A 72,089-nucleotide genomic window follows, 5' to 3' on the forward strand; every position below is an offset into this window, starting at 1 on the left:
GGAACTATATCCTCCAGCCCCAGTCAAGCCTTCAGAGGACCACAGCCGTGAGAGTTAGCAGCAATCTGATCAAAGACCTTAAAACAGATTTACCCAGCCAAGTGACTCTTGAATTCTTGAACTATAGAAATCATGAGCAAGAATAAACTATTGTTATTGCTTAATCCATGAAACTTTAGGGGTTATTTGTTTTGCAGAATTAAGTAACAGATACATCAGAATTCTTGTTATATAAGAGGAGTTTCACCTCAGATGGTAAAGAATCTGCCTGCAATGCAGGAGATACAATTGTTATTCGGGTAACTTTTTATCATTGGAAGGACTGATGCTGAAGCTGAAACTCCGTTACTTTGGCCACCTGATGTGAAGAACCAACTCATTGGAAAAGACCCTAATGCTGGGAAAGATTGAAGGCGAGAGGAGAAGGGGACGACAGAGGATGAGATGGTTGGATGACATAACCGACACAAAGGACATGAGTTTGTGTAGGCTCCTGGAGTTGGTGATGGACAGGGAAGCCTGGAGTGCTGCAGTCCATGGGGTTGCAAAGAGTTGGACGCGACTGAACTGAACTGAAACAGTTCTAAGTGATAAACTACTCCTGGAAATTTCGTGTATGCGAATCCATCCTAAAAACTGTATTCAAAGCAATATCAAACCCAAAATGAGGTTTAATTTCAGTACCAGTATGAAGAATAAAATGGGAAAAATGAACCACATTTCAAGAAACCGAAACTCTAGCCCCAGCTCTGTCATTATTAACCTATGACATTGGGCAAATCTACCAGAGATCCTTTTCTTCATTTGAATGATGAGGAAACTGGACTAGATGATTTCTGTAGCTCCTTTTAATTCCTAATTTCTGACTCTGAGCTTTGAGTTCAATGGTTCAAAGAATTTGAAAAAGAATAAATACATGTACATGTATAACTAAATCACTTTGCTGTACATCTGAAACTAACAGAACATTTTTAACCCTCCAACATAAAATTAAAAAAAAAATTTAAGGTTCGTTGGTACTGTTTTCAGGGCTCTGATAACCTTTAAAGAGAAAATTTTACCTATTAAGTTAGTGTAGTAATAGTCAATATTGAGGAAAATGCAAGGTTATTGGCATTAACATATTATTGTTGGTGACAGAAATTGGCTTAATCCTCTTAGAAAGCAACTTGGTATTATGTCGGTGGGTTTCTTTTAAGCCGATGTTCTAACAGAAAAAAAAAAATGATAGTGTCATTTTAAAAGTGGAACATATAGTACCCTTACAAATAATGTTTAAGAGTTTATACTGATAACGTAGAGAAATATATTTTCATACTAAGAAAAAGTTTAAAAAGAATAGAGATATCTCTTTTGATAGTCTTCTTTGGGTGGTGAAACTAGAGGTTACTTTCCTCTCCATCTCCCACTGTTTTTATATTTTTCAAATTTTTCATCCATGGCTCATTTTTATAATTTTAAAGCCTGAATGAGAGCCTAGAGAAGGTAAAATTCAAAGAGGAAAATGCAAAAGAATGAAAAAAATTCAAGAGGGTGACTTTGGGTTCATTAAATAAGCCAAGATCTACTGTGGGTAGCTTGGTAGTTAATCAAGAGCAGATGTTGGCAGTAAGATAGGCCAGTCAAAGAAGAAGCAGTTTGATGAGGCTATGACTTGGAAAATTGGATTAGGAAATAATCGAACACATATGGCACAAAACCAAGAGGAATAGAGGAACAGGAATATGGCAAATCCCAGGAGCCAAGGCCAATAGGAAGTAAAAAATGAAACAGAACAAAATATATGGACATAGCAATCACCTAATAACAGGTGGATTGAGAAGACTAAAGTAAACATTCAGCGCAGGTATTGCTGTAGTATGCCTATTTTAAAAGATTTTTTAATGTGAACCGTTTTAAAATTCTTTATTGAGTTTGTTACAATGTTGCTCCTTCTTCTCTCTCTTTTTTTTGGGGGGGCGGGGTAGGGAGAGATTTTTGGCCACAAAGCATGTGAGATCTTTGCTCCATGACCAAGGATCAAACCCACACTCCCCTTATTGGAAGACAAAGTCTTAACTACTAGACCACCAAAGGAGTCCCATGTAGTATGTGTATTTAAGTTAATCAATAGACCACAACATCACATATACAAAAAGCAAGGATTTTTTTGTGACATACAGTGGAGTATGAGCACTAGGTTATAAACAGTTTGGAATTAATATTTAGCACAGTTGTTGTTAGTTTTTCCTATAAATTTTTATATAATAATATCAGTTTTGCAGTTGATGTGCTTAAGAGATTGAACATTTTGTTTGGTACTTGCTTTCACTTTCTGGGCACTGAGATTAATCAGGAGATCAATAGTGAGCATGGGCAGTAACATCCCCAGAAAGTACGTATGATCTCAAAGCATAACAGAGGGACTGTATCAACTTAGTGAGGGCCTAGGAAGGAACTTATCTCTGCGACTTTTAGATTCAGACTTTTCCCCTCTGTATGTCTCCCGAATGAATTAAAACTACAACCTATAGGTTGAGTATCTTTAAGAAAATAGGACAGTACTTACAAGAGTTGTTTTGAAACTACAAATCAAAGCAATAGAGAAAAGTTCTCCCTTTGATGTTGAGACTAGATGTAATCTGGAGACAGAGCAAAGCCAAAACAAATATTGTTAGCTTAACACACAAGCATACTTCCTCACACGCAGTGCAGTGCTCTACAACATGATGAATGTATTGTTCTTGCTTCATCTCACTGATTGATCCTCCATCCATTCTTTTCCCCCTCCCCCCATCCTCTAATTATGAGCCTTCCCTTTGGATTTGTCCTTGGATCCCCAACCTAACCTTTCTCCTGGGGACAGCTCATTCACATCCATGGTAATGCATGAAAACTTACTGAGCACCAACTATGGACTAGGCACTATGCTATACATCAGAACATGGCAAGAACACATTGTCCATGAGCCAGAGAAAAACACTTGAGTAACAACAGTATAATGTGGTAAGTAGTACTGAGTGAAAGTCACTCAAGCATGTCTGACTCTTTATGACCCCCTTGGAATTCTCCAGGCCAGAATACTGGAGTGGGTAGCCATTTCCTTCTCCAGGGGATCTTCCCAACCCAGGGATCAAACCCAGGTCTCCTGGATTGCAGGCAGATTCTTTACCAGCTAAGCCACAAGGGAAGCCCAAGAATACTGGAGTGGGTAGCCTAACCCCTCTCCAAGGGATCTTCCCAACCCAGGAATCAAACCGGGGTCTCCTGCATTGTAGGCGGATTCTTTACCAACTGAGCTATCAGGGAAACCCATAATGTGGTAAGTGCCCTACTAAAGGTTCGTGCGAATTATAGAAGGAAAAAAAAAAAAAGAAAAATGTGACTGACATCTGAGAAGTTTTCACAGAAGGAGATATTGCTAAATGATGACCAAAATGTTCAAAGATGGATGTGAAAATTTCAAGCTAAGGAGACAGTGCAAAGACACTGCATAACATGTTAAGGACAAGTTTGATGTGGAAGAACTTAGAGGAGTTCAAGGGGGTAGAAGGAAGTGAGGCCGGAGATAAAGTGAGTGCTGTGGAGAGTTCTTCTAAGCACTGGTGATAAGTTTCAACTTTATTCTTTATGTATTGAAAGCCATTAAAAGCATTAAGCAAGAAGGAGACAAGATCATCTTTGTATTTTAAAATGATCCTTTTGGTAGCAATCTGGATGCTCCTTTGCTAAGACTCAAGCAAGTACAAAGTATTTCAATAATCCAGGTGAGAAATAATGGGAGCCTAAACTAAGAGAGGGGCAGTGGGAGATGAAGAGGAAGGACAGATTCAAGAGCACTGATCAGATCTGTAAGCAACAGAATGTAGGTGGGTAAAGAGAGGGATCAATAAAAGGCAAGTTTTTAACATAGTTAGCTAGTTTGATGTGATATCACTAAATGAGACAAAAAATATGAGGCAAGTATGATAGAGATAAGGCAAAGGATAAAATGAAAATACATATTTTGACATGGTGAATTGAGTCCACTGGGATATCTGGGGCAGATATCCTGGGAACAGTTGAATACAAGAATGCAGAACTTAGAAATAATATGGGGAGTCAAAGCCACTGGCAAGTGACAGCTTCAGTACTGAAAAGACATCCAGGAAATATAGGATGAAAAGTATCTAATTGTCTAGATAGTCGCATTTTTCTCTGATACTCTACTGTTAGAAAATCTATGTCCTCTGTCTTTGTTCATTACCAGACTTTTCCATTTGGACATCCTACCATCGCCACAAACATGAGTGAATCTAAAATGGTTGAATATTGGAATTATGTATATTTCCACCTTAGTAATTAGCGTTTCACAGCTGGATTACCGCAGCAGTTTCCAGGCATCCTTATCATGCCCCTCACTACTTTACAATTTATATTGCCAGACATTTCTTACCCTTTCCTCACATATCATTTCCCTGCTCAAAATCCTTTATCGGTGTCCTGTTAAATCACTGCAGCCAAGCCGAGCCCCACGTTCACTCTCTCACTTCTCAGCACTATTCTTACAGGACTAGGCTCCTCAAGTACCCCAGTGTTCACTGCATCCTTGGTTTGTGCTGTACCCCTATTTCCTCCTCTCAGCTTAACCAAATCCCATTGAACATTTCAAGCAGTATTTCTCATCTTTTTGATCATTTCCCTTCAATAAAGCTAACTCAAAACCTGCTTCATCCTTGTCCGCTTCCACTAGAGAGGCTGGGAAAATTCAGTGCTTGTTTTCTGAGCCTTCCTTGCAACTAGGAGAAACCAGGTGACACAGTTCTAGCCAATGGTGCTGTACCCTTCTCCTCCTTGCCTTGAAAATGAGCACAGGTACCCGGAACTGCAGCAACCATCATGGGCTCATAAACAAACGAGGCAGCCTGTTTAGTCTTACAGCCTGGGAAAATACAAATTACAAGGTCCTTGATTCCATTCCTTATGTCACACCAGGCCACAGGTGCCTACCTCTGGCCTTAAATTAGGTGAGAAAATAAGCACTCACTTGTTTAGGCTACAATTGACTGTCTTTGTTTTTTGCTGCAGAAAAAAATTCCAAATTGATATACATGGCATACTTCCATTATTTATTTTCAAACAATAAGATACCCTTAATAGCTAATATTAATAAATTCATATGAGTGTTTTTATGTGCAAAAATTCACTTGACAGTTCCAACACATATCTAATAAACTGTCAGCTAAGATATGTAGACACTCATATCTTCCACCAGTTACAGCTTTGTGCAGAAACTTTTCTCGCTGAAGTTCAGAGAGGCTAGGAGAAGCAATAATTAAAATGCTTATATTAGTTAAAGGGAGAATGTCAGTTCTTCAATTGCAATATGTTTAAGTTATTCTGTAAGTATTTAGTTCTCCTTTACTGCAACTAAAAAGAGAGTTCTAAATTACTGAATTATATATATATATTTACATTTTGCTTTCCCACTAAAAAGAGATAGGTGACCCCTCACAGAAGAGCACTGAAGTATCCTTGTGTCCTGATGTGGACAAAGGATCTTTCCATGCTCTGGTAGGCATCCTCGAAGGAGGCCCTCTGTGTTCCCCACCTCATGGTATTTACAGCCCTGTTTAATCTGCTCACATAGAGTGGGGCTTGGATTTAGGGGCCAGGTCATATGGTAACTCTATGTTTACCATTTTGAGGAACTGCCAAACTCACACCACAGTGGCTACAGCATTTGACATGCCAGATAAACTACTTTTTTATCTCTAGAGCAAAGCGCAAATTATTTAACCTGAGTTTCCCATCATTTATAAAATGGGATAATTCCAAAAGTAAAGACTAACCTTTACTTAGCACTTACATGTACCTGTACTGTTCTATGTAATTTCTAAGATTTTACTAATTTAATCTCCTGTGTAGGGTTGTCAGATAAAATAAAGGATACCCCAGGAAATTCAGATAAAAAATAAAAATTTTTTTTAGTATGATTCTGTTCTCTGCAATTTTGCCCAAGGTCTCATAGTAGTATGTGCTATTATGTGCCAGGGTGGGAATCTAGGCAGTCTAACTCTGGAACAACTGCTGTTTATTTCCCGTAACTTCAAGCAGTTCTTGCAAGGTGGATTAAGTACATTTAAAAACTTGGTACCCACAACAGTAAATTTCCAGTAAATGTTAGTTCTCTTCCAGGCTTCTTCCTTTGCTGGCCTTCTTTGCTGACAACTCCCAAGCCTTTGTGTGCCCATAGCACTTTGTTTATACTATTTTGTAGTGTGTGTGTGTGTGTGTGAGTGTGTGTGTTAGTTGCTCAGCTGTATCTGACTCTTTGTAATCCCATGGACTGTAGTCCACCAGGGTCCTCTGTGCATGGAATTCTCCAGGCAAGAATACTGGAGTGGGTAGCCATGCCCTCCTCCAGGGGATCTTCCAGACCCAGGGATCAAACCCAGATCTCCCACATTGCAGGCTGATTCTTTACCATCAGAGCCACCAGGGAAGTCTCTTTCATAGTAATAGACTACGGAGAGGTTGTCATTGTTCAATGGTCATAATTTCTGAACTGAGACTTTAATGAAAAATTATTTAAATATCAGTTTACTATAGTAGGCTATGGTGAGGATACCAGCATCCTCAGGGAAAACTTTAATAAACACTTATTTTATAAATGCAGAACAAAAAAGTGAAATTCTTTGTTCTCTCTAAATTGGCACCTCACTTCTGATTTTGTTCTTTAAAAGTAAGTCTTCAATTTAATCAGTGATCAAGAATATCAAATTTGATGAAATACTAAGCACATTAATCTAATCATATTCCTGTATTTCAAATGTCAATTGTTTAAATATATTAACAGCAATTTTTTATTTCTCAAACACATTAACCTCTAGAATTCACCCCAGAAGATTTGCAGAGATTTTTTAAAAAAGTAGTTCTTTAGCTTTCTGCAGTAATGAATGTGCCTTTAATCAATCATTCAACACAAAAAAAGTCAGACTTTTCTTCCCTCTATATCTCAGTGGTGTATAGAACAACCACATCCCTATGAGGAAGTGCTCTACACTTGTTCACTCTCTGGAATTTTTTCTGTTTATATTTGTAACTCAGTATACATTCATTCTTAGAAAATGTAATATGGTACAGAAGAGGAAACACTGGTATATATCCATTGTGATCCTGCGATAATGAAAAAAATATCTGCATATAAAGCTGGTTCCAATGTCATAGCAGTCATTTTGGTTACTATGTTTCCTGCACCAACTGCTGTCTTTTTCCAGCTGAAAATTATGTTGGCTGAGAGCCATGCCACAGAACCTCCACCCTGAGGAGTGACGCAGATAATTAGACAAAAGCATGTAAACCTCTCCAGGATTTTTTCAGACTTCTCTCTTGACATTCTTTTCTCTTAGGCATAGAATTGGTGACTACACATTTTGTGTATTTGAAGGGAAAAAACTACCACCATTCATAAATCTACAATGCCTATTCTCAGTCATTATCTTTAAAAAGGTATTAATACAACAAATGGCTCTGCAGTATCTTGAGAAAGTCTTTGTTCACTGAATGTTTTTTATGTACAATATAATTTTTCAAACTTACTATGGATAATTTCAAACATTCAGTTGAATACCCATGTACACATTCACTCAACTTCAACAGTTAGCAACTCATAGTCCATATAGTTTCACCTGTAAGTTCAGTTCAGTCGCTCAGTCGTGTCCGACTCTTTGCAACCCCACAAACTGCAGCATGCCAGGCCTCCCTGCCCATCACAACTCCCGGAGTCCACCCAAACCCATGTCTGTTGAGTCAGTGATACCATCCAACCATCTCATCCTCTGTTGTCGCCTTCTCCTCCTGCCCTCAATCTTTCCCAGCATCAAGGTCTTTTCAAATGAGTCAGCTCTTTACATCAGATTGCCAAAATATTGTAAACCCACTCCTTATTCCCAGATTATTTTAAGACAAATCCAAGAAACGTAATTTCATCATTAAGTACTTCAAGGCTAGCATAAGTCTTGAATTTTATTTCTGCTTTCATTTTTTTTATTAAGTTAGAGGGAAGAAAGAAAATAGAACTAACATCTACTGAGTGCCTCCCATGCCAGATGTTATGCAAGAGATTTCTCCTAAATTACCACTTTTAATGATAAAACCCTGCTGGGTGAACATTACCAGTCCCATGTTTAGAAGAGGAAGCAAAGAGAGAAATTTTACAATGTCACTTAACTATTGAGTAGCAGGGCTTGGGTTCAAACCTAGGTCTGACTCAAAACGTTATGCTGTTTCCCCAAATTGACCCTGTCAGGCAGGGTCCTAAAATGCCGGTGGAAAGTAGGAGTTGTCTTAGACAACCTTTTTGAGGAGGGGGCACCTCTTCCATCTTCAGCCCTCCCTCCATGCTATGAATGATACCCCAACATCATGCACAGGATATTTCCAGAGTCTAATTCTTTACTCTAGTATTTCTAACACTTATGCAGAAGTCACAGTTTCCTCAGTCACTATTTTGATGCTCAGGAAAGCAACATGGACTCTGATGTGCACCAATAGGCGACATACTTCAGGGTTTATTAGGAAGGGATGTGCACTAAGGAAAAAAACACAACAACAACAAAAAAACCCTACAGCCTAGAAATCGCCATAAGTGTAGAAAAATAAATATTAACATGTCTAAGCACATGGAAACAAAAACCCTGTCAACAATACTAGAAGGAAGATTAGTTACCCAGGATATAATTTGGAAAATTTTCCATACTAGTCTAAAATCTATGCTCCAAAAAAAATTTTTTTTAAATTAATAAAACCTATACTCCAGTGAGATTTCCAACAAATAATAAGAGTACCTGTTAGCATTTATTTAAAATATTTTCTCCAAGATGTCTCTATTACATTATTACACTAAGTAAAGAAAGAAAAAAAAAAGAATCAATATGTGATATTTTGTTGTATAACTTAAGTTTGTCTCAATGACAAAAAGAAAATAAGATTCCTCAAATAAGTTTCTAAATACTAGGTTCTTGTGTGAAATGCATTCACTATCTTAAATCAAGTATTATCTATGAATTGGAGAGAATAAAAAATATAAATCAGGGACTTCCTTGGTAGTCCTGTGGCTAAGACTCTGTGCTCCCAATGCCGGGGGCCTAGGTTCATTTCCTGGTCAGGGAACTAGATCCCAGAGGCCACAACTAAAGATCCCAAGTGTGGCAACTAAGACCCAGCTCAACTAAACAAATAAATACATGTTTAAGATTATATATATATATATATATATATATCTCAATCTTATAAAAAGAATTCAAATCATAGATAGGCAATCAACCACAAAAGGCTAAGAATTTTTCATATACCAGTACTACTGTTTACTTTGCAATACTTACCTATCTTTATCCTCAAACTTGATAATTACAGTTCAGATTTTTTTAATTTCAAAAATAAGCCATAATACAATGTGTTCATTTCAGATATAGACTTAAGGTTCCTAAGAAACAATTCATGATCTAGGAAAAAACTCGAGTGTATCAAATGAAAATACAATGTGTCAATAGCTACCAGTGTCCCAGGTTTGTCCTGTTAAGTCTACAAATGAGTCCTTAGGTATTAACCTCAAAAATCTTGCTTTAAAAGTAGTTTAAGCATCACTATTGGTTACCTTGAGCTAAATATAAATACAAAGATACTGACTGACTTAACACTTTACTACCAGATCACTATGTATTTTTTTTAGTTTGAAGTATTAACTACTATTTTTGATACGAGTGAATGTGTTGGAAAAATGAATGAATCCCAAATACTAATATTAAAAGAGTTGTTTTTTAAATTTACTTATAGCATGAAAGAAGATTTTTTTTAATAATTCAACATTAAGCTCTCAAAGTCAAAGCCTCAGAAAAAGGAAAGTTATGGTTCATAGCCACTGACTCATTTCCTTAGATGATTCAACCTCCTGGCTTTAACAGTGCCTTGCCCTCCCCTCCCCCTTCCACTTTTAATTCAGTACTGGGGGAAATAAACCTCTACCACTAAACAGCTAGCTTTCCTGTGCTAGCACATCATAATCTTTTAAGTAAACGAAGTCTCTCTACAAGCTTTTATATACTTTTGATATTAAAGTCCTATTATATAATTAACAGTGGCTCAAACACGCTATGTGGATTTTTCCAAAAGTTATTGAAAAAAGGCAGAGGTGTTTTTTCCACCTCTTAAATATGTCACTGGCACAAAGATGATTTCATTAAAATGTGCATCTTTCTGCTACCCTACCCTGCACAAACCTTTGAAAATAAGCCTGGGCTTCATCTCACTTCTCCACGTATTCTTTAAATATTTATATACCTCAAATGTTGTGTTCCTGATGAATAACATGTTCATGAGCTTAGCTAATACAAAGTAGAGACCCACAAAGACAGATGAAGAGAATTAACACAAATACACCAAAGGCACGTCTACACGTGTCCAGAACTCCTGGCCAAGTTCACAACAGAAACCAATACATCTGGCTCCTCCTCCCCAAGTAAGGCAAGACTAGCCAGCCACACAGAGTTCAGAAACCATGCGTACTGATGCCGCTCCTGAAAAACAACGAACCATCCCCTAATCAGAGGCATATAGAGGTATATAGTTCAAACCAAGTTGAAAGAAAAAGTGAAAGTCACTGTCCCTCAGTTATGTCCAACTCTTTGGGACCCAGGATTTTCCAGACCAGGATACTGGAGTGGACAGCCTATCCCTTCTCCAGGGGATCTTTCTGACCCAGGAATCAAACCCAGGTCTCCCACATTGCAGGCGGATTCTTTATTAGCTGAGCCACAAGGGAAGCCCAAGAATACTGAAGTGGGTAACCTATCCCTTTTCCAGGGGATCTTCCTGACCCGGGAATTGAATGAGGGTCTCCTTCATTGCAGGCAGATTCCAACTGAGCTATCAGGGAAAACAAGTTGGGGTCACCTTATTTAACATAAGGTAGGAGAGAAGAAGGCCTCTTCCTCCTCACCATCTATGGCACCCCTCCTGCCCCACACCGCCCCCTTGTTTACCCCAAAGCTTTTCTTGTCAACCAGGCCTGCAGGTGATAGTGGATATATAAAGAAGAATGTTTGGGAGTTATTTAAAATTGCCAACTTTTTCACTCTTTGGAGGGAGGTACCCTGCTCATACACTTCCAACAATCCCTGCCCTTCCAAAAGTTCTTTTGCCTCCAGGAGCATCCAGAAGTCCCTGATAAGTTGCATTAATGATGGACAGATCTCCTGGATGACTGCCACCATGTCTTACTGGACTCCATGTTGGAAAAAAAAAAAAAAGAAAATTATTGCAGTTTGTTAGAACCTTCCCCTCCTAAAGCCTATTGCTTTGAAGTCAATAAGACTTGAGTGTGAATGTAGGCTTTCCCATTTAATAGCTCTGGTATAATGGGCAAATTACTTGAATTTTGTACAGTAAGTTTCTTACCTGTAAAATGAAAGATAACACCACTTATGTAGCTAGTCTGTTGTGAGGATAACATTTAAAGTCTGTTGCACACTGGCAGGCACACAATAACCACTCAATAATGTGTAATTCAATAAAATTATTTAGTACTATACTCCACTTTTTCATCCCGTAGGATTTTTACCTCTAACTCTTAAATCATTGCAGAAGATATACCATGAAATTCAGAACTGATTCTGACAGGCAGTATTGTCAATTTGCAAATTTTTTTTTTTAATAGTTTTATTTATTTATTTTGGCTGTGCTGGGTCTTCATTGCTGTTCAGGGTTTTCTCTAGTTGCAGGGAGCAGGGGCTTCTCATTGCAGTGGCTTCTCTTGTGTTGGTGCACAGGCTCTAGGGCACATGAGCTTCAGGAGTTGTGGCGCACCGGCTTAGTTGCTCCATAGCATGTGGGATCTTCCCAGACTAGGGATCGAACCTGTGTTTCCTGCATTGACAGGCAGATTCTTTATCACTGAGTCACCAGGGAATCCCACAAATCTTAAGCTTCCTAATAAGTTGGTAACTATATTTTAGTTAAATTAGGATTAGGTCAATCATTATGTCTACAAATTAGAAACTCTTTTAAATTTCAATCCATGGCCATATAATTGCCAAATACAAATAAATTTTGCACCTAGTCTCAGCTACATCACTAATTGCTATGATTTCCTGGACAAGTCAGAACCACCAGGGCTTACTTTTCACATTTCTGAGATTGGGATACCACCATCATATTTGTAATTACAGTGGGACTAGAACCACTTGGGCGTGGTCACTGCATTTCCAAGAAGAGAGCTCCAACTAAGCTAAAAAAAAAAAAAAAAGTATCTTACAGGAGTTCAGGTTTTCCCTGATAGCTCAGTTGGTAAAAAATCTGCCTTCAATGCAGGAGACCCTGGTTCAATTCCTGGGTCAGGAAGATTCCCTGGAGAAGGGATAGGCTATCCACTCCAGTATTCTGGCCTGGAGAATTCCATGGACTGTATAGTCCATGGGGTCACTAAGAGTCAGACATGACTGATTGACTTTCACTTTCACAGGAATTAAGGTGAATGTTTTTCAAATGATTTCTTTTTTAAATTTTCCTTTCCCTCTAGGAAACAGGTGGTAGGGAGCACATGTTCTTCATTCCCCACTCCACCGTTAATAATCAAGACCTGCTGCTGCTGCTGCGGCTGCTAAGTCGGTTCAGTCGTGTCCGACTCTGTGCGACCCCATAGACGGCAGCCCACCAGGCTCCCCCTTCCCCGGGAGTCTCGGCAAGAACACTGGAGTGGGTTGCCATTTCCTTCTCCAATGCATGAAAGTGAAAGTGAAGTCGCTCAGTCGTGTCCGACTCAGCAACCCCATGGACTGCAGCCCACCAGACTCCTCCGTCCAAACTAGTTTCTGACCACTTCATTCAAATTTATCTAAGGAAGATCTCAATGACTTTTAATGTCAGTGCTAAAGAAGTCGTTCTGAACTTGAACATTCTTGATCTCCCTGTAGGATATGATGTCATTGATATTCTGACCCATGTCTTCTAAGTCTTCTCTGTTAACACCCTCTTCTTCTAACCATCCCTTAAACATTGGTGGTCCTCAGGGAGGTGTTCTATTCTCTGCCCTTTATTCTTCTTACTCCAACGAAATCTCACTAGCATCTTTGGTTTGAAAAATCACCTACAAGCTAATTCCTAAACTTCTATCTGTAATCTAGATGTCTCATAACCCAGCTGGATGTAGACTGGACATCTCCATGTAAATGTCCATACATAGGCACCTAAAACTTGCTGTCAAATCTGGGTATGTCATCTCCTTCCTCCCCTTAAACTTGTTCTTTTCCAGGTATACTTTTACAAATATAAAACTTTAATTAGCAGTCACTTATGCAAAATTTCCCTCTTCTTCCTCTCATTTGGTTGACCCAAACTCATTTATTCTGTCTCTAAAATAGGGTTTCCCAAACTACAGTCCTTGGGACCCTTGTCTGTTTGTTGTGTGTGTGTGTGTGTGTTTTTAATATTGGGGTGTGGGATCAAATGAGTTTGGGAAATGCTGGGTTAAGGCAGGACTTCTAAGACTCTTCAGCATACTGCTAAAGAGTCTTGTGAATCCCAAATGCAGATACAATCTGAAGTGTTTCCCAAATAACTTGGAAGCCTTTTTTTTTTCAAGGATTATCTTCTGTGATCAGTGTACCAGAGAACATACTTTACAAAATGCCATTCAAGGATTTCTCAAATGGATCCTCTCCTCTACACCATCATAGCCACTGCTTCAACTAGGAAATTCTATCTCATCTAGTCTATACAGTAGATTTCCGGCCTAGGAGCTTTATTCATCTTTTATACAGTATTTCGTGTATAATACAGTGTAAATTTTAGGCAGTTTTGTGCTTAAAAATCTCACAGCTTTTTCCTAGTACCCAAATTATAGAATTGAAAGTTCCTCAAAAAACCAAAGGCACTTCATGATCTAGCCCCTCATCATTTTTAATCTTCATCTCACACCAGTCCACGCTATGCTCAAGGCCTAACAAACCAAAAATTCCAGAGAATGGTGGTAACACTTTTTTAGGTTTTGCACATAAGGGTTCTGCCTAAAATGTCAACCAGCTTTCGCTTATCTGAGTAATTGCTATTTGTCCTTTAAAACTCACCTCAGATAGTCCTCTTCTGAAGCCTTCCATTCCCTAGTCAGAGGAAGGTGCCTCACTGGTGTGCAGTCAATGAGTCATCTACCATAACACATCTTTGTAATTAACTGTGTATATTTATTTTCAACTGAACTGTGACCTTCTTGAAGATTAAAGACATTTATTTATTCCAGCTACGGAGCCTAGTGCAGTGCCTGGAACCTAGTAGATGAATGCTTGGTTAATAAATGCATTGATATATACATTATCTTTTAGCTCTTTCAATATTATTTCTTTCTGAAAACTCATTTAAATGTATAAAGTATGGGTTTTATCCTTGGAACTTTAGTTTGGGACCTAGAAAGATATTTGCCAACTTCAATTAAGGGCCAGATAGTAAAGGCCTTGTGTGCCATATGGTCTCTGCCCTAACTATTCAACTCTGCTGTCACTGTGCAAAAGCAGCCATAGACTGTACACAAATGACCATGATTATGTTCCAATAAAACTTTATTTAACAAAAGCAGGCAGTGGGCCAGATTTGACTTCTGGACATTGGTTGTCAATCCCTGGCTGAGAGACCTTATCATATCTCAATGATCCTTAACTGGTACCCTCTAATGAAGTTACTGAAATTATAAGCATGGGATCAGGAAGAAATAACTACACTCTAAAAATGAACTGTCCAGTACAGCAGCCACTAACCACATGAGGTCATTGAGTACATGTCCTCAATGAGATGTGCTTTAAGTATACAGTATTGCATACTCTTGGATTTTGAGGATTTTGTGTGAACAAAGGTGAAATTATCTTAGTAACAATTATTTTATACTAGTGACATTGAAATAATATATATATTTGATATATTTGAGTTAAACATATTGCTAAGATTGATTTCACTGTTTATTTTTACTTTTTAAAATGTGACAACTAAAATATTTTAAATCATATACATGGCTTGCAATATATTATGCTGGACAGCACTGCTCTAAGAGAAAAGTTACAAGAGTATGCCTAACAGATTCAACCTCTTTTCATTCAAATTATAAATGAGACACTTTACCTGATTATCAAACTGTTTCTATTCAAAGCTGTTGTGTATCTGGCTTTCTATCAATGATGCTATCATTATCTTTTACAAAAAGATTAAGGATCATAATCTAATTCCTTCTCCCTCCACATTAACATATGAGTAAAGTGGCAGATAAATATAGGTCAGCCAGTTAAATTGGAGTTTCAGATAAACAACAATTTTTAGTATATAGTTTTAGCATATGGTTTGGGATTATTTGTACTGAAAATTAATGTTTGTGTGAAATTGAAATTTAACTCGGTGTCCTGTATTTTTATTTGCTAAATCTGGCACTCCTAGGCAGACAAGTCTATTCTCTATCTCCCAAATACTATACATAGATTACTACCCTTGCTTACCTATTTTAACTGAGATAATCAATTCACTTACGACAGTGCTTAGCACACAATAAGCTTGAAGTAAGTACTGATATTGTTATTCCTCTGACTTTGTGGGTCTGGTACAGAATATAATCTCTCTCCTAAATCTAGTATTTGACAAAGTATTTCATTACTTACTTTGAACATTTCATATGTGTCTTATCTAGCTTAAATTTCCACCTCATATAGAAATTACTGAGAAATAAAATAGGATTGTTAAATAAGGCATTTTGCAACTTTTTATCAACGTTTACTCTTAAGTTCCAGCTTAAATTCCTAAGTATGTGAATAAAGCGCCCTTGATGACCCTGGACTCTAGGCTCTTGCTGTCAGGAGGAAACAGTGTTCAATAAACCTCACTTACAAAATGTGAGGTTACAAAAAGCAAGAAATTCATGCATTAATACCTGAAATGTCCATAGTTATAAATTTATCAAGTAAAGACAATATATGAATTTTCTAAAACTTTCTTAAATCAGGAGTCTATATATAAATAATCGTACAATAATCAGCTCTTAAAAATGTTTACCTATTTTTCACAATGATCTGTAAAATTCACAATCCAGCAAGTAGTCACGTTATTTTTATAGAAAAAAATTTTTTCTCAGTTGGAGTTTAATACAATACTATGTTTGCCACTATACAGAAGCCTCAAATTATATAGGGACTGAAAATCTGTTGATGACCAAATAAAATCACGGGATATTCCTCAGAATAAGCTTTCTGTAAACACAAACAAAATTTTAGGTACATTATTAACCAGTGGTTCACCTCAGTTATATTCTCAGGACAGTATAGACTACCTGAGTCCAAAGAGTGTCTCTGCTACTTATTAACATATGCTATCTAGTTGGTGACAGACAGGGAGGCCTGGCATGGTGCAGTCCATGGGGTCACAAAGAGTCGGACACCACTGAGCGACTGAACTGAACTGATCTAATCCTCAGTTTTCTCAACTATAAAACGGGAGCTCTTTCTGCCAAGGGGTTGTGAGGATTAAGAAGATACGCATGAAATGCTTAGAACAATGCCTGGCATTCTAAACTAATTTTTAGAAATAAAAAGATCTGGAGGAGAGAAAACACTTTGCTGTATTAGAACAAACTTCAAAAGTCCTGATCCTTGCTTCTATAACTCCTTTAACAAATTTGGCTTTTGCCCTTACATCCTATGCCTTTCTGAGGCCAGTCTATTCACATGTAATGGGAAATAGCTTTCATGCTTATGACTAGCCAGTTTCACATAGACCCTTCTATGAACAAGAAGTATTTTTATTTTTTAAAGCTCACTTGTAAATATCCTCCATAAAACTCACTTCCATAACTCCTAAATCATTTTAGGTTCTAAGATAGTTAGGAATTCCCACATCCTACTATGTATATAGTATAGAACAATTTTTCTATGCAAGTAATTCACATATAAATTATTTTTCCTAATTTATATTGATTAGAGGAATAGTGTTGTGGTCCGTGAATAGTACAATAAGAAACCAAATGCCATGCATTATATTATTTTCCAAGTCCAAATAAAACACTTCCTCTTACAAAGTTTCATAATTAAAAATACTGGATTCAGGACTTGATTAAAATAATAGCAACTGAATAAAAGCCACAGTTCAATGATGTTATCAAACTATCCCAAACTAATCCAGGTTACCTGGAGGAAAGGCACTTTGAGGAAGGGTACAAAACACATGCTTAACTTTGATATTCAAAGACCAGTGAAACGACCATAAAAATAAGAGAAATATTTTTTAATGAAATGATTCATGAAATTTTTAAGAATGTGAAAACTGATACTGTAAAACTATGGATTTCACACACTCATCCAGCAAAAAAAAAAGCCCAGGTTAGACTACTCAAATACAAGTCTCAAAGATCACTACATGTTCAACTGTGGTAAATTACATGTGCCACTGTTTCCTAAAGTTTTGATTAGACTCATTTAACAATGGTCTTTTGAGGGATTTGCTCTATATTTTGGTAATGCTTTTAAAATTGGGCTTTAGTGGATTCCTTGGTGGTTCAGTGATTAGGACTCCATGTTTTCACTGCCGAGGGCATGTGTTCAGTCCCTAGTTGGGGAACCAAGATTCCACAAGCCTCAGAGTGCAGTCAAACCCCCCCCCCACACACAAAACAGGGCTTTAGATCTGGGGTCAACAAACATTCTCAATCAAGGGCCACATAAGTAAATATTGCAGGCTTTTCAGGATACTGTCACATATTCTCATTTGGTTTTTTTGATCAGTCTTCTAAGAGCCTTTAAAATGTAAAAAAACTTAGCTCTTAGCTTGGTCTCTATAAAAACAAGGGTAACTACATTTGCCCTTGGCCAGTTTCCCCACCCCTGTTTTACACTATACATATTATCTTTTTTGTTACTATGTCAATTTCATTAATTTTTCTGCCTTCAAATCTTTGTTCAGATGTCACCTTCTCAATGAGTACTTCTCTGGATACATGCCTACCTGTTCCCTATGTATATATATGTGTATATATATATATATATATAAACATACTATGTAATACATATCACCTATCATTTTTATCACTCCTACCTCCCAACACCAATATAAATTCCATAAAGATTTTTGTCCACTGATATATATATTTTTCTTCATTGTCCCTAGAACAGTGCCAGGCACATCAGTGGGCTCTCAGTAAGCAAACTTACACACTTAGAAAAACCATGGAGGAAATAACACAGTTGATCCTAGAACAACTTGGAGGTTAGGAGCACCGACCATCTGTGCAATGGAAAATCCAAATCTTTGCATAATGTAGTTGCACAGTATCTGCTGATTCAACCAACTCCAGATTATGTAATACTGTAGTATTTACTATTGGAAAAAAAATCCATGTGTAAGTGGACCCACTCATATCCAAACAGTTCAAACCCATGTTATTCAGGGTCAACTGTATATCCAATTGAAGACAAGACAAAAAGTATCCAAGACTGACAAATACTTTTTTAAACATTGTTTCAGGCAGTCATAAAACATTTTAAAATTCAAAAGTATTTTCTTACTGCCAAAGAAAGTAAGGTTATTTCTTGACTAATTCCCTGGAAGTTTATCATTACTTTGGCTTATTTAACAAACTTCAATTGTTATTCCTAAACCCCTCTATTCCACCTTTTTGACCTCACCACTATGTATTCCCAGCCCATTCAACTCACTTATCTAGTCTGGCAACTTTCAAGTTTAGCAAAGCAGGGAGGGAAAAGTTACTTTGCCTCTTTTATCACTCCATCTCCCAACATTCCCTTCTATAAATTTCATAATATTGTAATCTTTCCTACTTTGTCTTTACCATTCAATATAAACAAAGCAAAAGAAGATTCTAGTGAATATTATATTCCAAACACATTATACTCAGTGATTATTTCTAATTGCTGTATGTGGTTTTACAATTCTTACCTCTAAGGAAAGATCTGCCTTACCACCACCCATATATATACTCGGCAAGGTAAAGAGGAAATAACTTTGGGAATTCAGTAAACTTCACCACCATTCAGATTATAGCTATAATATTCCTAAGTTTTTATTAAAACATAAAAACTAAGATATAAAATATTCTCTACTATCTTTGATACTTGATAGCCATTAATAATATTAATGTGGGAGTTAAATTATACGAGATCAAAGATATTCTAAACTACTAAGTTAATAGTAGAATACTACTATTCTTTGCTAAGAAGAATGCCCACAAAAAAAGATGTTTTTAAAAACCCTTTATACGTTATTCTTCATCTATTTTATTTTCTAAATGGCTACAATTCTGCCATGCTTATAAGACAAGCAGTCTTGGTTTTTAAAACACAAACTTTCTAAAATCCAAGTCAATTGTCAAGGATTAAAACTATGCTGTAGGCCAATTCTTTAGAGACACAATTCTGTTCTAAAAAAAAAAAGCAGCATAATAAAAACTGCTATAGAACTTTCACTTTCTAAATTTTTGAACTGTTTCTGTGTCCTAAAAGTTATCATAAATTCAGATTAAATTTGGTGGAACTAAATCAGCACAAAATTTCCTTGACAGCCAGAATCACAAGAACCAAACTGATTCTTTTTCTTCTTACAAAGGCTAGATGACTCCCAAATTAAGTCACTTTGTACCATACATCCCTGGAGAAAAACATGGCCCAATACACCACACGTCCCACTTAATCTAGTTCAAACGAGTAACATAACGTGAGAAACTGCACTGTGTAATTCCTTTATTTTCTGCATATTAGTGCTTTACCAACACTACAACCATAAAGAACACAATTCCAAGTACTGTACTTTTTAGTTTGGGGAGATCACAGTCTACAGACTCATTTACTTATATTAGACAAGATTAACCCATTCAACTTACTGCAGTTTTTAAATGCACATAAAATACAGAAATTGATGCAATTAAACAAAATCTTCAGGATCTTATTTCTTAAATTCTTAGATTGTAATTTTTTTCTGCAGGCTTAATTACCGGTCCCCATGATCACCAATGGTTATGGCTCAATTTAACTACACCAATTTATCAACCTTTTATATCCTTAAAGATAACATAAGTGAAAATTACAATTTATCAAAAGGTTTAGGGTTTTCCAAATTTCAAATATTTGCTCCCCCTCCTCCCCCCACCTTAAGACATTTCAAATAAACTAAAAATAACATCTCACCTGCAACATTCCTTAGCAATCACTTGATGTATAAAATTTTAACTATGCCCCATTATTTAAGACACAAAAATGGCTGCCTACCAATCTGTCTTGTCACAAGTTAGAAATACTACATTTAAGAATTAACATGAGGGTTTCAAGTTTCCTCCAGTTTAGGCATTTATACCTTTGTGCTTGTCGCTTCAGGATGTTACTGTAACATTGATATTTGTATAACCCATGTTTATGTACCTTATATGTAATCATTTAAAACACTAGTTATTAAATGTATGATGGAGCTTTGGGAATTTTAAAAGCAACGAAAATGTTCTTAGATGTGTGTCAGCTTCATTTCCAGAGATACTTCTACTAAAGTGAAACTGAGAACTTGATACTTTAGTTGCATTTTGAATTCAAAAATCCCTCTGCACCATTAGGAGCCTACAATATAGCACCTTTTCTCATCTGCTTTAAGTAAAACGTTTGTCAAGTTTTACTTTGAAGAGTTAATTTTCTATAGCCTTGTATTTCTCATACATCTTTGGTAAAAGCTCCATTATACAATATGGCCAAAGCATGAAGGACCAATACTGTCCAATCATATACCATGATATCCCGTTCAATTTTTGTTTTCAGACACCCTCATAAACAAAACCCACTTCACCTTTTCCTGTAAACTGCGTTTGCAGTCTACATTTTTGAAATTCCCTAAGTTTTAATTCCTTGAGGATCTCTACAATTAATCCTTAAGGCTATATAAGAACCAGATGCTGCTACACTGTTCTGTATCCAGCAGTAACATTTGGTTCAAAGTATTATCATAGTGGTCTCAATAATCTAGTTACTGGTCCTAACCAGCTAAGCAAGTAATCTTAAGATCTGGGTATCACCAGCAAGCACATTGCTTATACTTGAAGAAAAATAAGTTTACATTCACTGTCATCTGTAGGTTCTTCTTCTACATCTTACTTCCCCTTTGTCATTCCTCAAGTCTACACATCATTCATTCATCACATTTCCTTTCTTAAAGGAGATAGTGTATTTTTGAACCAACAGGATATCTATTTGCATGAGTTAATCCAACAGAATACTTTTTGTAAAACATCTTTTCCAGTGTTCTAATTAATGGAGATATGGATCACTCATTTACTAAAAAAAAAAAAAAAAAAGACATCTTCAGGTTAATCAGTTGCTGTAATGTGGAAACAGGTTTTTTCCAACTAGGTAAAAGGTGCATATAATTTGAATTGTTAAATGATTACTGAACAAAATAACCATTCCAGGAATTTAAAATCTACTGGTCTTTAGATATTTGAAACAGGGTAAAAGGATATATTCCAGTTTTGCCCAAAAGTCACTTAAAATATCTACAAATATTTCATCTGTGTATGTTATACACCATTATTGCTCCATTTTCTGGAAGAGTATGTTTTTAAAGTTAACAAAGAGGGAAAACACAGCAAAGTTGCTAACTTTGAAGTGAAAAAAAATCTGTCCTTGACAGGTTATATTTTCATAGTTTTATGCAGTGTAAGTTAGCTTTGCAATGGGGAACTTGAGTTTTATCCTTACTCACGCATGATGTATGTTTCAGAACTAATAGCTGAAATTTCAAAGAACTTCTTACATTACCTGTTTAACATACTGATGTGCAACTGGAACATATTACAAGGATATTACTCATTATTTGCCACTGTGGGCTCAGTTTACTATACTGGTCTTAGATATAAAAGGTCACATTTGAATTTACTTAAAGTCAGAACTCATAAGGGGGGGGAAAGGCCTTAAATATAAAAGACAAACAGCAGTTTGATTAAGCAATAATTTTCAGTTTACTAGATGAAACAGACTTGCAACATAGTCTGCATGAATGCAAAATAAGCCATCTACAGCAAGTGATAAGGAAACTGGGCAAAAAGGAAAAAAGCATACATTGGAAAAGAAGATTCTCTCGAGATAAAAAAATCAAACCATTATTATAAAGGAATTTACCAAGAACTGCTATATTTCCCCCATCCCATTTGCTGGAAGTCAACAAGAGCATCTAGCACTTTGTGTTCATGTCAAAAAGTCAGATCAGAGCATCCTAACGCAAAGCGAAAAAAGAAATAAAATCCCTAACCCCCTCCCCCAAACCGCAGAACTGTAACTCCAGAGTTCAAATTCAAAAGAAGAGAAAGTGGCAATTGAAAGAGGTGATGGTGGCGATAATCCTATGAATGGGTTTTTGATTTCTCTCCTTTCCGGGGGATGGGTGGAGAATGCTCATTAGGATTTGTAGTTAGAGGTTAACCATGTGAGCCCCTCATAGAGTCCGTCCCCCGAGGTGGCACAGGAGGGCTGCACATACCAGTTCCTGTCCCGAATCCGGGTCAGGCCCAGTTTCTCCTGGATCTCGTGGGGTTTCATGGCATCGGGGAGGTCCTGCTTGTTGGCGAAGATGAGGATTATGGCGTCCCTCATCTCCCGGTCATTGATAATGCGGTGCAGCTCCTGGCGGGCCTCGTCGATGCGGTCGCGGTCGGCGCAGTCCACTACGAAGATCAGACCCTGGGTCCCAGTGTAGTAATGCCGCCAGAGCGGCCGGATCTTGTCCTGGCCGCCCACATCCCATACGTTGAACTTGACGTTTTTGTAAGTCACCGTCTCCACGTTGAAACCCACAGTGGGGATGGTGGTCACCGACTGGCCCAGCTTCAACTTGTACAAGATGGTTGTCTTGCCGGCCGCGTCCAGGCCCAGCATGAGGATCCGCATTTCCTTGTTCCCGAAGATCTTAGATAGCACCTTCCCCATCGCGTCGGAAGAGCCGGGGCCGGGGGCATTCAGGTGTCCCGGGTCCCCTCCGCCAACAACGCCGCCGCAGCCGCGAAACAGAAACGGAGCCTCCCAGTCGCGAGGGCGCCCGTGCGGCCTGCGTGGGAGTCGCCTCCTCTGGGCAGAGGCCCGGGCCCGCCGCTCACTCGGGCATCACCCACCACACAACTTGATTCCTCCAGGCGCCGCGGCCGCCGGGGCGCTGAGTCTGCGCCGGGAGAGCCGCCGCCCTGCTGAGGCGCGGCCCGGCCCGGAACTGCCCTTCCCCCCGCAGGCGCCGCGCGAGCGCCGCCGCGGTTCCCGCTCCTCCGCCTTCTCCTGGTTCCGCCGCGGAAGACTGCGGCCCTTCGGCCCGCTCCCCGGTCCGCGAGCACCGCGCTCACCACCGACCCAGGCCACCCGAGAGGCAGCGCGGCTCCGGCGCCCGGTCAGGTCATGGATCCTCGCGGGAACTCGGTGCGCTGCCTGCGGAGACACAGAGAGGGAAAAAGGAGTTACTGCGGGAGCCCCAGAGGAGAGCGGAGGCCGAGTGGGCCCGCCTCGCCAGCTCAGCCCAGGAGGTTACCTCCAGCCGCCGCCCCGCGCGCGGGCTCCCTCCGGCCTCCACAGCCTCCTCCCAGTTCTGCCGCTGCCGCCGCCGGAAAAGGCGCCGAGGAAACCGCCTCACTTCCCCTCCCGACTACGCAGGCGCAACAGAGGAGTCCGACCGTTCCGGCAAGAGCGACCTCTGTAAGGAGAGCGGCCCGCGCGCCAAGCGTCGGGGCGCCACGCGCTGGGGGCGGGGCTACGGCGGCCCGGAGGTATCGCAGGTGCGGCCAACCCGCACCCCCGCGAACCTGGGACTCTGACTAGCTCCCACCTGTCTGTCGCTCCTCTAGCGACTCCTTCCTCTATGCATTCCTTCTTCTGCGCTCTCACTTCCTCCACCCCCAACTCGATCCAGGCGAGCCGATCCTCTACGGAGCTCCAAGGGGTGGGGCTCACGGACCGCCCCCTCCCCCAACGAACGCCTTCCCCGTGCTCCTTCCAGGCCTGTTCACAGACCCCGGTCCCTGCCTGATGCTCCGCGAGGTCCCTCCAGCCTTCCGCAGCCTTCGGGAGCCCTCAGTCTCCCAGGGAAGCCGTAGCCACGGTTTTTACCTTTCCCCTGGCCCTCTTTGGCTTCCTTTTATCCCTCGTGTTCTGTGCGTTTCCTGAAAGACACATGGGAGGCAAGTGGTTCGCGTGGAATCTGCCAGTCAGTGCGGCGCTTTTATTGGGCTTCGGTTTGTTCTCAAGCCCGTCTTTGGGGCATTTGAGCCCAATCTTAACACATCTCGGCAGGACCAGCCCACGTTTTTGTTTTGTGTTTTTTTAATTACAGTATTATCAACAGTTTCCATGCTTTTTCAACTTTTTAGAAGGTGATAAATTTTCATGTGTAAATATTATCATCTTTTAGTGTAATTAATAATAACTTCTTACCCAGCCACTCATTCTCAACTTTAAGAATTAGACTACTTCTGTTGCCTCGATTTGAACATTTAACCTTACTGAGTTATCGCATGTTTAAACTGAGTGTACTACTGACTTTGCTGTCCGCAAACCCTATTTGAGGGTTAAGTAATAAGTATAATGTTTGTAGAAAACTTAAGGAACCTTTTTTGTGTCAGATGTTTATTGGTAAAGCTAGACTTAAAGTGAAAGCTGAAAATGAAGGAAAAATGGGAAAATAGTGTTCGTTTTTTAAAGAAAATGCTGTAATAACATAAGGTAACATACTTCTTTTTTCACAGTTTAAGAAAATGTGATAGTGGTAGATGGGTTAAATGATAACCTCATAAACTTCAGCCTGAAGTAAATTTACTTACCAAAGTTATTAATACTCTAGCAGTGATTTACTTACCATCGCCTGAATATGCATGCACTGTCTTAAAACTGAAAGAAGGATTTAGAGTCAGAAGATTGGGGTTCAGAGTGTCACCCCTCCATTTCATAGCTGTGAATCCTTTCCTCTAAACCTTTGTAAATCCCATCTTTAAGCTGTTGCAACAGATGAAGAATGATATCATCTAGAATGAAAGTCACTATTTATTGATTGTCATGATGAATAGTCGTGTCCGACTCTGTGCGACCCCATAGAGGGCAGCCCACTAGGCTCCCCTGTCCCTGGGATTCTCCAGGCAAGAACACTGGAGTGGGTCGCCATTTCCTTCTCCAATGCATGAAAGTGAAAAGTGAAAGTGAAGTCACTCAGTCGTATCCAACTCTTCGTGACCCCATGGACTGCAGCCCACCAGGCTCCTCCATCCCTGAGATTTTCCAGGCAAGAGTACTGGAGTGGAGTGCCATCGCCTTCTCCAAGGAACACTGTATTACATACTTTAAATATTTTCCTTCAACCTGCACAACAACCATGTGAGGTAACTTTTAGTGGAAACTGAGGGTCAGAGAGGTTAAGTAAGTTTTTGAAGGTTCTAGATTTGAGATCAAATGGTGAATCTATGGCTCATTCTCTTAACCCAAAATTATGCTGTCTCCCCGAGAACTTCACACGGTTGTTTGGAAGCTCGATTATATTACAGTTGACTCTTGAACACCATGGGTTTGAACGGCACACATCCACTTGTATCAATTCTTGGCTTTTTAATTTTTTTTTTCAGTAGATTTGTAGTATGTTACTACACAATCTGGGTTGGTTGAATCCACAGATGTGAAACCTGGGATATGAGGGCCTGACCTAGAATTTATCCTCAGAATTTGGACTGTATTGAGGTGAGACCTCCAATGTCCCTATTGTTCAAGGGTCAACTGTATTTCTTAAAATGCTTTATAACTATTGGGTTGGCCAAAAAGTTCATTCAGGTCTTTCTGTACGATGATATGGGAAAAACCCGAACGAGTTTTTTGGCCAAGCCAATATAAATAAGGTGCCATCAGTTCAGTTCAGTTGCTCAGTTGTGTCTGACTCTGTGACCCTGTGGACTGCAGCATGCCAGGCTTCCCTATCCATCACCAACTCCCAGAGCTTGCTCAAACTCATGCCCAGCGAGTTGGTGATGCCATCCAACGATCTCATCCTCTGTCGTCCCCTTCTCTTGCCTTCAATCTTTCCCAGCATCAAGATCTTTTCCAGTGAGTCAGTTCTTCGCATCATGTGGCCAAAGTATTGGAACTTCTGCTTCAGCATCAGTCCTTCTGATGCCATAGTAATTGTTAAAGTTCCATAGTAATTATTGTTTGAGGAAGGAATTTTTTTATATGAGGCAGTGACTATTGTATCTTGCTTCATTCCAACAGAATAGTTTTCTCAGAGCAGATTCCAGTTTTCCCAACTAGATGGAAGATTGATTTTCTGGGCTTTTACTTATTTTTCAGTGAAAGGTGTGATATAATTAAAAATTGAAGCAACTTGAAGCACTAGCATCTACCTGGATCTCTGGCACTGTGCTAGGGCTAAAACAGTTTATGTTTGAAAGCCAACTTCCATTTATCTTCTAACAGAGTAAGTGCAGACAAAGACTTTGCATTCTCCACATAATGTCCCCAGTGACAGCATGTAGGTCTCAGGAATTCGGTCATTATTTACTGAATGAATATCTTTTATACCACAGAGGAGGTAAAACAAAAAAGGAAGCACACATACAATCTTTATCTGTGGTTTGAAATAATAGGTTAGTCAAGATTTTCATACAGTGGCATATCTTACAGCGGCTCTTCATGTAAAAAATTATACAATAGATTATTTTAAGTAATGATCATAAAAAAACAAATAATAATAACCAGAATAAACATACAGTGAAAAATTTTAACTCTATATATGCACACTTTTTTAAAAAAAGAACTTCACTAAAACCAAAATATCTGCAAAAGTAACAAATTAGAGAACTACTAAATCATCATATCACTGATGAAATTTTGTTTTCTCGACACTTTTTGAAACAAAAAAGTAAATTTCAATTTAAAAAATATTATTGTCATTCAGTGAAATATTTTATAAATAAACTAAAATTTACATTTATAAAATAAAGTATTAGATTTCTCAGTTTGCATTTTATTTCACTGTTTTAAGTTACAGACACAAATGTAAGATCTAAAGACTAACTCCTATAGAAAACTGGATCTCTGCTTTTAACTCAGCTTGTAAATGAAGAAAATTCTCCAGCTTGCTTTCAAACAAGACTTCACTTTTAAATGCCATTTCATAATACCTAATCTGTTCAATATCACATTTATTGTATCCCTAACTAAAGCATCATCTTATAAGAAAAATATTTACTTTCATAAAATGACTTAGCTTTCCACTTTAAAATGAAATAAATGTCTTCTTTAACAATAGCACCTCATGCTATTTACCCTTGTTTCTGAACTCCTATAACTTTGAAAAATCACTCACTTTGTATGACTTGGTTGTATCTTTCTTTCTATCCTATGCAGGGTCAGGGAAATTCTGGCCACACATTGAGGGTGGAAACCAAAATGATAGTTCACCCCCTCTTCCCATGTCAGCTGAAGAACTGCTTTCTTTAACCATTAAAAAAAAAAAAAAAGTATATCCCAATCAAAACCTTGATAATTACTTTAGTTATGCCTGAGTATGAAGACTTTCTCTCATTTTCAGCAATATTAAGAGTGGAAAAGATACAACTAAAAACAAAAGTTTAAACTACAGTTGATATTTTAGCAAATAGTTTAATAATTATGTCTTCAGACCATAAAAATAAACACTGGGGCAATGAGGTCTGGTGGCACAAGTGAATACAAAAAGCTAAATTACATCCTTAACTTACTCCTAATACTTCTTGATTTAGGTTTAACTTGGGTAATTTTTTCATCCTCATTGATCATAAATTTATCTGTTCCTGCATTAGAGAAATCTCTCTTAATTGATTAGGGCAGTTTATGTTATTTCCCTTTTCAGTTGAAGGAGCTGAGGCAGTGAGAGGGTAAGCACCTCCTTAAGATCAATAAATGGTTCAGAGGAGAGTTAACATTTTTTTTTTGATCCAAGTCTGGTGTTCTTTTGTCTATTGTGTGAACCCTGGAAGCTGGATTAGATCAATGGTTTTCAACTCCAATTGCACATGACGATCAGCTGGGGCATTTTAAACTATAAATGCTTGAGCCTCACCCCAGGTCAATTAAGCCACAATATCTGTGATAGAAGTTCTGCCCACCAGTATTTTTTAAAGCTTCCTGAATGATTCTAATGTGTAGCTAAGATTGAGAACCACTGAATTAATTAATTAATTTGGGGCTCCAAAATCACTGCAGATGGTGACTGTAGCCATGGAATTGAAAGATGCTTACTTACTCCTTGGAAGGAAAGTTATGACCAACCTAGATAGCATATTAAAAAGCAGAGACATTACTTTGCCGACTAAGGTCCGTCTAGTCAAGGCTATGGCTTTTCCAGTAATCATGTCTGGATGTGAGAATTGGACTGTGAAGAAGGCTGAGCGCCGAAGAATTGATGCTTTTGAACTGTGGTATTGGAGAAGACTCTTGAGAGTCCCTTGGACTGCAAGGAGATCCAATCAGTCCATTCTGAAGGAGATCAGCCCTGGGATTTCTTTGGAGGGAATGATGCTAAAGCTGAAACTCAGTACTTTGGCCACCTCATGTGAAGAGTTGACTCATTGGAAAAGACTCTGATGCTGGGAGGGATTGGGGGCAGGAGGAGAAGGGGACGACCGAGGATGAGATGGCTGGATGGCATCACTGACTCGATGGACGTGAGACTGAGTGAACTCCAGGAGCTGGTGATGGACAGGGAGGCCTGGCGTATTGCGATTCATGGGATCCCAAAGATTCGGACACGACTGAGCGACTGAACTGAACTAAACTGAATTAATTACTAACTTCCTGTCACATCAAAAATTCTATAAATTCTGAATGCTGTTTATTTTCTTCAAATTTCAAAGCTTAGACTAGGACATCGATTGGTAAATCAGTTGAGCCCAGTTCACTTCCCCAAACCCCAGCTACCAGGTAAGTAGGGAAAGGAATATCTATTAGCCCCCTTTCATCCTATTTTCTACCTAAATTGTGATTAAGTCAAATAAGAGAAGTGTCTGCATACCGGGCAGCCAAATGGAAACTATCCACAGACAAGTTTTAGTCTAGAGCTTATGACTTTGATCATCCTATGGTTGCCAGCAATTCTGTCGTACTTTCTCTTTATTCAACGGTGTTGACTAGCTGATGAAAAAGTGAAAAGTGAAACTGTTAGTTGCTCAGTCCTGTCCGACTCTTTGCCAACCCATGGACTGTAGCCCACCGGGCTCCTCTGTCCATGGAATTCTCCAGGCAAGAATACTGGAGTGGGTAGCCATTTCCTTCTCCAGGGAATCTTCCCAACCCAGGAATCGAATTCATGTCTCCTGCATGGCAGGCATGTTCTTTACCATTTGAACCACTAGGGAAGGCTATTTATAGATTAGAAACCAAATAATTAAATGGTTTCAAATGCTACACATTGCTCTTTCAAAGAGAGAATAAATGGATGAATGAAAAAGTAAGTAGGAAAGAAACAAGAAAGGAAGAAATATAGAAGGGAAAAGGAAGGAAGGTAGGGAGGAGGGAAGGAAAAAAAGAAGGATTGTATTGAAAAGCAGAGCTTGGCAATGTTTTAAACTGATAGGCTAACCTAATCAAAAACCCAGTTTGGGGTTGAAAGGAAAAATTCCTTAGAAAAGCATAACCAGGTTCTCCATAACCTTTTCTTTTTTTAAAATATTGTTTTATGTGCACCAGCAATAAACAGTGGAACAGTTTTGCTATTCAGTACCTTTGGACTATCAGTAAATTACTGTTTGTAGTTACTCCTACTTCTAATATAAAATTCTGAGCACAATGACCAAGATTTATGAGTGTGGAAATGGTTGTACAATCCTAGCTAAATGTTACACTCTAACCAATTTAACAACAGCTTAGCTGGGCAAAATTTATGAGTTTGTTTCCATTTCAAGTAAAAGATTTATATTCCAAAAGGCTTAGAAAGACACCTACTAGATTATATGTCTACAAATACTAGTCAAATAATATAACCCTGCTGAGCTCAAGACTAGCTTCAGGGGTAACTACAATTTTATAAACCAGAGTCTATGGTATGGTGACTCTCTCCAGTGAACTAGGGGGACACTTCTATACTCTCTTCACCATAGGAAAACCCTGCTCCCCTGTATGCTGACTTCCCAAATTAACTAGATTGATGCTGGAAAAGGAAAGTTCTGGAGCCTTTTGAAGCAGTTTCTGATGTTTGACTTCATTTCCAAGTGTAAAAATGGGTCTTTCTGCTGCTTATTATATCTTTTAGACATTACAAGAAATATTAAGTCATGAATTCAACTTTCACAGTAGTGATGTTGGTTGTGTAAGAAGGTAAACACCTATGACTTTATAACAGTTTCAATGTAGATACATTGTTAACCCTGTATCAGAGATTCTAGGAATAGAACAAGATACCCAGTGTATTGAACACTTTTGGCTGTCTTTGGAAATGGCATCCCCATCCACAGGAACACAGACTTCTGTCTGCCCTACTGGTTTTTCCATGTTCTACTTCCACACATATAACTCACACCATACCAAATGGACTACAGGTAGACTCATGATCCTAATTTGCTATTGTACTCTTATTCCTGAGAATTCAAAATCAGATCACTGATTCAATGGACAAGAGTTTGGTTAAACTCCAGGAGTTGGTGATGGACAGGGAGGCCTGGCGTGCTGCAGTCCATGGGGTCAAAAAGACTCGGACGTGACTGAGCGGCTGAACTGAACTGAGCTGAACTGGGGGAGGACCACTATCAGTCTGTCTCTTCCCAGTGGGTCCATATCCTCTTAACTAGGGAGTGTGTCACAGCCATATTCTGGTGGCAGACAGAGTCTTTGTCAAGAAAGAAAAAGCAGATGTACAGTGAAGTTGAGACAAAATATATTATACCTTGGGCTCCACTGCACAGTTCCAGGCCCTTCCTGGAGTCTGTCTCCATACCAACCCTTGAGTTTCATGAAGTACTTGCATCTTTATATAAAATGACCTTTCTTTTTGCTAAAGCAAGCTCCACAAGGCGTCCCTGGTAACTCAGATGGTAAAGAATCTGCCTGCAATGCAAGAAACCTGGTTTCGATCCCTGGGTCAGGAAAATTCCCTGGAGAAGGGAATGGCTACCCAATCCAGTATTCTTACCTGAAAAATTCCAAGGACAGAGGAGAGCTGCAGTTCATGGGTTAGCAGAGTCAGACATGACTGAACAACTGACACTTTCACCTTCAGTTTTCTTTCAAGCTCCAGTAGGCTTCTGTTACTTAAAAATAAAAGTTATAGCTTTATAAAATGTATCAATGTAGTATGGGAGCAAAACAAAATTTTAACAATATATCAAAGTTACAGACTTTAATGCTTCATTGAAAATTATATATAATATACCTAATATAAAATAATTGTATACTGTCATCAGTATTATGTAATAAACCCACCATTAGAACTGGAGTAGGTAGGAACAGACTATTGACAAATCTAATAATTGATTTATAAAAAGCTCTAAACCACTCTGTGACCTGGTCTTTTGACCTATCGCTGAATTGCTTTATAGAGCTCTTAGAATACGTTAATGCATTCTCTTATGCTATAGCAATAGTTCTCTTAATGTAGGAGGAAAAGACATCATAGAATTTCTAGAGAACTTTTTCAATCAGTATCATTTGCTCTGATCAGAAGGTAACCAATAAAATTAATAAAATCTAGGGGAATCCCCTGGTAGTCCAGGGATTAGGACTTGGTGCTTTCACTGCCGTGGCCAAAGTTCAGTCCCTGGTTGGGGAACTAAGATCCCACAAGCCACATGGTGCAGCTAAAAAGAAAAAAGTTAACACAGCCTCTTCCAGGAAGATGGCGTAAACATACTTTTTTCAATTCCTCCTTCTAAGTACAACTAAGAACCCTGGATATTACATAGAAAAGAAGCATAAGAAGACTGAAAGGTGGAGAGAAGGCAGGCTGAGCAGGGACTTAAAGGCCCAAGGAATGACATGGTGGTGAGTTCTCTGGGTTTTCTTTTTGCCTCATGTATCCCAGACTTGGAGCTTAAGAAGCTGGCAAACTGGAAATGCCAAAAAACCTTCAGGCATATTCTCTCTTTAAAAAAGGAATTAGGAAAGGGGCAACCTAGCAAGATAGAAAACTTTTCAAAAACAACCACTTTAGCCAAAACCCAAAGAAAAAAGCTGTAGCCCCACCTTCACCCATGGTGAAGGGCCAGGTGAGCAGCTTAGGCTTTCACCGTCGCCAGTCTCTTAACAAGGTGCCCTGGTCTCCTGCCTCCTCACTAGGCAGAGTGGGGAATGAGGTCTTTCATCCCCATGTCGTGTTGATGAGCCCCATCCAAGCCCTTGGTGTCACTGGAAACTTCATGGGGAGCCTGAACTGCCACCTCAGCTAGGCAGTAAGGAGGTTGAATCAGTGGGGGTGGTATCAGAGGAGGTCTACTGGAAAGTCAGGATTTTCATCATGTAGAGGCCAGGCCCCTCTTCCACCATTACCCTCTTGATCCTCAACACTGCTCACCATTCATAGTGTGGTATCAGTGAAAACCATGTTGGGAGCAGTAAAGAGGCACTTCTACCCCTTCCAGCCTGGGAGGTATCCCTGGAGGCTTAGTGGGGAGCCAGTGATCCCACCCCTACCCAGAAGTAACACGACCCCCAGGCTGTCAACAGATTCTAGTGAGGAACCTGGACTTCTGTTGCAACTTGACAGTAGTGAGGTGATGTTCCACTTCCCTGTTGGAGAAGTGCTAGAGGAAGCCAGGTAAAACAGAAGGTTAAATAAAATTCAGAGTCTTATAATAGTCAAAATATTCAGATCTCAAACAAAAAGCACAGATTATTCTCCCCAAAAAAAAAAAAAAAATCATCAAATTCTCAAACAAAAAACACAGAGTGAATGAAAAAGGGCAATCAATAAATGCCAATGTCACTATGACAAAGATGTTAGGATTACCTGACAAAGATTTTATAGCAGCCATTGTAAAAATGCTTCAGTGAACAATTGTGAACACATTTGAAACAGCTGAAAAGATAGAAAGTCTCACCAAAGAAATAGGAAGTCTCAAAAAAGATATAGAAGATATAAAGAACTAAATTGAAATTTTAGAACTGAAAAAATGTAATAACCAAAATTTTAAAACTCAACAGGTGAACTCAACACAGAATAGAAGGGATGGAGAAAACAATCAGTGGACTGCAAGATGAAACAATAGAAATGACCTGATTTGAACAACAGAGAACAAACAGAATTTTTTAAAAATTGAGAAGAGACTCAGAAACCTGTACTACTATAACAAAACTTCTAATGTTTATATCACTGGACTCATAGAAGGAAAGTATAGAGTGGGCTGAAAAAGTTCCCAAAGAAATAATGGCTAAAAATTTCCCAAATATGGCAAAAAACACAAACTTATAGATTTAAGAAGCTAAACAAACCTGAGGAGACCCACATCAAGATATGTTATAATCAAGCTTCCTAAAATGAAAGCCAAAGAAAACATACTGAACAAAACCAGAGAAAAACAGCACCTTACCTACAAGGGAGAAGACTATTTAAATGATAGTGGATTTCTTACCAAAACCATAGAGGCCAGAAGGAAGTAATAGGACATTTTTAAGCCCTGAAAGAAAAGAGCTGTCAACCTAGAATCCTATATCCAGTAAAAATACCTTTTGAGAATGAAGGGGAAATCAAGACATTCTCAGACAAAGGAAAATAAAGAGAATTTCACCAACAGACGTTTCCTAAAATATTACCAAAGGAAGCTGGAAGTTATCTGAACAGAAAGGAAGGAATTTTTTAAAAAAAGAACCTTGAGGGTTTCCCAGGTGGCTCAGTGGTAAAGACTCTGTCTGCCAATGCAGGAGATGCGAGTTTAATCCCTGATCCAGGAAGATCCCACATGCTGCAGGGCAACTAAGTATGTACCACAGATGTTGAGCCTGTGCTCTAGAGCACAGGAACCACAACTACTGAGCCTGTACGCTGCAGCTATGGAAGCCCACATGCCCTAGAGGTCGTGTTTTGCAACCAGAGAAGCCACACAATGAGAAGCCTGTGCACTGCAACTAGAGAGTAGACCCCGCTCTCTGAAACTAGAGAAAAGCCTGCATGGTAACAAAAACCCAGCATAGCCAAAAATAAATAAATGAAAATAAAATATGTTTTAAAAAGAATCTTGGAGCATCAGGAAGGAGGAAAGAACATGGTAAGCAAAAATATGGGTAAATATAATAGATTTTCCTTCTCTTCTTTCTAAATTATTTTTGATGATTGCAGTAAAAATGTATAACACTCTCTGATTTGGTTCTAAAGATTGTTGAGGAAGAATTATATATAATTATAATAATAAAGGAATATAAATGTGTGAAGCAAAAGCTGATAGAAATGAAAGAAGAAATAGATGAATCCACATAGTTGGAGGCCTGGGGTGCTACTGTCCGTCAGGTCGTAAAGAGTCAGACACGACTGAGCGACTGAACAACAACGTAGTTAGAGGCATCAGTCTCTCTTGCAATAACCAATAGAACAAACTAGACAGAAAATTGACAAGGTTATAGAAAAACTCAACAATGGCATCAACCCACAAGATAATCAAAATTAATAGAACATTTCACCTAACACCACAGCATATACACTCTTATCAAGTGTCATATCCAGGGCCAGAAAAATACCAACAAAATTTAAAGACCTGTAAATCATACCGAGTATATTCTCCATCCACAATGGAATCAAACTAGAAATTAATAACAGAAAGGTAACAGGAAAATCTCAAAATCCTTGGAGACTAAACAACATACTTATGAATAATTCATGGGTCAAAGAGGAGGTCTTATAGGGAAGGATAATACACTGAAATGAATGAAAGTGAAAATACAATGTATATCATTCTGAAGGACACAGCTAAAGCAGTGATGAAAAGGAAATTTATAGCACTATTTGCCAAACTTTTTCATCACCCCAAAATAGAAACTCTATATCCATTAAGCATCCCTCCCCATTCTCTGCTCCCCTCAGCCTCTCTCTACTTTCTGTCTCTATGCATGTGCCTTTTCTAGATATTTCGTATAAGTCGAATCATACAATATATATCCTTTTGTGTCTGGCATATTTTTATTTAGCATAATGTTTTTAAGGATCATTTATGCTATAGCGTGCGTCAGAACTTTTTCCTCTTTATGGGTTAGTATTTTGTTCACATGGTTTTCTATTAGGACACTTGGGTTGTTTCCACCTTTTGGCTATTGTGAGTAATATTGCAGCAAACACCCATCTACAAGTAACTGATTCCTTGTTTTCAGTTCTTGTGGCTAGGAATAGAATCACTGGACTATATAGTAATCATATGCTTAACTTTTTGAGGAACTGCCAAACCATTTTCCACAGCACCATTTTTCATTCCCACCAATAGTGTGCAAGAGCTCCCCATATTGTTGCCAACACTTATTATTATCCAGTTTTTTTTTTTAATTATAGTGATCCTAGTAGGTATGACATGGTATCTCATTGTGGTTTTAATTGTATATCCCTAATGATTAATGACTTCCCTGGTGGCTCAGACAGTAAAAGCGTCTGCCTACAATGCGGGACACCCCAGTTTGATCCCTGGGTCAGGAAGATCCCCTGGAGAAGGAGATGGCAACCCACTACAGTATTCTTGCCTGGAAAATCCCATGGACAGAGGAGCCTGGTAGGCTACAGTTCTGGGGTCACTAAGAGTCGGACACGACTGAGTGACTTCACTTTTGATGGCTAATGATAGAGTGAATGAATGAATAAATGCATAAACAGTTTAATAAATTTCTATCACAAAGGGTAAATCACTCTTTTAGTCTATATTATTATATTACTGTACAAGAGCACTAATATTTGTTTTAAAAATGATAAAGCATAACTCAGCATTTGTATTTATTTGTCTTGCTTATACAAATACTCTTTTTGTAATATGTAATATTGTTTATCCATACATCATGGTGACTATAGATTATCTCCTTTTTCAGAATACTGCAACTAATACTTAGTGATTTTGTCTGTCTTTGTTTCTTGCCACATGTTAGGCCATGGCCCCTTGGGAAATGAGTTGAAGAAAATGAATTAGAGCTCTGCCATTGTACAGCAAGGGGGTTCATTTGAATAGGCACAAGCAGACCATGCCTTTAGTACTCTGTGTATAAATAGGGCTTTTTTCAGGGCACACCCTGAGGAAACTATGAAGCACTTTGATATTAAACTGTTATATAGAGAAAACTTAGTGTAACACAATACATTTTAATTATTATCAATGTGACTTGTCATAAAATAATGTATTTATAAAACATCTCTTAGCAAGTACCATGGTGCTATATGGGCTTCCCTGGTGGCTCAGAGGTTAAAGCGTCTGCCTGCAATGTGGGAGACCTGGGTTCGATCCCTGGGTCAGGAAGATCCCCTGGAGAAGGAAATGGCAACCCACTCCAGTATTCTTGCCTGGAGAATCCCATGGACGGAGGAGCCTGGAGGGCTACAGTCCACGGGGTTGCAAAGAGTTGGACATGACTGAGCGACTTCACTTTCACTTTCATGGTGCTATATATTCAATCATCTCATTATGAAATCTCAATAAGAAGCTGTCTAAACCACACTCCAAAAGTTTAAAATTTCCCTCTCCAAAATAAAAGTGAAAGTACATTGCCATTTTAACCTCAGAAGGCCTCAATGAGCTTCCACTGATTAAAGGTAAGGGGAGGAGTTCAAGGGGAAGATATTACCCTCCTCACCACCTTTGTATAGGGAAAGCCCTAGGATTTTTATACTAGTCATAACCAGAGGCCAGCAGTTATGCAAGATTAGAATTATTCCAGTCATTCTCCTCTTAGAAATTATGCCCTTTTCTTAAGGTTCAAGGTGAATAGACATAATCCTGTATCTTAGACTATTTGTATCATGTCAAACAACTTCCTTGTTTCTGTTTACACTTTTAATCTAACTTGTATCCCTAATATTAGTTAACATTTCAGGACACCTAGCACATAGCAGGCACTGGCTCAATAGTTAACTGTTGGATGAATGAATGAATGATTTAAAAAACGTTATCTTGATCCTCTCTCGCCTTCCTCAGTATAAGCTGTATGCAGTTTAAAATATTTGTTTCTATACCAAAAGCGAGGCTGTTCAGATATACTAACCTCGATAAATAATTAACCTTGAGAATAGAAAGTTACCAAAAAGCAAATTAATTTGCCAATTATTCTGGCAGGGTGTGGCATTAGTCTGATTCTATGGTGTCCTCAAACAAAGGAAGCACTGTTTCAAACTTAATCTGGTGAAAGTGAAGCGTTCTAAGGCAATCTAACACTTTCAACATGAATAAATTAAATACAGTAGAAAGCTTTTGCCACATTGGTGTAAAGAGTTAGAATCAATAACTGCGACAAAGTTTGCTAAATATCAGGATTTTAATGTATTAAATTTTGGTTTGGGGATGTGATTTATTTCACCTCAGATCAAAGTCAATGTAACTAATAGCCATGTTTTAATGGAGTGCTGCTGCTGCTGCTAAGTCGCTTCAGTCGTGTCCTACTCTGTGCGACCCCATAGACAGCAGCCCACCAGGCTCCTCCGTCCCTGCGATTGTCCAGGCAAGAACACTGGAGTGGGTTGTCGCATAAAAGTCAAAAGATATTTAAATTGAGGACAATAACCCCACAAGTTTAATTTATAAGTCTAGCAGCGTGACACCGTATAAGTAACTGTGTTCACTTTAGGATTATATTCTGATATTTGAAAACCTGTCACAAGAAATGAGCTTCTGATAGACATTGTGAGATACTGTATATTAACTATCCTAAAGGCTTTTCCTCCAGAGTGTGGCCAGAAGTAAATGTTTATTACGTCTCGTTAATCCATTGTTCCTTTATTAAATGTAACAGAATCGGGGTTAGCCCATATGGGCGTGTCTCTGAAATGCAAATAACCTATCATAAAGAAAATCCTGTCCGCAGCAGCGAAACTGTCGCGCGGTTGCGAGGGACCGCGGGGCCAGGAGGCTTTCTTGGGAGGAGGAAGCCCAGGACTGGAGTGAGATCCGGAGACCGCGGAGATCCTCGGCCCTGGCGGCACCTCGCTCTCCCTCTGCGCCTCCGGAGTCTCCGTCCTAGAGAAGCCCCGCCTCACCTTCCCCTAGTGACCCAGCCTCTCGCCCCCTCTCCCCCCACCGAACCCGCCCTCGTGTCCCACTCCACCCTCCTCCGTGCCCCACCTTCCGCCGGCCCCCGGCTACTCTCCTCTCCAGCCCTGCGGGTCCCGCCTCTCCCAGCCCAGGCGGCCCCGCCTCTCCCTGCCCAGGTGGCCCCACCTTCCCTTTCGGAGGCCCGGCCTCCTCCTCATTCCTCAGTAGTGGGCTGGGCTGGACCGAGCTGGCGGTTGGTGCTGGAAGCAGTGCACTGGGCTCCTTCTGTATCTTCTTGGCGGGTGATCATTCCGCCTTCTTTTCTTCAACCGCGTCAGCTCTCCTCTGGTGTTCTCTTCCGGCTGTGCAGCCCAGGGTCTGGCCTTAGGCTAGTCCCCTGCTTGATTGTTGCTGAGGCGGTAAGCCGGGACCCGGTTTACCCACAAGCCTTCTCTCCCGGCTGCCAGGGCAGAAACCCTCTGGTTCTGACCCCCTTAATGTTCCCTGAAGGACTGATTTATAAATGACTCGAGCGCAAGTGAATGGACGTGTGTAGACAGGTTGAGACATTCCATTTGGAATGAATGCAGAATTGATTCTGACATTCAGTGCCTCAAAATTAACTGTCATTCAGGTTATGTTTTGAAAGAGCAAAACCCCAGACATCGCATAGCCTTGGTTTCTGCACTGTTAATAAGTAAAAACCTAGATAAAAGCTGGCAAGGATGTGGTGAAAAGGGAAACTTTGTGCATCATTGGGGTTGCAAAGGAGTTTAGCTGCTATGGAAAACAGTATGGCTGTGTGTCAAGAAAGTCAAGAGTAGAACGACCACATGATCCAGCAATCCCACTTCTGGATGTACAATTGAAATTTGCTAAGAAAGTAAAACTTAAATGTTCCCCGCCCCCCGAAAAAAAAAGGAAACACGTGAGGTGATGGATGTGTTAACTTGATGGCAGGAATCCTTTTACAATGGACACAATTCATTACATTGTACACTACCTTAAATATCTTACAATTTTATTTGAAAATTGTTCCTCAGTAAAGCTGGAAGAAAAGTGACCGATGCAAATTTGTGCATAATTATCTTTGTACTGGGTATTATGTATATCACTAATTCATAAAATAATACAGGTGAAAAGTATAGAATGATGAAATAGTGGTTAGTGTAACTGATAGTGGTTCAATTTAAATCGTCATCAATTATACATCAAGTTGAGAGACATACTGCCACTAAAAGTACAGTGACAAATTTGAAAAGCAGAACATAAGTTTTACTTAAAATTATGATTTTAAAAATGGATATGAGTATAAAAGGGTGATTGTAGAAGGATACAGAACACAAAATAGAAAATCAGACTCCTTACAGGAGGTCAAGGCTGATTCATCCTTTCGGGGTGCCCTGGGGATGCCTAGAGCTCTTTCAGTTCCTGCCCTTTCTGAGTTTCGGTTAGCCAGAGTTTCCTCTGTGAGCTTCCCTAAATTAGAGGACCGAGTATGCTGCAATAATAGATACCCCAAAATATAGTGATTTAAATGAAACGGGGGTGTTACCAAAGCAAACTTGAGTCCACTCAACTGTGTGAAGTAAAGTCAATCTAATGACACTAGCTTGTGGTGAAAGAAAATGCAGCTTTTATTGCAGACACCAAGCAAAGAGTCTAGGCGGCTAATCCTCAAAAGGCCCAGACTCCTCAGTGGCCTTCAGGGAAAGGTTTTTAAAGATAGGATGAGCAAGAGGGTTACGGGGTGTGTGATCAGCTCATGTACATTCTTCTGATTGATTGGTGGTGAGGTAATTAGGAGTCAACATCATCACCCTTCTGATTCCAGCTGGTCTGCAGCCTACATTCTTGTGGGCAGCATGGTTAACTTCTTCCACCTAGTGGGAGTTTCAATATCTGCAAAGCAGCTCAAAGGACATGGCTCAGAATATTATCTATAGCCCTTGATGAGGCCCTAAAAGTCCTTGACTTTACTTAATGGCTAAACTCTTATTATTTTTCTTGCTTGACTGTTTTCCTTTGTTTTTACATTTTCTCACTTCTCTGATTAAATTTATTCTTTGGAACTCAGGGAAGGCTGAGGATGCTAAAGTTTTTCTACAAAATAAAGACAGGCAGAGGATATGAGTGGCTTGGGAGGGTATGTCTTGTGAAAGCCACGTAGGGTCCTGCTTGGTTACAAGAACTTATTTCTCATGTAACAGTCTGGAAGTAGAAGTGGCCCAGGCAAACAGGGTTGTTCAACTCCAGTAAGTTATCCATGGGCTCTGGTTTCTTTCCAGTTAATGCTGCACCTCACCTCACCAGAGATGAGGTCCGACTCTGCAACCCTGGGGACTGCAGCACACCAGGCTTCTCTGTCCTTCACCATCTCCCAGAGTTTCCTCAAACTCATGTCCATTGTGTTGATGAGACCACCAACAATCTCATCGTCTGTCACCACCTCCTCCTCCTGCCTTCAATCTTCCCCAGCACTATGATCTTTTCCAATGAGCCAGCTCTACATATCGGGTGGCCAAAGTATTGGAGCTTCAGCTTCAGCATCAGTCCTTCCAATGAATATTCAGGGTTGATTTCTTTTAGGATTGACTGGTTTGATCTCCTTGGTGTCCAAGGGACTCTCAAGAATCTTCTCCAGCACTACAATTCAAAAGCATCAGTTAATTCTTTGGCACTCAGCTTTTTTTATGGTCCAACTCTCACATCCATACATGACTACTGGAAAAAACCATAGCTTTGACTATATGGACCTTTGTTGGCAAAGATGTCTCTGCTTTTTAATATGCTGTCTAAGTTTGTCATAGCTTTTCTTTCAAGGAGCAAGCATCTTTTAATTTCACAGCTGCAGTCACTGTCTGCAGTGATTTAGAAGCCCAAGAAAATTAAGTCCATCATTGTTTCCACTTTTTCCCCATCTATTTGCCATGAAGTGATGGGACCGGATGCCATGATCTTAGTTTTCTGAATGTTGAGTTTTAAGCCAGCTTTTTCACTCTCCAATTTCATCCTCATCAAGAAGCATTTCAGTTGCTCTTCGTTTTCTGCCATTAGAGTGGTATCATTTTCCTTGCTGCTGCTGCTAAGTCGCTTCAGTCGTGCCCGACTCTGTGCGACCCCAGAGACGGCAGCCCACCAGGCTCCCCTGTCCCTGGGATTCTCCAGGCAAGAACACTGGAGTGGGTTGCCATTTCCTTCTCCAATGCATGAAAGTGAAAAGTGAAAGTGAAGTCGCTCAGTCATGTCCGACTCCTAGTGACCCCATGGACTGCAGCCTACCAGGCTCCTCCGTCCATGGGATTTTCCAGGCAAGAGTACTGGAGTGGGTTGCCATTGCCTCCATCATTTTCCTTATTTGCGTGATTAAAGCTGGGGCATTGCCAGAGGTTTGCATTGGCGCCATCTAGTGCTTGGGGAGACTTCCCTGGTGGCTCATACGGTAAGAGCATCTGCCTACAACGTGGGAGATACGGATTTGATCCCTGGGTTGGGAAGATCGCCTGAAGAAGGAAATGGCAACCCACACTAGTTTTCTTGCCTGGAAAATCCCATGGACAGAGGAGCCTGGCAGGCTACAGTCCATGGGGTCGAAAAGAGTTGGACTCGACTGCGCAACTTCACTTCAGTGCTAGGGGAAGGGCAAAAGAGCAGAGTTGATTTATTTTTCAGCAAGTGATGCAGAAGTGGCACATATCACTTTTACTCATACTCTGTTGCTGAGAACTTGACCACACTTGGCCTTAAGAGAAACTAGGAAATGTGGTCTCTAGCCAGGGCTTCATGTGCTCAACTGAAAATTTGTTAGTTTGGTAAAAGTAAAGAACAGACTTGGGAGGACAGCTATCATTCTGCCATATTTCTTCTGTTGACAAAAAAGTCAATCTAAGAATTGGAAATTTTTATTCCAGCCAAATTTGAGGATTATAACTCAGGAAGAGTATATCAGAAAGCTCTGAGAACTATTGTAGAAGTATAGGCACAGTTATAAATTTTTTTGAGACATCAAATGACATATATTGACAGATTACATAATCCAGATCTAAACGCCATGTGGTAGGTCATGTGACCCCTTCCTTACAAGATCAAGAAGAAATGTTATATTTGAAGGCGTTGCCTTGTTGATGCTAGGAGAATGTTGCTGTTTAAGGTTGGGGAGATGTTCCTGCTGATGGGGACGGTTTGGTTAATGCATGATGCAGATACACTGTGCACGGTGGCAGGAGAGAGGAGGCCAAAAGGCAGAATTTTTTATATTTAAATTTTTCTCATCTTGCCATAAAACATAAATTTTATTTTTATTAATAAAATATAAATTTTTATTTCACACTCCTCTTTCCTTCCAATTAGTCCCTTCTTAAGTGGAGTTTGTTACTTTAGTTTACAGACAGTCCTTACTGCTTGCAATTGAAGTACCATAACTGATGCCTCATTCTTCAGGTCGCAATTTAAATGACACCTCCTCAAGGAGGCTTATCTAGCTGTTACCCAAAAACTCTGTTCTCTTGGTGGGTGTTGATCTAAGCCAAAGATTGAAAGAAGGAAGGATTTATTTCTTGCAGCAGAAAAGGAGAACACCAGGAATCATTCCCAAGCAGTGAGCTCAGAACTGCAAAACTTTAAGCTAAGAGTAAATGCATAATCATGAAGGGGCTTAGGCAGAGGAGAAGCCAGCACAGAATAGCTGCAAAGATAAGCAGAGTCTAAGCTTTAGAGATACCAAGGGAACATTTCATGCAAAGATGGGCTCGATAAAAGACAGAAATGGTATGGACCTAACAGAAGCAGAAGATATTAAGAAGAGGTGGCAAGAATACACAGAAGAACTGTACAAAAAAGATCTTCAGGACCCAGATAATAACGATGGTGTGATCACTCACCTAGAGCCAGACATCCTGGAATGTGAAGTCAAGTGGGCCTTAGAAAGCATCACTATGAACAAAGCTAGTGGAGGTGATGGAATTCCAGTTGAGCTATTTCAAATCCTGAAAGATGATGCTGTGAAAGTGCTGCACTCAATATGCCAGCAAATTTAGAAAACTCAGCAGTGGCCACAGAACTGGAAAAGGTCAGTTTTCATTCCAACCCCAAAGAAAGGCAATGTCAAAGAATGCTCAAATTACCTCACAATTGCACTCATCTCACATGCTAGTAAAGTAATGCTCAAAATTCTCCAAGCCAGGCTTCAGCAATATGTGAACCGTGAACTTCCAGATGTTCAAGCTGGTTTTAGAAAAGGCAGAGGAACCAGAGATCAAATTGCCAACATCCGCTGGATCATGGAAAAAGCAAGAGAGTTCCAGAAAAACATCTATTTCTGCTTTATTGACTATGCCAAGGCCTTTGACTGTGTGGATCACAATAAACTCTGGAAAATTCTGAAAGAGATGGGAATACCAGACCACCTGACCTGCCTCTTGAGAAATCTGTATGCAGGTTAGGAAGCAACAGTTAGAACTGGACATGAAACAACAGACTGGTTTCAAATAGGAAAAGGAGTACGTCAAGGCTGTATATTGTCACCCTGCTTATTTAATTTCTATGCAGAGTACATCATGAGAAATGCTGGGCTGGAAGAAGCACAAGCTGGAATCAAGATTGCCAGGAGAAATATCAATAACCTCAGATATGCAGATGATACCACCCTTATGGCAGAAAGTGAAGAGGAACTAAAGAGCCTCTTGATGAAAGTGAAAGAGGAGAGTGAAAAAGTTGGCTTAAAGCTCAACATTCAGAAAACGAAGATCATGACATCTGGTCCCATCACTTCATGGGAAATAGATGGGGAAACAGTGGAAACAATGGCTGACTTTAGTTTCTGGGGCTCCGAGATCACCTCAGATGGTGACTGCAGCCATGGAATTAAAAGACGCTTACTCCTTGGAAGAAAAGTTATGACCAACCTAGATAGCATATTCAAAAGCAGAGACATTGCTTTGCCGACTAAGGTCCATCTAGTGAAGGCTATAGTTTTTCCTGTGGTCCTGTATGGACGTGAGAGGTGGACTCTGAAGAAGACTGAGCACCGAAGAATTGATGCTTTTGAACTGTAGTGTTGGAGAAGACTCTTGAGAGTCCCTTGGACTGCAAGGAGATCCAACCAGTCCATTCTGAAGGAGATCAGCCCTGGGATTTCTTTGGAAGGAATGATGCTAAAGCTGAAACTCCAGTACTTTGGCCACCTCATGCGAAGGGTTGACTCATTGGAAAAGACTCTGATGCTGGGAGGGATTGGGGGCAGGAGGAGAAGGGGACGACAGAGGATGAGATGGCTGGATGGCATCACTGACTCGATGGACGTGAGTCTGAGTGAACTCCGGCAGTTGGTGATGGACAGGGAGGCCTGGCGTGCTGCGATTCATGGGGTTGCAAAGAGTCGGACACGACTGAGCGACTGAACTGAACTGAAGCTTTAGCTGATTAAAGTCATCAGGGTCTGACCCATGGTCAACATCATCTTCCCTTAGGTTCCAGTTGATCTAGGAGTTAAGCACTTCAGGCTAATCTTTACTACTGAAACAGAACTGGGAGTCTTTATAAATGATTTATTATCTTTGCTTTTGTTACTTCTCTTGCCTGATAACAGTCACTTGTTCCTGCATTCTTTTTTTCCCTTAAGATCATTCATTAGAGACTTGTTCAAGGATAAGCATTGTGACTAAGGTTGAATCACAGAATGACTTAGGCCAAAATGTCAGGAAAGTCATGCATGGTTCTTTCTTTCCAGGGATTTCCAAGCCCCCCTCCCCCATCTGCTTACATGATTGCTTTCTCTAAAGTAGGTCCTCTCCCCTTTTCCTGCCATTATTGTTTTTATCTCAGCACTTTGTTTCCTTCATGGCACTTAACACAACTTGTAACTTTTTTTTTTTTGCTATGTTCTGTCTCCCCACTGTGTCCCTTTTCGTCACCACGCTATCTCCATTACCTAGCACACTGCTCATTATTGGATAGACAAAAAATCAATTTTACCTGGTGTTAAATGAATCAAACAGTGGTCAAGAATGACTCAGAGAGTTCTGAAGTGACCAACTAGATGTATTGGTAGAGAAGTTAGAAACCGTTTGGAGGAAGGGACCAGAAGATGATCAGTTTTGTTTGTACATGTTGAATTTGAAGTTTTGAATAATTTCAATATAACGCCTAGTAGGCAGCTTGAAATACAGATCTGGAGCTCTGGAAAGACCATCACATTGGAGCTATAGATTTGAGAACCTTGAGAGCTGGTGAGATCAGTTATGAAGAGCACGAAAAAACTACAGAGAAGGTTTAGGAGGAACTACAAAGAATAACATTTATACAGTGGGCAGAAAGAGCAGCAAAACTTTAGAGGACCCAGCAGGGGCTGTCAGCAAGAACCAGGGAGAAATCTTCAGGGAGCAGGTAGTGGTCACAAGTAGTTCAGATGGCTAAGCGGGGCGTAAATTATGTTGCATAGTCTGAAAGAGTCCCTTAGAACTGCCAATTAGGAGGCTTAGATACGGGAACCTTATAATAATTTCAGTGAGTAGTGGGCTGTGGTCTGAAGACAGAATTTTAGGAAGTGAATGTAGTAACTGTAGAACATGCTTTCAGGAAGGGCAACCATGAAAACAGATTTTATTTGGAAAGAGAGGCAAGGTCAAAGGAGACTTGAAAGAAAGCTTAGAGTCTCTATATAGGAGGGGAGGGGAGACAGGGAGCGAAGATGGGTGTGGAAATAACTGATGGAAGAATTTGATAGGAGCAATTGACAGGAAGAGACAACAAAGAGTTGCCCTTCTTTGAAAATGTAAAGATAGTGCTCACTTAAGGAGCACATATACTAAAATTGGAACAATACAGAGACAAATAGCATGGCCCTTCTACAAGAATGACATGAAAATTCGTGAAGTGTTCCATATTTTTTAATTAAAACTACAATGAGGTATCACCTCACACCAATCAGAATGGCTATCCTCAAAAATCTACCAAGACTAAATGCTAGAAAGGGTGTGGAGAAAAGAGAACCCTCTTGTACTGTTAGTGGGAATGTAAAATTGATAGAATCACTATGGAGAGCAGTATGGAGATTCCTTTAAAAACTAGGAATAAAACTACCATTTAACCTAGCAATCCCACTACTGGGCATATAACCTGAGAAAACAATAATTGAAAGAGATGCATGTACCCCAGTGTTCTTTGCAGCACTGTTTACAATAGCTAGGACATGAAAGCAACCTAGATGCCCATGGACAAATGAAAGGATAAAGAAGCTGTGGTACATATATTAAATGGAATATTACTCATCCATAAAAAAGAACACATCTGAATCAGTCCTAATCAGGTAGATGAACCTAAAGCCTGTTATACAGAGTGAAGTAAGTCTTTTAGAAAGAGAGAAACAAATATCTATATTAATGCATATATATAGAATCTAGAAAGATGGTACTGATGAACCTATCTGCAGGGCAGCAATTGAGACGAAGATGTAGAGAACAGATTTGTGGACACAGTAAGGGAAGGAGAGGGTGGGGTGAAAGGAGAGAGTAGCATGGAAACATAAGCATTAACCATCTGTAAAACAGCCAGCCAGTGGGAATTTGCTGTATGAAGCAGGGGGTTCAAATCAGGTGCTCTGTGACAACCTAGATGACCGGGATGGAAAGGGAGGTGGGAGGGAGATTGAAGAGGGAGAGGATGGATATATGTATGTGCTATGCAGTGCTTAGTTGCTCAGTCGTGTCCAACTCTTTGCGACCCCATGGACTGCAGCCCACCAGGCTCCTCTGTCCGTGGGGATTCTCCAGGCAAGAATATTGGAGTGGGTTGCCATGCCCTCTTCCAGGGCTATATATATATCTATGGCTGATTCATGTTGATATATGTCAGAGACTAATACAATACTGTAAAGCAATTATCCTCCAATTAAAAATAAATTTTTAAAAATGCAAAAATAAATAAATTTAAATAGATATATAAAAGAAAATGTAAAGATAAATTTTAGAGGAGAGTGGAGTAACAAGGAGTTGAGATGTTTCTGATGGCCTTTAAATTATCTATGAAGAGGCAGCAAAATAATCTGCTGCAACGGGGGAAATGGAGGGGGAATTTGGATTAGTTTTTAAGAGAAAAAGAAGATGGCCAAGTTTGCCTGTATAAAACAGAAAAGGTCTGCTGATTGCAGAACTACCATGGCTGGAAATTCTTTTTTCCTCCTTCCTCTTTATGCCTTCCTAACCTAGTCTTGTTCCTAAAAGACTTCAGGTTGCCAAATACTAATTCTTGCACAGTCTACTCCAATACTAGATTTTTTCCCTCCAATAATAACGGGCAATGAACGGACGGCTCCCCCACGCTCCCTTCAACGGTGAACATTGAGCTGGCCTCCAGCTCTTCCGCGGACCCCAACCCCCGCTACTATGGATCACATTCCTTGGTACAGCGAAGGCACCTCCTAAATGCTTGCTGTGGACAATGGTAGATTTAGGGACAGAAGGTCCGGTTCCTTCGTAAACAGCTTCTTCACAGCGTGCAGCACGTGTTTAAGATCTGCTGAAGAAAGGTAATGCTGAGGGACCACGCACCGCATTTCCTTTTGTGCTCCCTGCGTGTCCGAGCACAGCACCTATGAGCATTAAGAGCCAACCGACCAACTTGTCTTAAATGAAAATACAGTAGTCCAAGCAAAACACCAGGAGCCGAGGCTGGAACAGGAAAACGTGCGCGTTTCAAGCTCGCAAACTGACCAGGGGAGAGACGATATCCCCGCCCCATGACGTCACATGGCCTCAGCCTCCCGGCCCACCCTGCGCTGGGCGTGTCTTATGCCTGGCACAGCCTCGACTTTCCCCCGCCCCGCAGATGACGTCACCACACCGCAACCTCTAGTATTTCTCTGCCGAGGTTTTTCGTCGCCGGGCGCGGTGGCGCGCGCCTGTAGTCCCAGCTACTCGGGAGGCTGAGGCTGGAGGATCGCTTGAGCTCAGGAGTTCTGGGCTGCAGTGCGCTATGCCGATCGGGTGTCCGCACTAAGTTCGGCATCAATATGGTGACCTCCCGGGAGCGGGGGACCACCAGGTTGCCTAAGGAGGGGTGAACCGGCCCAGGTCGGAAACGGAGCAGGTCAAAACTCCCGTGCTGATCAGTAGTGGGATCGCGCCTGTGAATAGCCACTGTACTCCAGCCTGGGCAACATAGCGAGACCCCGTCTCTTTTGTTTATTTACATCGATCGCCCTGATTTTAAGGGAACCTAAATTTTCTGTAAAACTAACGGATTCAAATTTTGTGTAAGCATCAAACGTTTACCTTTTTCCAGATAAATACTTTTTTACGTGTTCAATGGTTCACTAATGTGTACGTTAAAAACAGACGAGATATACCTGGCCTTTATTACTGGCTCACTCTTTAACACTTGTCTCCTCTTTTATGTCTCCTTTACAGTTAAAACTCATTGGGTAACTAGGATATTCGAGAAATTGTCATCACTGGCCCCTACTGGAGAATCAGCAGAACGTCTTTGCGAAAAGCTGTTATCACCCTCGAAACCAACAGGGGTTGCTCGTTTCCTCACAACCTGTTGGAGAAAATGGTTGCTCCGCATCAGTGGAAAAATGCACCTACGAGGCCAGATTTCTTAAATTCTTCCCGTGGCGGTTAGGTTTGCTAATTTTTATCGCCGTTTCCCTTACTTAACCTTCCCTCCCCACCCTCCTGCCACTGGATGTCACCTCATTCCCACTAGACTATCAAGGTTTTTGCTTTTAAAGGTTGCTGGCGGAGTATCTAGCCCTTCTGCCAATCCTTACTTAGTGCGGGTTTACAGACAGGGCTGACCTTCCAAATAACTCCCTCCTTTAGGGGAACAAGGAATCTATAAGAGGAACCGAGACGTTCCTGTGATAACCAAGGAAACCGGAACAATGTGGCAAAATGCTGTCAGCCTGTGTCACCCTCTGGGAATACCCACAGCTAACCTTAGATGGCTTAAAATTCAACATTTAAAAAACGAAGATCATGGCATCCGGTCCCATCGTTTCATGGCAAATACATGGAGGGGAAATGGAAACAGTGGCAGATTTTATTTTTTGGGGCTCCAAAATCACTTCAGAGCCATGAAATTAAAAGACTCTTGCTCCTTGGAAGAAAAGCTATGACGAACCTGGACAGCGTATTAAAAAGCAGAGACTCTTCATGGTCAAAGCTAGGGTTTTTCCAAGTAGTCATGTATGGATGTGAGGGTTGAACCATAAAGAAGTCTGAGCACCGAAGAACTGAAGCATTCAAAATGTGCTGCTGGAGAAGACTCTTGAGAGTCCCTTGGACTGCAAGGAGATCAAACCAGTCAATCCTGTGGGAAATCAACCCCGAATATTCATTGGAAGGACTGACGCTGAAGCTGAAGCTCCAGTACTTTGGCCACTTGATGTGAAGAGCCTTCTCATTGAAAAAGACCCTGATGCTAGGAAAGATTGAGGGCAGGAGGAGAAGGGGCGACAGAGGATGAGTTGATTGGATGGCATCACCAACTCAATGGACATGAGTTTGAGGAAATTCCTGGAGATGGTGAAGGACAGGGAAGCCTGTGTGCTGCAGTCCATGGGGTCACAAAGAGTCAGACATGGCTTAGCAACTGAACAACCACCTTAGAGATGGAATTGAAGTGCAGGGAACTTCGAGCACTATATGGGGATGGGTCTGGAACTCAGTTGTTTAGAGCAATACCTCAGAGCCCTCCACTGAGCTATGTAGAGCAAGTGTATCTTCGTGTCATTTTTAAAAGAAGTAAGTGAATAAGGTGTGAAAGAAGAGACTCTTTAAAATTGTCAGAAGTTTTTGATGGTCTGTAATAGTAATTTTATCTTTATGAAAGAACTGTTTTAGAGCTTCCCCCTTTAAATTTAGGCATTTTACGGGCAGAACTTCTCAGTTTTGTGGAACTGAGGTGTGGTAGGCAGGATAATGCCCCACAAAAAAGTGAACTTCCTGATGTTATTTTATGAGTTCATAGAGTGAACTTCCTCTATGTTATTTTATGAGGTAAGAGATATTTCACACATGTAAGTAACTTAAAAATTTTGAGATAGAGAGATTATTCTGGATTATACCATTGGGCCCAATGTAATTACAAGGATTATTATAATTATATAAGGGAGGAAGGAAGATCAGAGTCAGAGAGATGTGAACTGGAAGCAGAGATTGGAGTCATGCAGGGTCACCAACCAAGGAATGTGAACAGCCTCTGGAAACTGCAGCCTTGCTGACCTGTTTGGGACTTCTGACTTTCAGAACTGTCAGATAAAAAAGTTGCATTGGTTAAGCCACTCAATTTGTGGTAATTTGTTACAGCAGCAATAGAAAGCAAACAGAAGGTCAATCTGTACCTGAAAAAACTTGTGAGGTCAGAAAGCAATCATTCCAGTATCTGTCTTCTTTAAAATGCATGTACTTTTTTTTTTTTAATTTTTCATGTTCAATAAGTTTTCAGAGTTAATCTTTTTCTGAGGTGTGTGTGTGTATATCTTTCTTTAAAGCATAATATTTTAACAGTCCATCCATTTATCCATCTATCCATTTTTTAAAAGTTTACATGCCAAGTATTTACCAGACCCTAGGTAATCAGGTACTAGATACTGATACTAGATAATCAGAAATAGGACAGACAGTGCCTTTGTAGAGCTTCAGGTCTAATGAAAGGTGGGGCAGGGGGCAATGTGCTCAGTCACTCAGTTGTGTACAACTCTTTACAGCCCGGAATATAGTCCATCAGGGTCCTCTGTCCATGGGCTTTTACAAGGTGGGCGGGGAGGGGGGAGGAGCAACATTCATTTAAAAATAGGCCATTTAAAAAGTGATTTGGGGTCTCATGATCCCTGCCAAAAACATCTAATTCACTAGCTTGCCTGAATGCCTGAAATACCCAATACCAAAAAAGCTTTCTCCTGGCCTGGGTTAAAATACGGTTTTCAGAAAGTCCTTGTCACAAATGCACTTTGTTTTGCATTTACTCAACACCATTACTAAATATGTAATTTAACCATCTACCCAATACTTAGTAATACTCTACAATTTCCTACAATATCCATGAAAGAAGTTCAGTATATCATGCTTTTTTTCTAAGCCTTTAATTTTGTTAACAGTGGAATATTTTAGACATTCAGCAACTTTAAGGTTTTATGTTCTCAAACCTACCAAGCCTTATCCTTTATGGTTTCTGTTTTTGGTGTTTGTTTTGAAGGGTCTCACCATTCCAAGAACATATACATAATGATGTTAATGTTTTAGGACTCTTTTATCTCCAGAGCACACACATACCTGATTAAAAAATAATGCTTTGTCCCTCCAAAACAGTGCATTTTTGTTCTTAAGCCTGCTTTACTATTAATATTAGAACACTTTCTTAAAACATTTTTTGCTTATTTGCCTTATGTGTGTTTTCTATAGGGTATACTGTAGATCGAATGTTTGTGCCCCCTCAAAATTCCTCAAAATATGTTGAAACCAACCCACAAGGTCATAGTATTTGGATGTGGATTGGGAGGTGATTAGGTCATGGAGGTGAAGTCCTCATGAATGGCATTAAGTGCCCTTGTGGAAGAAACCCTAGAGAGCTCCTTTGCTGCTTCTACCACATGAGGTCACAACAAGAAGATGCCTATCTATGAACCAGGAAGCAGTTCTTCACCAGATCTTCTACTTCCCAGTCTTCAGAACTGTGAGACCAAAAAAAAAAAAAAAATTTTTAATTTAAACACCCCAAATATTGTATTTTTTTTACAGTAGCCTGAAGGGACTAAGACAGTGTAGAATAAACTATTTCAAAGTTTTATCATTTGAAATAACTATTTTATCTCATTATTTTGAGGGTCAGGAATTTGGGCAAAGCTCTGCTGAACAATTCTGCTCCAGGTGATACTGCCTGTGGTCACTTACTGGTATTCAGCTGATGGCTGGTCTGATCTGGACAGTCCAAGGTGCCTTACTTAATATGTCTGGTACCTTGGTAGTCTCGACTGCAAAACTGCATTCAGTCATGACACTCCCTCTCCTAGTATTCAGGACTCTCTGTGGCAGATTGTGAGACTTCTTACACGGTGACTCACTCTTCAAGAGACCAAGTTGAAAGTTACCAGTCCTCTTAAAGGCTAAAAGCAGAAAGAGCATAGCATTGCTTCTGTCTGCTGTGCTTTATTAGTTAAAGCAGCCACAGGCCAGCCTAGATTCAAAGGTGTGGAGAGAACAGAACCTCTTCTATGGATGTTAAAGAATTTGTGACCAGGACTCCCCTGATGGTTCAGTGGTTAAGATTCTGTGCTTCTATTGCAGGGGTTACGTATTTAATTCCTGATTGGGGAACTAATATGTCACTTTGAGCAGCCAAAAAAAAAAAAGAATTTGTAACTATTTTAATCCCCCATATGTATCCATTACCTGTGTTTCCTTTTTAACTTCTGTGAGATATGTCATACATATGAAAGATACAAATGTAAAATTTAAACTGCTTATAAAATGACCAACTATATAACTGGTATTCAGAAACAGAACTTGCTAGCATCCTAGAAGCCCATACCCAAATAGCCTTCCCTCTTGGACATAACCACTATTCTAACTTTGTGACATTGTCCTGTTATACTTTATGGTTTTACCACCTGTATATGCATCTCTAAATAGTTTTTCCTTCTTTAAGCAGTATTGACTTCTAGGAAGTTCTTAATTGCATTAAGACAATTTATTTCTCTGTAACCAGGGGTTACAGGTAACAAATCAACATTTTCATCCCTCGACACCTCAACCATTTCTTGCCCTGCATTGTTTCAATCTCATTTTGCCTTTCTGTTTGTCCAGTTTGTGTCTCTTTCTTAGAAAGTAATAGCCCCAGTAGAGAGCATAATATTCTATTTCTGGTTTATCATCTAAGTGTAGAATGTCTCATCTTTCATTCCAGATCCCAAAGTTCTACTGAGAAAGCCAAATAACACTGATGCCTAATGCTGACTTTTCAAGAGACTAAAATACCTGGTATAAAACAATGCCTGGGGCTCAATTTATGGCTATTGAATGAATAAATGGGTGAATTTAAAAACCTTGTAAAAAGTTGGCATAGTGGAACATGGCACAGTAGGGAGCTCCTAGGCTCTGTCTGTTCCTCTCAGAAGCAATGAATAAGCTGGCAAAAACTGTCAGAATCATGTTTTTTAGAACTTTAGAATCTTAAGTTTAAAAATTTACAGCAACCAGGAAAATGTTTAATGAATAAAAAAAAATTGCAGCATTTTAGTACTGGAGCTCTGTGGCATTTTCATTTTCTCTGTTCCACTCCCCACTCTTCAGTTCAGCAGGAAGAGATGCTCTAAGGGATCTATTATGTTTTTTGGCACACTCTTCCTTACCTCATGGTGGAGTAGCAGTCAAATTTCTCCTTAGTAGTCAGAACAAATCATTGCAGCCAGCATAGCAGCTCCCTTCTTTGCTTTTGATTCAGAGGAACAAAGAGCCAAAAATTAGTAGGCAGCAGTCTAAACTTTTAGTTCAATGGAATCATTATTGTGTCTTCTAGAAGAAGTATTTCTCCCTTTAGGCCTGAGAACTCTAGGCCAGCAGATTACAAGCCCACAAGGGGCAGGATGAAAAATTTTTGCTAGTGAGTCACTAGAGGTAGTAGTGAATAATGCCACTCCCATTTCCAGCCCTTCTTTCCTGGACTCATGAATATTGGCTATGGGAGAAATAGCATCCTATATTGGACACTGAGTCAGAGTATATAGAACCTCCTGAAGAACCTTGCCTCAGTCCTGTGAAGTATTGGCACCTAGCTGTGTTGTAACTGAATCCTTGAAAGGTTATGCTATCATTCTATCAAGTCAGTTGCTTCAGGATGGTGGGGGAAATGGTAAAACCAGTAAAATCCATGAGAACAAACCCATTACTCTACTTCATTTGCTGTGAAGTGAGTTTTTGATCAGAAGCAAAGCTGTGTGAAAAACCATGATGGTGAAAAAGGCATTCTGTAAGCCCTGGATGGTAGTTTTGGCAGAAGCATTGCATGGATGGTAGGCAAATCTGTGGCCAAATATACGTCTGTTCTAGTAACAACAAAACCTTGCCCCTTCCATGATGGAAGTAGTCCTGCGTAATCAATCTGCCTCTAGGGAGTGGCTGATCACCTTGGGGAAGGGTGCCATGTCCAGGACTCAGTGTTGGTCTCTGCTACTGGCCAGTTAGGCGCTTGGCACTGGCTGCAGCCATCTGCCTTGGTGAGTGGAAGTCCATGTTGCTGAGCCCCTGCATAAGCGACACCCCTGCCCCTGCCACCACGGCTACTCTGTTCATGAGCCCTTTGGCTAATGACAGAGGTAGCTGGGGAAGGAGTTTGGCTAGTATCTACAGAATAAGTTGGTCATCTTTCTGCTTGATTATTAAAATCCTTCTCTACTTAGGTCAATCTTTGGTGAGTATATATATGGGATCCAAATACCTCCATATTCTTCACCTATTTTGATAGGTCTGTACACATACTTCTCCCAGACTTCATCATCACCAGTTTTCAAATTACATTCCTTATAAGTCCCTGACCATCTAGTCAAACAATTGGCCTCAGCCCATGAATTGGTGTATAATTGCATAGCTGGAAATTTCTCCTTCCAAGCAAAATGAACAACCAGGTACTCTGCTCAGAGTTCTGCCTGCTGGGAGGATTTCCTTCATCACATCCCTTCAGGGAATGTCCCAGAAGGGGTCAACAGTGCTGCAGCTGTCTGTTTTAGGGTGGATATATCATACAGAACTACCTATACACCAGGCCCAAGTCTTCTCTTCTCTTCCTCAGTCATCTGATTATAGGGAACTCCACATGAGGTCATAGGTGCAGGCTGGAGAGAGAAGGTGGTATAGCAGGAGTGGGGAACATGGGCATTTGGACCACATCTTCATGTAGCTAATTTGTGCCTTCAGAACCTGCTTGGGTCTGATTTCATATCTACCAATTCCATTTGATGATGGAGGGCTACTGTGCACCCCCAACTTTATAGCATGGTGGGTTAGGTAACATTCAGTCCATGATAGGCAGCTCAGGTTGCACGATAACTTTGGAGGCCTGTGGTTAAGCATTCAGTTTCTCCAAAGCCCAGTAGCAGACCAAATGCTGTTTCTTAAATGGAGAGCAGTTATCCACAGAGCATGGCAGGGCTTTGTTTCAAAATTCTAAGGGCCTACAGGGTGCTTCATCTACAGGGCCCTGCCAAATGCTGCAAACTGCATGCCTGTCTGCCACAGCCACTGCAAGCCCCATTGGACCTCCTGGATCACATGTGGCAGAGCAACTGGCATGGCAGCCTGGACCTGATGCACAGCCTTCTCTTGATATGGACCCCACTCAAAATTAATAGCTCTTTGGGTCCCTCAGTAAATGGGCCAGAGTGACACACCCAAAGGAGGACTATGTTGCCTCCAAAATCCAAAAAGGCCCACTGGCGTTGTAGCTCTTTTTTAGTTGGAAGGGAGCCAGATGCAACAACTTAAACTTCACATTAATAAGGGATATCTTGACATATACCACACCACTGGATCCCTAGAAATTTCTCTGAGGCAGTTGTCTGAATTTTTGTCAGATTTATTTTCTCCCTCTGACACATACGTGTCTTACCTATAAATATACAGTAGCTGCTGTGTCTTTTTCCCTAAGTCTAATCACCGTGGTGTCATCAACGTAACGGATCCATGTGATATCTGGTGGAAGGGAAAGGTGATCAACGTCCCGGCAAATTAAATTATGATGTAGGACTGGAGAGCTGATACTCCTGAAGTAGCACAGTAAAGGTGTATTTCTGGCCTTGCCAGCTGAAAGTAAACTGCTTCTTGTGGTCTTTCTAACAGAGACAAAGACATAAGTAGATCAACAGCTGCATACAAGGTACTGGGGATGTGTTAATTTGCTCAAGCAATGAAACCTCATCTGGTATAGCAACTCCAACAGGAGTCCTGACCAGGTTAATCTTACATCATGCACTGTTATTCTTCAGGGTCCATCCATCTTCTGCACAGGCTGATTAGGTGAGTTGAATGGGATGTCGTGGGAATGGCCACCCCTGCATCTTTAGGTCCTTGATAGTGTAGTAATCTCTGCAATCCCTCCAGGAAAGCAGTATTGCTTTTGGTTTACTATTTTCCTGCATAGAGACAGTCTTAGTGGCTTCCACTTGGCCTTCTCCCCATAATTGCCCTCACAGGTCAGGAAACCTGTGTGGGGATTCTGCTGGTTGTTGAGAATGTGTATTCCAATCATACTTTCCAGCGCTGGAGAAATACCCTCATGGGGCATTTGAGGACACACTGGGCCCACTGTGAGGCAGACCTGAGCGGAAGCTTCACTGACTACCTGACCTCCATAAACCCCTATGCTGAGTGGACCACAGCCACGTTTTGAGTCTCCTGGAATTAGTGTGAGTTCAGAGTCAGTGTCCAGGAATCCCCCCCAAAGGCTGACCGTTTCCTTTTCTCCAATGCACAGTTACTGCGGTAAAAAGATGTAGCTCTCTTTGGGGAAGTCTGGGAGAAAGATGAGCAGTATGCATTTTTGGTAGTGTCCTTCCTCAAGGGCACCCAAATTTCCTCTCAAACAAGAGGTTCTGGGTCTGTGAACTGGCTTGAGTCTGAGAATTGACTGAAAGACTACAACTCAGTTTTTATCATTTTTGTTCACTTAAGTTACAACTCTTTTGCTTACACAGACCATGTAAGAATTTAGTAAGCTTCTCATACATTTCACTTCTAGGAACACTGTGCTCAAATAGCCAACACCATCAGTCTCCCTAGTTAGACTATTCTGATTGCTGCTTTGACTCTGCTGTTCACTATGATCATCACACCCACCTGGCCTCTGCACATGATTGTAGGGCTGCCATTGCTCTCTGCCACTCAAGCTGCAGTTACTCCCCTTGCATTCAGGTTTCCCGAATCAGTGGCACCTGCTCCCACTACAGAGAAACATGATCACTGATATCTTCAAGGATGCCCAGGACCCCCTCACAAATTTATTTCTCACTGTTGTGGGGCAAGAAGTGTCCTCTGGGCCAGTGTAGACCACCCCAAATTGTGCCTGAATGGCACACTGACTACTTTGAATTAAAGTTACTTAAGAAATGGCCACCATGAGAGAGACGCTATCATCCTCCTTTCTCTTTTTCTGAAAGCAGGAAATAATCTCTCACGTGAAAGGTGCACTCCCTGCCTCCAGAGGTAGGACACCCTTAACCCCAGAGTCAGGGAACTCAGGCTGAGAAGCCTGTGTAAATGAACCTCAGTACTTCTTTATTACCCAAGTCTATATTCAGTTTAGATTATTCACTACTTGAGTGTCCAAAAGCCTAAGGTTTTTTGTTCTGTCAGTTCCTTACAAATTTATTAATTTATCTAAAAAGTATAAAGGCTGCCTGCTTTGGCCACTTCTTAGTCCCATTTCTATGAAGCCTCCATGTGCATTAATTAAAATTTATTTTTCTTTCTCCTCTTATGTTGTCTTGCATCACTTTTATTATTAATCCAGCCAGAAGAACTGAAGAAGGATAAAAGCAGAGATTTTTCCCTCGCTGACACTACACATTGACTATTTCCATGAGCTGAATGGAAAGTAAAATTAATAAATTATATAAATATAATTATATGGTAAAAATAAGGCAAGATTAAAATAGTTTTGATAATTATATAATAAAATTGGTTTTAATGATTATATGATAAAAGTAAGAAACATTGAAATAAATAGACTTTTCTTCCCACATATATATCTCAATAAGAAGTACCATGTTTATATTTTTGCAAGACTGATTTCCTGCTGTATCGTGAATCCTCTGGTTAGGCAATCTTTTCTTATACGACTATAAATTATTCTGAAGTGAAACTCTGTTGGTTCCTAATGATTACCGCTTCATCTTTCTGAGATCAGTAAACTTCCAAGTACGGGCTACAGGCCCTATTCATCTTGGCAGTTACAAATGCAGATACTTTGAGCCAAAGTTAATTCAAAATCTCTGGTGTCGTGTTCAGGAATTTGCTTTGATTATCACCACAGTGATAAGTAAATCACACCAAAGCTTGAGAATCACAGCTCTAGATGATCCTGCTGCTGCTGCTGCTGCTAAGTCGCTTCAGTCATCCATAAATAACTACCTCTAAATTTTCAGTTGGGACAAATGCCCATAAAATCTGTTAGTGATTTCAGATATTCACCTTTATCTTCTCTTTGAAAATGGGAAGATGATTTGTCCATTTACTCTTACCTCTTATTTTTCTCACAAGTCTCTAAGTATCCCTGATTCAGAAGTTTTTCAAAATCAAGAAATTATTCCAAAACCCAGAAATGATAGAATTCCATAGTAAATGATAGTTTCTTTATAACACTTATCTTTCTCTTCTTTTCTCCCTTATGTGTTTCCTTGTATTTTCCCTCTGACGCTCATTTTCCTTGAGAGACAAAGCAGAAGCTATGTATGAGTTAGTCGAGTGGTTGTCTTATGTATAACTTTTTTTTTTTTTTAATGTATAACTTAAATTAGTATCCTGCTCCTATCTCATGAGTCTAGGTCTAAGGGCCCTAAAGTGGGTGTTTTGCCATAAAGTATTTCAGTGTTTGTTTGTAAAGAAGATCCGTTTCTATGTGGATTGCTTTTATGTAAAATATTTAGGCATTATTTGGGAAATGCCTGAAAGAGCCAACATAAGAACCTTAGTATTATGTCCAGTTAGACTTCTCGCTTTTACTGTTTGTACTACAGTTAATGGGGGTTCCCCGTCTTTCCTAAAATCTTCAAGTGGCTTATTACATATTTTGATCTATTTTGCATGATTTACTGTGCCATCTGATACAGTAATGCTTTGGCTGTACGTGCTAAAGCAACCCACTGGAGCATCAATTCCCGGTTTCTTCTGAAATTATCCACCCAGCCGTTTTTACTTAGAGTCGCCTTCTACTGGTGGGAATTCGGCTTGCCACGACTTGCAGCCGGTAAACCCTAGAATTCTGGTAGGTCTGGATTCCTCGCCGGGCGCTGTGGCGCGCGCCTGTAATCCCAGCTACTCGGGAGGCTGAGGCTGGAGGATCGCTTGAGCTCAGGAGTTCTGGGCTGCAGTGCGCTATGCCGATCGGGTGTCCGCACTAAGTTCGGCATCAATATGGTGACCTCCCGGGAGCGGGGGACCACCAGGTTGCCTAAGGAGGGGTGAACCGGCCCAGGTCGGAAACGGAGCAGGTCAAAACTCCCGTGCTGATCAGTAGTGGGATCGCGCCTGTGAATAGCCACTGTACTCCAGCCTGGGCAACATAGCGAGACCCTGTCTCTTTTGAGTTCTTACCTTAAAAAAGGCTTTCTTATTTTTTAATATCTTTTCATTTTTATTTTTAATCTTACTTCACCATTATCTAGCGAAACAACTGAATAATCAGGTTGCCAAGTATTTATGGAGCCCCTGTTGTATATCACGGAGAAGGCGATGGCACCCTACTCCAGTACTCTTGCCTAGAAAATCACATGGACGGAGGAGCCTGGTAGGCTGCAGTCCATGGGGTCGCGAAGAGTCGGACATGACTGAGCGACTTCACTTTTTTCACTTTCAAGCATTGAAGAAGGAAATGGCAGCCCACTCCAGTGTTCTTGCCTGGAGAATCCCGGGGACGGGGGAGCCTGGTGGGCTGCCGTCTATGGGGTCGCACAGAGTCGGACACGACTGAAGCGACTTAGCAGCAGCAGCAGCATTGTATATCAGGTACTATGTTGAGTCCAGGGCTTTCCAATACCTAGAATGGATAAGAATCTCACAGTAAAAGCAAAATGCTCTTCAGAGAGCAAGACTTATCAGAATAGGAACTTTTTTTTAAAAGAGTTGGTTTGCCTTGATCATTGAGGGTAACTGTAGGGCGAATGAAATAGTCCACTGCGTTAAATTTCAACAGCGTACGCCCCAGAGAAAGTGGTAGTCCCTCAGGTACACAGAGCCGTACCTGGGGAAATCCTCCTAGTATGTTGCTCATAAATTGTTATGACCAGTAGGGGTCACTATGGAGGCTGGCTTGAATCCCGAGAGGCCAGGGAGCAAAGAAACTGGACTAGTTTGTAAGCTTTCCTGGAAGGAATGCAGTTTCAAGAGAATAATTTGTATCTATTTCGAATTGTTTTGGTACGACGAAAAGCTAATCGACGACGACTTGACTGCCAAACGCTTCACAAAATGTGACGCAAAGACGTTCGCTTCAAGGAGTATTGGATCTTCTGCGCGGCCGTAGATCCGCCTAGTGCGCCTGCGCATAAAGTGCAGCGGCGTTGAGTCAGGCCGGCAGTGGAGGAAACTGCGGTAGCGACCCTCAAGGCTCGCCATGAAGACCCGCTTTAGCACCGTTGACCTTCGTGCGGTGCTTGCGGAGCTGAATGCCAGGTACCGTACGTCGGGTGACCAAGCTTGTGCGGGGGGTGCAGGAGGCAGAGGCCATGGCCCTACCGTAGAAATAAGAAGGGCCTTGTGTTTTCCCTCCCCCCCTCCACCCCCGGGTGCTGTTCTCCTGTAGACCTGGCTAGGCCTGAGTGGGCGAGCGCGTGACATCTTTCCGTGGCCCTGAGGATACCCGGGGGACCCCGGCGGCCGCGTGCTCCACCCCCGGCTCTCTTGGGCTGCTGGTCTCGCCAGGTCTTGCGTCCTACTTTGGCAGGGCTCTCGGCTTGCCGGCCTGAGTTGCCCCGGTCTGGCAGGAAACGTTTACTAAAGAAGTCAGGTGGACGCCAGGACACCAGAGTAAGTCATTAGTTCCAGAGGTTTCCACACCAGAAGCTTGGTTTGGTAGACTCTCCTCCTCACCCCAAAGAGTTTTAGCTGGAGGTAATAGATTCGGCCAGAGATCTGCTTTCTAGTTCGGTTTTTATTAATATTATTTAACTGTGTGAGCTTTGTCATATTTCTCAGGGCTTCGTTTACATTTTTTTCTTCTGTGATTAATTTAGATTTTACTGTATTTACTAATATATGGATTGGATCACTTAAAAAAACTCAAAGCCTTGTATGGTGTTCCTGGAGCTGGTCTGTCACTTTTTTTAAACAGTTACATTCGAGGTTTGGGCAGAAGGTTGCTGGCCTTCAGCCTCTGCTCTCTGGTTGACCCCCTATCTTTAGAGATTCTCTCTTCAGCAGGCTGTGCTTCCGCCTACGCTTTAAATTGTGGGAAGTTTTATGTTTCAAATGGTAGTATGATTTATTACATGTTTCCTTTCTCTTTGCAGTTTGCTAGGAATGAGAGTAAACAATGTTTACGATGTGGATAATAAAACATATCTTATTCGTCTTCAAAAGTAAGAGCATTTTATAGGCTTGTTTTATCTTTTGTAATTATTATTATTATTATTTTTAAAAAAGCAACCTACCCTTGGTGCTGGTAGGACCCTAAAGAAATTTTGACTTTTTTCTTCTACAGACCAGACTTTAAAGCTACGCTTTTACTCGAATCTGGCATACGAATTCACACAACAGAATTTGAGTGGCCTAAGAATATGATGCCGTCTAGTTTTGCCATGAAGGTAAACTTTATTATACTTGAAGCTTAATGTTAAGGCCCCGAGAGTGGTCACTAACAACTGAAGTTATAAACTGGTTTTTCTTCGTTGGTATAAATAAAACAGGCAAATACAGAGTAGTTGAGACATACTGGATGAATAAAGGAGATGTTTATTAACTTCTCCCTTTCACCCATCACACCACTTTGTGTTCCAGATCTTTCCTTCCCAAAGTTACCATTCTAATTCAAGCTTTTATGGAGCTGGTCATTATAATCTTTTAACTCTATGCTTCTCACTATCAAAAAAATTTTGTTTCAGACCAACAGTGATTTTTCTACAGCATCATTTGATTAGTTACCCCACTTTTACAAGTCAGGCAGGATCATGTTTAGTATGTGGTAAATCAGTGACTTTTCCTAATTCTCACATTTGGGAATGCCAGATATAGCTTTGTAGCACTGACAGAAGCTTGTTTTCACCAAGATGGTAGTAGAGAAAGAAAAAACAAGTTTTACATATGTATTATATGTCTGCCTATACTCATGATAATTTTCCCTTTTACCATTCCATGGTGTGGACTTCTGAGTCTGTATCCCACACCCCGGCATTCTTGGCTTTCTGTTTTCTGCCCTGCTTCCCTAGCCTTGTCTTCCACAGTTCACTTTTCAGCTGCCAGTATGTATTTTGTTGGAATACTCAATGACATTAGTATGCTACCAGCCATATCTTTTTACTTTTCACTTCTCTCTGTTTTACTGTTAACACTGAGATCCTGCATCTGTGAATGTATTACCCGTTTGCTTATTGACATAACAGGTATACTGAGAGCTCATGGTACAGAGGAAAGACGTTAGACTCAGATTTACATAACTTTGAATTAATGGTTTTGCTGCTGAATACTTTAATAACTTGGAAGTTTTACTTAACCTCTTGGAACTTGTTTCTTTAAGTGTAAAATATAGATAATGCCTCTGTTATGGGGTTACTGGTGAGGATTGATTGAAGTTAAATGTAAAGCACCTAACACAATGCCTGACACATAATAGGGCTCCATATGTATTAATTTCCTTCTTCCTCTCCTCCTCACTTTCCTTCAGAAATTTATTTGTTTTGGCATTGTGTTATTTCATTAGAGGCTTTACAGAGAAGATCCTTATCCCCAGCAACTTAGAATCTGTTTTGGATTACACGTTAGGTAAGTGTTTCCCAAATCACAAGGCCTGTCACAAAATTATCAAATTTTTAAAAGTTTCATTTACTTAATAGTAACCCAAAATGTTTCTTTTGGAAATTGTCCTTAATAATAATGACACTTTATATTTGTATAGCACTCTTCAAGGAATAATACTTCATTTGAGTTGTTTAGCAACTCAGTGGATATGAAGAGCAAATATCATTTCAGTTTTACAGATGATATAACAGATAATAAGCTATATGCTTTTGGGATTGTGTAAACATCCCCAAATAAGACTATATCAATAGGAGATCAGACACTCAAAAAACAAAAAACTTTTATGAGTTAGGTATACGTGTCAATCTAAATATGTATACAAATTCCCTCCAGTGGAGTAGACAACATTAAGCACTTTATAAATATCTAAGAGCTGTTACTGTTGTATGTCAGGCAGGATCATGTTTAGTATGTGGTAAATCATTGACTTTTCCTAATCTCACATTTGGGAATGCCAGATACAGCTTTGTGGCTCTGACAGAAGCTTGTTTTCACGAAGATGGTAGTAGAGAAAGAAAAAATAAGTTTTACGTATGTATTATATGTTTGCCTATACTCATGATAATTTTCCCTTTTTTACCATTCCATGGTGTGGACTTCTTTTCCATTCAAGGATGCCTTTTATCTTCATTTTAACTTTATTTTTCTCATAAAAATATTACTGGGGAAATTGATTATGATTTTCACCTGGGAATTTAAAGATAGCCCTGAATGTAGGTCACTGTTTAAATCAAAATTAATGTAGGCCACTTCTAAATGAAAACTGTTAAATTTAGGAGGGGGAGATTATTTATCCTGTGAATGTTGAAAAGTCTCCTATCTGCCTGAATATAATGTGAGTATAAAATTCTGCCTGAATACATAAAATGACAATTTTAGTCAGTTTGAACTGTAGCTCTGGAGAACTCTTCTTAGTTATGAAAGAATTGGCATTGATTTGAAGAATGACCCTGCATATTTCTTCTTTTTTTCTTAAGATTGTTTTAGATGAACTTATCTCTAAAATTTGTCTTGGAGTTGAGTCTTGAGGAAAAGAAAGCATCCTTTCTTTCTGGTCTTGACTAAGAGGTCTTTCAAATTCAAAAATGAGAAACAATTGTTAAAATTTTTTTAAGGAGCCACAAAGTAGTTTTGTTTTTGGTTGATGTCATACTTAGATATTTATACTAAAGGGTAGTATGGGTTTCCCTCATAGCTCAGTTGGTAAAGAATTTGCCTGCAATGCAGGAGACTCAGGTTCAGTTCCTGGGTTGGGAAGATCCCCCGGAGAAGGAAATGGCAACCCACTCCAGTACTCTTGCCTGGAGAATCCCATAGACAGAGGAGCCGGGGGGCTACAGTCCATGGGGTCGCAAGAGTTGGACACGACTGAGTGACTTTCACTTTGAAGGGTAGTACATGTAATATAAAACAGTAGGTATTTACCAAGTAAGTTGCCTTTGGGTTTAATATGTTCATTTTATTTTAATTGCTGATGAGAACAAGAACCTTATGACTAGGGATAGAAATGGGATTTGATAAAAGATAGGAGTTGCTGCATTTGGATTTGAGCTAAGTTGTTCAAAAACTTGGAGATAGTACCAGAAAAATTCTGCTTGGGATTTATTAATAAAGTTTGTGAGAATACGTTATAGGTTGTAAGTTGGAGGACTGATTTATAGAATTCCAGTAAGCTCATGGTTCAGAATTTGTATTTAAACTGAAAGATTAGTAGAAATCACTAATCTTGGACACAAACACACAAAAGGAATTTGGGATATTTAAACAAGTGGAGTAGAAAGAGGCTTTAAAAAAAGGTAACGGTTTTGTGTGTGGTCTTCAGGACAAGAACAGGAGTTTATTTAGCAGTGATATAAAGCAAAAAAGTAAATTTCATTTGCTGTTATTGTCTACTTAAAAACTGAATATGAAGTACTGTTTCAGAGTTAGCCGCCAGAGTGGTATGAAATAAAATGTATTTCTTCTGATTATCATTCTGTAAGTTTTGATTTTAAGACTATACTGTTTTATCTACTAGTCTTAAGATATTATTCCTAATGGAAATTAGAAGGAGAAACTTACTTATAAACCAATGCTGAATGATTAGAAATTCACTTTTATTATTTAAATGCCTTTTTCTTCTTTTTCTTGCTAGTGCCGAAAACATTTGAAGAGTCGGAGATTAGTCAGTGCAAAGCAGCTTGGTGTGGATAGAATTGTAGATTTTCAATTTGGAAGTGATGAAGCTGCTTATCACTTAATCATTGAACTCTATGACAGGGTAAGTTAAATTTGGGTGTAGGGTGAGGAGAATTCACTGTATTGTCGATTATTCATGTAATAGTGCTATCAGACATGAGCAGGGAACATTTTTTTCTTGTGAAAGGCCATTGATACACTAGGATAATGTAGTGCAATGCAAGTAAAATGTAATCTTCCATTAATCTTCATTTTACCTGGAGGCCAGAATTTAGGCAGACGTTAGCCATTTAAAATAGTATTTGAGGGACTTCCTTGGTGGTTTGTGGTTAAGACTGTGCTTCCACTGGCAACTAAGATTCCATATGCCATGTGTGCAGCCAGAAAAACAAAAAATAATAGCATTTAAATGTGGTAGATGAAGATCTGAGAATTGAAGATATTATCTGGTACTTTAAATTTCAGGACTAATGTGATAGAGCCAGCAAATTGTCAAATAGTTTTGTCATAAACAGCATTTGAGACTTAGGGACATTGCCACGTTTTCAGTGTCATCAGTTATAAAAGGAAGACTGCTGATGGCCTCACCATTCTTCTTGCTTCTTAATCCTTCCCTTAGTTACCTGTTCTATCTTGGAAATGTTTTTTCATGAGCTGTCAACAGCAAAATAAATTCTATTTGCATGAAAAATTTAAGTATAAAAAGTGAGACCATAGAAGTGCTAGGTGAAAATATGGATTAAGGTGGACGAATTTGGGATGAAAAAGACTTTTAAGCTTAACAGTGAAAATAATAAATATGACTACTTAACCTACCAGTAAGACAGTTTAAAAACTGAGTAAAGCAGAAAACACCATGAACTACATATGAAGTGAAAAACTAAGGAGAAGTATTTTTAACTCATAGGGTAAATAAAATGTTCATAACCCTCAATATGTAGTTTTCGCAAACCATTCAAGTGGAAAAAATGGGTGAAGTACTTGATTACACAATTCAGAAAAGAATAATACAAATGGCTTATGAAAGTATGGAAACATATATAATTTCACAAATTACTGAAAGATAAAAATATTTTTCTTTCTCCTCTTATTTCTTGGTCAGCGTATAAATGATTGGAATGTTTGATGACAACCAATATTATCAAGAATGTACAGGGAGTTCCTTGGTGGCCTAATGGTTAGGACTCTGAGCTTTCACTGCCATGGCGCAGGTTTAATCCATGGCCAAAAAGAAGACAAATTTAAAAAAAAGTTGTACAGGAACAAGGGCAGATTAGAAAATTACTTTCGAGGATTATTTAACAGATTATAAGGTGATTTTTAAAGTTTATGTGCCTAAACCTTTGACCCAGGAATTCCATTTCTAGGAATTTATTATAAGCATTTAATGCAAGTGCTTGGAAAGGATCATGTCAAGGATATTCTCATAGTGTTTTTAATAGTTAAACTTGGAAAGAACCTGAATGTCTTTGTTTTTTGCTTTTTCTCCTTTTCTCTGTGATTATCATCTCCTATATGGTCCCATTTATTTCTTGCATGAGTCATTTGGACTGGACTTAATTACAGCTCTTCGGTGGAAATTGGTCCCTATTTGTTCCTTATATGTGAGATAGAGAATTTTTGTCTTCTTTCTAGACTCCAAGCAACTTCAGTATTCAAAGCTAAATTTCTTTGAATAAGAAATTAGTTAAGTAATTAAGGGAGACCCAAATAATAGAATACTGTATAATTTTTAAAAATAATATTGAGACTTTTTTTCTTATGACTGTTTTCACAAGATGCTTTTAAGAATTTTCGGATTTTTATTAGATAAATGTGCACTTTAGTGAATCATCACAAGTAAACTTACCTGTGTTAGTTATTGACCTGAATGTGGAACAGGGACAGCAAGACCAGCTGTTGATCCCTGCACTTCCTTTAACTGTCTGTGCACTTCTCTTTGCCAGTGATCTTTCCCCTTCTGCCCCCCCTCCCCTGTAGGCAAGAGCAGCTACAGCTGTAGCCCTCCTGGAATTGATTTTTGTATGTGGTCTCAGGTAGTGGTCCATTTTTAAAAATTTGTATGATAACGTTTTAAAAACTTTTGTTTTGAAATGATCATAGATTCATAGGAAGTTGCAAAGATAGAACCAGAGAGGTCTGATGTAATTTTGCCCAGTTTCCCTTAGTTGTACATCTTACATAATTATATTACAGTATCAAAATCAGGAAATCAATATTGGTACATATAGTCCTGTGCATTTTACCACGTTTGTAGATTAATGTAACCACCACTGCAATCAAGATACAGAAGTCTTCCATTACCACGGAGATCTTCCTTGTGATACCCCTTTGTAGTAACACCCACCTCACTCCCTCACATCCCAGCACCCTAGCAACAATTCATTTGTTTCATCTTCGTAATTTTGTCACTATAAATTGAATCTTTAACAAAGAAACCTGCCTCAGAACCTTAGTTAAAAGGACATTCCAGATACTCTTAAATAGAAATTGATAAACTATATAACCTATAGCCTCTTTTTCAAAAGGCTGTGAGTTTAAGAATGGCTTTTACGTTTTGAAAGAGCTCTTTAAAATGAAAGAAGAATATGCAACAGAAACCATATGTGGCCCACAAATCCTAAAATATTTATCATCTTGCCTTTGGTGGGAAAAGTTTGTTTACGCCTGCTCTTAAATAATACTCATATGTCTGAGCTAATATTGGACAGATACCAGACTGTATCAGGGATGCCAAGTTAGAATTTTTAAGACTCTTTTTAGTCTAGAAGCAGATGTTTTCATGAAAATAGAGTGTTAACCTATGATCTGGGACAACCAGAATTGATTATACAGGACTGAGTAAGTTGGAGAGAATCTGATTATGCTTATTTTTTTCAGAATATCGTTGATTTTATTTTTGTGATCGTTACATGATAAAGCTCTTTACCTTTCTCTGACCTGTAAGTTAGTATACTATACTAGTGCAAATTCGAGTGATATATTCTTTAAATGGTAGTTTGCTCTCTTTGGTCCCTTAGAATTTAGGTACAATTGCATTTTGCTGCTGCTAAGTCACTTCGGTCGTGTCTGACTCTGCGCGACCCCATAGAAGGCAGCCCACCAGGCTCCCCCGTCCCTGGGATTCTCCAGGCCAAAGTACTGGAGTGGGGTGCCACTGCCTTCTCCACAATTGCCTTTTACTGAGATTGTTTTACTGCCCATTGACAATGTGTATATTTACATAGGTTCAGTAAGAATTTGTCCTTTTTACCAGGTTACAGTTAGGCAAATTTGAAGGTAAGTCTCATTTAATTAGATGTGAAAAGCTCACCATTAAGGAATAAACGTTATACTTCATGAGTGGAGCCTGTGTCCTCAAAGTCCTCCTGAGAACCTAACCTTGGACCTCTTGTGTGGCATATAGGATCCTAGCCTGCAGTAAATGAGGAAGGTCACTTCTTGTAGATTTGCATGACTTCAGGTAGAGAAGAATTTACTTACATTTGTAGGTGTACCACAGATGAAGCCAGTAGTGTTTTGTTTTGTTCTTTTTTGGCTTCTGTGGCTTTGAGTTAGAAGCAAATAGTAATTTTTAAGTCTCTGGAATAATAGAGGCTTTTGAAAATAAAATTCCAAATTTCTTGTGAATTCTTCAGGCAGCAGTGATTATTTTGGCTTTGTAACTCTTGATACCATGTGGCTCTAGATTTGCTGTCATAGTACAAGGAGGTTTATGTAGTATATGTTAGTGTTAACATTTCTTACTACACCTGTGTAAATCAGTCCAAGAAGCAGAGTAGCTTGTATATGTGTAATCAAGAATAATTTTAAATGTTGTGATTGTAAGAGGAGACTTAAAAATTATCCAAAATTTGAAAAGAGACAAAAAAGCATAAAATGTTGTTTTAATATCCTGCCAGGTGTTGTCTAACTAGTACTCCTGAGGATTCTAGGGATGTATATCTTTGATTTGCTACCCTTTCTTAAAGTTTTTATTAGTTTATTTTTTTCGCTATCCTGGGTCTTGGTTGCTGCACTCGGCCTTGCTCTAATTGGCAGCGAATGGAGGCTCCTCTCTAGCTGTGGTGCATGGGCTTCCCATTGTAGTGGCTTCAGTGGTTGGGAGCATGGGCTCTAGATGCGCAGGCTTCAGGAGTTGTGGTTTGTGGGTCCTAGAGCTCAGGCACAGTAGTTGTGGCACTCAGGCTTAGTTGCCTGGCAGCATGTGGAATCTTTCCAGACGAGGGATCAAAGCTGCGTTGGCAGGCAGATTCTCAACCTCTGGCCCACCAGAGAAGTCCCTGCTGCTTACTCTTGATTAGGCTTTTTTACAACTTGTTAAAAGTGGGCTTTAACTTGTAGAAAACTGACAGTGCAAACAATTCTTGTCTGATGGCAATGAAAATTAATCCCATGTAATAAGATATTCAAATTATTCCTGCCAGGAGAAAAGATAGCCCAGAGGTTGCAGTTCTATTGCGCTCAGTCAGCAGTCTTACGCAGTCACTCTCTCCTCGCCACGCTGAGTCCTTTACTAACCGCGCTTCTTTTAGTGCCAGGTTCGTCATCTGGTCGTCTCGTTAATTAGCTAAGTAACTTTTGGCGGTTACTAAGATAGCACTTTGTCTTCTGGTGACCGCTGTTTCTGGTGTTTTCTGTTTTTGTCTTTGGTTTTCGGTGCATGATGTGCACAGTGGGTTTTCCTTTGTAATTACCATCTGGGGTTCATAGTGCTTTTCCAGAATCTGTGATTTGGTGTTTTTCATCAGTTTGGGAAAGTTCAGTCATATTTTCTTTTGACCTGCCTTTCAGTTCACTAATATTACTGCTCTCAGACAAGAATCATTTGGAATTGTTCTGTTATCTGATTCCTCTGATGTCTGTTTTTATAGTCTCTTGTTGTTTTGATTTTTAATACATTGTCTTTTCTCCTCACATGCCTGATTATTTTATTGTGTTCATGCATTGAGTAGGAAAAGCAATAGATAGCTATGATACCTGAATGATGTTACCCTCCTTTAGAAAGGGTACTTGCTTTGGACAGGTAGCTAAGGACACAGATAATCCCAGATTACCTTACTCCAGTCAATAATTGAATTGATTAGGAGCTGGGCCTGGGAAAGCTGGATAATTTCCAATTTATTCCTTGCCCTGGGATGCAGCCTTTCAGGGTCACTATTCATATCTGAACTTATCAGGGATAACCGCCCCCCTAGCTCCCACACCTTTTACTTGGACCCTGAACTCAAATTTTTATTCTCCTTAGTTGTCCTGTGACTCTATCTAAATTCATGCTCAGCTTGCCAGCCTGTCAGCTGCTGCTTAAGTATTAAATAAATGATCCTAAAGTAGCTCCAAGTATGGTGCTCACCTTTCTGAGTTTTCCTCTCCTAGATTTTTATCCTGTAAATGTTTACTACCTACCTTGTTTGCACTTTTTGTTTCCTAAAAGACTTGCTTTGTGTATTTTGTCCAGTTTTTCTCAATAGTTAGAATTATCTAGACTACCATAATAGAATTATCTAGTCTACCATTTAAATTTAAAATGTTTATACAATTAGTACACAAATACATACTCAGTATATAGAGAAGTTCATAGAATTAAAATTGAAGGTCTTTCTTATCACTCTTGGCCCAACCAGTCCTCATCCCAGAGTAACCACTATGTTTGATGTCCTATTTATGATCACTTCCCTTCCTCCTCTTCCAATTAAAAAGGTTTTTTTTTTTTTTTAATTGAGAGGAAAAATCTCTAGAATTTAAGTAACTACAGAGTGCCTTAGGTTTAACTCAGTATGAAGTTTAAGCTTATATATCAGACATGGCCTTTTTTTTTTTTTTCCTTTTTTCAGTTTAACTTGGCACTTAATGATGCAAAAATTTTTTCCATAGAATAAATCTTTTTTATCATTTAAAGATCTAAAGAATTTTTCAATTTTATAATAATTTTAGATGTGTAGAAAAATTTGCAAAGATAATAAAGAAAATTTCTGTATACCCCTCACTTAGTTCCTCTTGATGTTAACATCTTACATAGCCATGGTACATTTGTCAAAACTTAGAAATTCACATTGGTACATTACTGCTAATTAAACTATATTTTATTTAGGTTTCGACAGTTTTTTTACTCATGTTTTTTTTTTGTTCCAGGATTCAATCCAGGATACCCCCTTGCATTTAGGGCCTTTTCTGTTTTGAAGTCTCTGCACAATTGACATGTATACTGTCTAGATTCCAGAGACCCAATTAATGATAAGTTTAGAATAGGTATTCAAGATTTATATATGAGAGTAAGTGCTTGGGAATTTTCAGTGTTATCTAAGAGAAATATGTTGGTTGATTCTTAGAGTAGATCTTGAAGATTGCTCTCTTGTTTTTTTATAGCAGGATCTGAACGTCTAGTCTTCATGTCTGGAATTTTGATGTATGCTTTATTTAAAATTGATCAGTGTAAAGAGACTATTGCCACTCAAACTCTTACAGTCAGTTTATTAATTTGTGATATGAAGGATCCAGTAGGAAAGACTCTGGAGAAAATAAGATTAGAAAGTAAATTTTTTAAGTATATCAGAATCGAGTGCAGTGTTTACCCAAATAAGTTCCTTGACACCTACTTCTATAAGATAATAGCTTAGAAAAATGGGCCCTGAATAAGGTAAAGAAAAATTTTTTAGCTCTAGAACTTACCACTGCCTTTAATATGATAGTATGATGTGTATGTGCCCTGTCACATAGAATTTCCACAGCTTACCAAGTCACATAGGTTTTTTAATGGGACGTAGTGGGAGCCATCTTAACAGGAAGCTTCTGGGAAACCTTGGTTTAAAGAAAGCCCTTTAGGGAAGGAACTGCCTTCCTTGAATCTTCCAGATGCTCTTGATAACTGAGCAGTTTGATTCAACAAACATTTATTGAGTGCTTTCTACATGCCAGGCCCTATGGCCAGGTCTGTTTTTCAGGTCACATCTTTATGAACTAATTAGACACTATATGGACTTCTGTCCAAGTCTCCTACTTTCCTTCTGCAGTTAACATTTCTGTTCTTTAAGTTAAATAAATAT

General features: G+C 39.8%; 2 protein-coding genes and 1 non-coding gene across 4 annotated transcripts in view; 2 read left to right on the plus strand and 1 right to left on the minus strand.

Annotated features, from left to right (window-relative positions):
• Window positions 1-19,713: 19,713 nt before the first annotated feature.
• Window positions 19,714-23,659, minus strand: ARF6 (ADP ribosylation factor 6). The gene is made up of 2 exons (XM_040226802.1): window positions 23,536-23,659; window positions 19,714-23,435 (listed from the first exon to the last, which is right to left on the minus strand). The coding sequence occupies exon 2, from the start codon at window positions 22,947-22,949 to the stop codon at window positions 22,422-22,424; it is 528 nt and encodes a 175-aa protein (XP_040082736.1). The 5' UTR covers window positions 22,950-23,435; window positions 23,536-23,659; the 3' UTR covers window positions 19,714-22,421.
• Window positions 23,660-45,929: 22,270 nt separating this feature from the next.
• On the plus strand, window positions 45,930-46,036 carry LOC120853827. Its single transcript, XR_005718878.1, has one exon. It is a non-coding gene; the product is annotated as a U6 spliceosomal RNA (small nuclear RNA).
• A 14,362-nt stretch (window positions 46,037-60,398) lies between these two features.
• NEMF (nuclear export mediator factor) overlaps window positions 60,399-72,089 on the plus strand; it is a 56,052-nt gene continuing 44,361 nt past the window's right edge. Inside the window, exons 1-4 of one of the 2 annotated variants that reach the window (XM_040226785.1) lie at window positions 60,399-60,528; window positions 61,365-61,433; window positions 61,556-61,658; window positions 65,003-65,128. In XM_040226785.1, the coding sequence (XP_040082719.1) occupies window positions 60,470-60,528; window positions 61,365-61,433; window positions 61,556-61,658; window positions 65,003-65,128 (357 nt within the window). In that variant the 5' untranslated portion in view covers window positions 60,399-60,469. The remainder of the gene's footprint in view (window positions 60,529-61,364; window positions 61,434-61,555; window positions 61,659-65,002; window positions 65,129-72,089) is intronic. The other variant, XM_040226784.1, reaches the window with a different exon arrangement.

Source organism: Oryx dammah, unplaced genomic scaffold (assembly GCF_014754425.2).
Source record: "Oryx dammah isolate SB20612 unplaced genomic scaffold, SCBI_Odam_1.1 HiC_scaffold_26, whole genome shotgun sequence".
Taxonomy (NCBI): Eukaryota; Metazoa; Chordata; class Mammalia; order Artiodactyla; family Bovidae; genus Oryx; species Oryx dammah.

What these genes read in the sequence shown, in the direction of transcription:
- ARF6 (XM_040226802.1), bottom strand. Translation starts at nt 22,949, where the DNA reads ATGGGGAAGGTGCTATCTAAGATCTTCGGGAACAAGGAAATGCGGATC.